Here is a 72,089-nt window from a genome sequence, read left to right as displayed (position 1 = left end):
GTAAACTCAACCTTTTTCCCATTCCCATAGTGAGTGATTTGGTAGATGGAGAGAAGGTTGGTAGACAAGTTAGGAACATAGAGAACATTCTCAAATGTTCCATCATCCATGTCAACTGAACCTTTCCCTTCAACCTCTACTTGTGTATCATCACCTATGTAAATGTGAGGTACCTTAGATGGCTCTAATGAAGAAAACTGCTCCTTTGTAGAACCCATGTGATAGGAGGCACCCGAGTCAAGTATCCATTGCTGTGAAGAACCTGTTTTAGCCACAAATGCTTGCCCTTTTCCTTTTGACTGTGAGGAGGAAGAAGATGAATCCTTCTTTGTGTAGGCGGATGGCAAGTTGATGTTGTTTTTCTTGAGAAGATTGGTTAACTCATCAACTTGCTTTGCGTGGCATCGATGCTCATCATGACCATACTTTTTGCAATATGCACAAGTTGGTTTATCCTTCTTAGGTGTTGTCCCCTTCTTGGAAGAGGATTGTTGATTGCCTTGTGATGGAGAGGATGATTGTCCCTTTTCTTGTTGTGGTTGAGACTTAGATTGCTTCTTCTTCTTGTTGGAATTTTTGCCTTGACTTCCTTGATTTCCTTGATTTGCTACCAAAGCCTTGGACTTTGAAGACTTGAGAAGCCCCATGTTCAACAACTTGGATTGTTCCAATATCAACATTTCTGTGAAAGCTTCAAAAGAAGGCATAACATAAGAACTCCCCACTGTCAAACGATGAGTTTGGAAGCTTGATACAAATGCTGCATACTCTGGTGCAAGCTTGTCCAACAAGTTGAATATCAATTGAGCATCCTTTTTGTCTATTCCACAATCCTTTAGCTTTGCTCTTAGCTCATTTGCTTTGGTTACATAATCTTGGATTGTATCAAAATTCTTGGGATCTAAGTTGGTGAGCTCATTATCAATCTGGTAGCCTCTGATTTCATCAACTTGTCCATACAATTTCTGAAACATATCCCAAGCCTCTTTAATTGTTTTACACTTCTCAATGTGGAAAATGAGGTCATCTGATACATACTTGCGTAAGGTTCCAAGAGCCATGCAATTCTTAGTGAGCCATTCTAAGTGAGCATTTGGATCAGCCTTAGGATCAGGTGGTGCTGTTATTGTTCCATCTATGTAGTGTGTGAGACCCTTTTCCATTAGTTTACTCCATACTTTAATTTTCCATGATGCATAATTATGTGGAGTTAATGGTGGAAACTTATTAGGACTCATTGCAACAAGAATGGAAAGAGCACAAAAGAGGCACAATCACACAAGACACCCCCCCAAATTCACTCAATCAAAGAACCCCCCCAAATGTGATGATTTTGGCACTTTATAAGTAGTGCGTATACAATGGGCCACTTGCAAAAAATGGCAAAGTGGATTTCTGATTTACAATTTTACAACTGCCTCAAGAAGGCCAAAAGAGACTCAACTGAAAATGCAAGAGATCTAGCTAAGATCCAAGCAATTTACAAGTACCTAATAGGCCAAATAAGACCAATATCTGAAAGTACAATTTTCACTCAAAATCTCTGAAATCTGATCATAGATTCTGAAAGTAGACGAAAAAATAAGCACTTTAAAAAAAAACGGCACCTGAAAAGGAGGTCGTATGAGCTCAAACGAGGCCTTTGAAGTTGCAGAATTGAGGATTGGACAGGTACAGCTGAGAGAATCCGAAAATTCCGAAAAACCTGTGCATCAAAATCAGAAAATAACCACACCACTGCGAAGAGCACGAAATTTTAGCCCATTTCAAAAAAAATTGCACCAAAAAAGGAGCAAAAATGAGCAAGATATGGCCTTCCAAAGTTGGACTGCAAAACTGAAAAGCCCAATGGAGAGGGGTTTAAAAATTTTCAAAAAATGCTGATGTAGCGCTGACGTCAGCAAACCACTGTGTTAAATTTGACGGCCGTATGACCGTCACGAAAACTTCGCTGCCTGGCTGACTGGGCGTCCGTACTGTACGGACGGATGACTCGGCCTGCTGACTGTGCAGTCCGTACTGTACGGAAATGATGACTGTGCAGGCTGATGTGTGCGTCCGTACTGCTGACTGTGCGTACGGTGATCTGCGTGGCGTACGGATGTGTTTATCCACGGGCCAGTGGCCGCCTGCCACGTGGCGGGCGTGGTCCACCTGTCTCTGTCCGCGTGTCCGGGTGACGTGGCTGCCGGAGAGGTCTTCGCCGGAGTCTGAAGCCGGCGGTCACAGTGTCACCGGAAGCTGGAGGCCGCAGGCGCCGGAGTCCGGGGAGGAGGCGGAGCTGGCCGGGAGCGGGCGCCGAGGAGGCGCTGCAGCAGAGCCGGGACGTGCACGGGAGGCGAAGCCCGAAGGGAGCTGCGGAGGCGGGCGAGTGGGGAGGTGACGCCGGGGACAAGCGCTGCTCGGGCGGCGAGCTGGAGGCCGCGGTACGAGGGAGGCGCGGTGGACGATGCAGACGTCGGGCGGAGTACCTGCGCGCACAGACCTGCAGGTACCTGCAAACAGGAGGTACGGCGAGCACGGGGGGGGGGTCTGCGGACCCCCCAAAAACCAATATTTGTTTTTTTTTGCTTTTCAATTTTTTTTTGATTTTTTTTGATTTTTTTTTTTTGATTTTCAAAACAATATTCAGAAAAACAAAAAATATATTTTTTTTGAAAAAAATATATAAAAATTCGAAAATCCGTACAATATAGCCAAATTGGGGAAAAAAATTTTCCTCACCAAAATAGGTCGACTTTATAGTCAAAATTTATGGAAATGGCCTCCCGGATTCAACGGTGATGTCCAAATCGCTGTATGATGCCTCCAAAAAATGAAGATCCCCAAATCCGAAAATAGAAGCCTTCCACGATGTCTCCAAAAACTGATCAACGAAGCCCCAATAGCTCTGATACCATGTTGGATTTTGCCAAGATCAAGGGCACAATGAAAAGCATAAAAGAGACAATAGAATGACAAGAACAAACTGTATTCTCATCAATATAAAAATGATCAACTGGATTAACCAATACAATGAATAGAGGCCTGCTTATATAGGCAAGGCCATGTGGATGTATGAGCACACAAATATGACAAGTGGCTCAATGAGAAACAAGGGTAGGTAGGAAATAGGTGTGGGTAGGTAGGAGAAATAATATAATATTCCACATGAGGTGGATCACCCACCGAAGGTGGAATTATCACTCCACAATAAGTGGATATGATAGTGTAATAACAAGATCAACACCATAAGAGGTGGAATTTCTCCTACACACACTATCCCAATGAGGCACAAACACCCAAGTGTCTCATATCCAAACTACTATGAAATGCATTATCCTAAGTAAACTTAAGTAAGTGTAATAATATCCATGATGAATAATTATTTACACCAACATTAACCTGTTCTATAATTCTTTCTCCTTCACCATCAAATACCTCATCTAATTTGGCTGAGGATAAGTCACATTCTTGTTCGGCCTTCTTGTTTACCTCAGACACTTGATGTAACCAAACATCAACTTTGGCATGGAGATGAATATCCTTCTCCACTTCATAGGTTCTTCCTTCTAGCAGCTTGAGTCTTCTTCTTCTGATGAAGAAGAGACCTTTATTCTTGTCCATTATTTCAAATAATTCAGAATTGGAGGCATCAGGAAAGTACTGAGCGAAAAATTTCTCCCTTATTTCTTGTTCTTTCTCAATGGCAATGCACCATTTATTGTCCAAAGAATTGTATAAAGAATCAGGTGTCACTGATCTAATTTCAGATGACAACTAGTCATTTACACATAGATATTTTATCATTTCCTTCTCTACTTCTTTCTTCTCATTATCAGAAAAATCATCAAAATACTCTTTTAAGTCATCAAGCACCTTTCTCTTGATCTTCTTTAAATTCCTTTGACAATGTGTCAGAGGCTTATAAGAAGAGATGTCTATATTTACTAGTGTTGACAATGTAGGTGCATGACCAGTAGATTTAGCCTTCTTGCTTGATTGCCTAGTTTTCTTAGGCTGCATTTCCAGTACAGTATTCTCTAACTCTGGTGAGTTATCTTTTGTCTTCTACTTCCTCTCAAATACTTTAGCGGGTGCAACTTCAAGTTTCTTCTTGGCAACTGACCACTTGGTCACTTTTGGGCTGGTTGAAGTGATCGGTGTCAAAACCGATGGCACTACCTTTCCCTATTTCACTGTAGGATCTTCAACCGGTGTTACCCTTTCTAAGTAGGTGTCGGTTCACTTTTTCTTTGCATCTAAGGGTGAGGCAATTAGGGTAGAGGCATACCCATCCAACATGTCATACATTACTTCATAACCCATAGGTTCCACTCCTTCCTTTCTTGGCTCCATAGATTCCATGATGCATTCATCTACCTTTATGATAAAGCAGATGTCATCTTCATATTTCTTTACAATATCTCCATAAATCCTCATCCTTTGGCTCATTTTCTACCTCAATTCATCAAAATATTTATTCAGAACCTTAGGATATCTGGTTCCTACCACTTTGAGACTTTCCCTCATTTGCTTAGTGATCGGTTGGTCAGCAGACCATTGAATATCACCTACTCTAGGAAAATAGCCTTGAAAGTAGAAAAATAGGCCGACCAAGAGTTGTCCAAACCTGAACCTTAAAGCATTATCCTGTTTAATGGACTTTAGGTTCAATAGCAGTTGCTTCTACAAATAGGTACATAGATCAAATGAGGCGTCTTCTTGGATCATTCTATAGGCGACATTCACTATAGCAGTGTGGATAGAGTTTATTTTGCTTGCATGAAACACTTGGTAGCTGATCACCATACAGACATACTTAACCAAGTCATCTTTGATGGGGTGGATAGTCATTCCCCGTTGGTCGCTCAGAGAACCGGTGAGCTTGGTCATTTTGGTCTTGATGACCTTCCTTAAAGCTGGCACCTCACCAGTGTTACAGAAATTGGTGACGGCATGAATTGCTTGTGGTGTGATATAATGTGTCCACTTGAGGTACATTTTATCACCGTGTACTCTACTCAAGATGATACAGATGTGGTTTTTTGTGAACTCTTCAAGAAAATAAACTGCATTGTGTAGTTTCTTCCTTTCAAGGATGCTATATTCTAGTTTGATTTTCTTGTCATCCCCACAGAATAGAGCTAGTTGGGAATGGATCACCAGGGATCCTAGGTCTTCCAATTTGCAATCAATATAAGCTAAAATATCTTCCTCAACTATGACTCTAGTGGGTATCTGGGATAGGGCATTGTATTTCATCTTCTTTTGGATAAAATTTGTTGTCTACAGGTGTACTAGAAATTGAGTGCGATGCAGAAGCCATGATTAAATGATAGACAAAATTTTGAGAAATACCTTCACACTTTGAAATTTAGGGTTTTGCAATGTCGCTCACAACACACCACTTCGATTGCTAGATTACCGCTTTGATGTTCTTCACCTAATTGATTGAAAATGATCTCTAGATTCTTCTACAAGATTTTGAATTTACTTTGAATTGCTTGACGAAATGCTCTTTATCGCTCTACACTAGAAAATTCTTTGCTCAAAAATAGATGTGATAATGGCATCAAAAATCCCTTTTAAACAATCTTTCACCTACCATAATAAATGTTCCACCGCTAGCGTACAAACCCTAATTTTGCCTTTTTACCACTTCAAAATCTTCTGTTAATTGACAGGTAACCTATATCGGTTAAGGTCTTTACCGATATAAATTGGGTGTTCAAATATTTCACCGATATGCTCCCCCTAAGCTTTTTTGAAGCTCAGTTTGTCGGTTCAGAGACTTCCACACTAGGTGCGGAAACCAGTTCATCTTGTGACACTTCTTTGGGTTTGTTTTTCCATGTTTTATTCATTCCTTCTTGAACAGTTTCAACATCAATCTTCCCTTCTAGAGTGATCAGTATATCATCTGATAGGTTCTTTCTCATTCTGCAGAATCTGGCAGTGTGTCCCGGTTTGTTGAAATGATAGCATACCATTCCAGGTATTCTCCATGGTCCATTGTTCATACTACTATTCTTCCTTTTGCATGTTGTAGAAGTGTGATTGCTACCATGATAGATCAAACAGGTTTCTCTCCAACCAGTTGCCGCTCAATAGCCACCACCACCTGACTAATGGTCATAGGCATTATACTAGTTTGGATTCTGGTTCACAGTGGGTTCTAGGATAACTCTTTGAGTCCTTGGAGAATACCTCCTAGTGTTGTGCAAAATAGACCTGCATTCAAATGCTCTATGCCCAAACTTGTTGCATGCATAATAATTTCCATTGAATCTATTGGATCTAGGCTTAGTGTTTAGAAAATAAGGAAAATTATTGTAGGCCTTATTTCTACACACATTAGTAGTATGTCCTTCTTTGAGACAATTAAAGCAAATAGGTTTAAATTTTGCTTACCTTTATCCTTTGATGTTGGTTGCTTCTTTGATGCTACATTGTTTGTTCCAGAGGTCTCACCTTCCTCATAACCGGAGAAACCAAGTCTAGTGGTATTTTTTACTGGTTTTTTTTAATTCAAGCTTTTGCTCTAGCTTAGTAGTACTCTGATTGAATTTGACCAGTATCTCCTTTGTCTCAATAAGTTATTTGGAAATAGAAGCATTGGATTCCTTCAAGGTTGTATTCTCAGAAATAGCCATATTTAGTTCACCTTGCATTTCTTCTTTTTCCACTTTACTCTCTTGGAGATGAGCGGTAAGGGCACTGATTTCTTGCTTTAGCTTGGAGATCTCATGATCTTTTTTCTTTTACTAGATCTTCATCTTTCCTTTGGTTCTCAAGCTCTTGACACATTCTGATAGCCAGTCCTTCCAATTCCCTTCTCAGGTTGGCATTAGATTCATTCAGTTTTTCAACTTCTTCAACTAGGGCATCCATGTCCGCTTCATCAAAAGAACTATTTTTAGTAAGCTCCATTAGTTTCTCATCATGCTCTCTTCTTTTTGCCAGAGAGGCTTTATACTTGATTTTGAGTTCATCATATTCTCTCTCAGTCTAAGTGAGATGATGAGTAAGTTCCCTCATAGTGTATTCCCCCATATCTCCTTCCAAGTGGTTAGACTTATAGAAAGGTTGGCTCTGATACCAATTGATGAATACTAAGAGGGGAGGGTGAATTAGTATACCAAAAAACACTGAATTCAAACTTCTAAATAGTTTAGAAGATAAATGGTATAACAAATTTACTAATAAACCAGTTAAGATAAATGCAAACCAAATAGAAAACAAAGCATTCACCCACAAGATGTATTGATGTGGAAACCCAAATGAGAAAAACCATGGTGAGTAGAAACTCACAAATAACCATCTGTAGAATAGAAACCATATCGGTTAAGGTCATACAATGTTCTTTACCAGAATAGATTCTATTAGGAATCTAGATCTTTGTTAGGAGATAAGTCATGTTAAAGACTACCTTGTGAGAGGATTTCAGATTCATAGTTGTGAACCACCTTGTTAGAGGATTTACAAAGGATTTCTCGGCCTACCTAGTTAAGGGTTTTAGACTTGTCAAAGATGTGAGTAATCAACAAGTGAGTGATCTAGATACTAGCATAATATGCTTGGTTAGATCCTTGATAGATCAGTGTCAATACATTTCAGCATTACTTCAGTCTTCAATATCTCCACACTCCTACTCTTCACACAGACCTAATCTTCTCTTATATGATCACACATACAAAAACCTCATTATCTAGACATGATGTCCTTATAGAGGAGTCTAATTTCATGTCAGTCCAATAGGATTAAATTACAAGTTCCTAGGTTCAGTGCATCTAGATACATTTGGTAACATGACACAAAATCACTGCCAAAGTGTCAATGGATGATAACTCATCACATAAATACCGGTTGGTAACTCATCATAGAGTAATATCGGTTCATACAATTTTACCAATTACCGGTTGTCAAAAAAGAAGACTGGAAGAATGTTAACTACCACTTTGTTCTTTTGTACTGCTTGAGATCCTTGAACTGCTTGAGGTCTTCATACCGCTTGAGGTCTTCAGTCAATTTGGGACTGGTAAAAATCTTCTGCAAAATACCGATAGTCTAAAGGCTATAATACATAATACCAGTTGGAACAAATGTTAGTTGAGAATAATTTATACATCAAGAAAGTGTACACAAAGCAAGTGTGTTTCCATCAATGACAATCACAACATCATCAAAATGCCAACAATCTCCCCCTTTGGCATTGATGGCAACACTTAGGAAAATTTTGACATCTAAGTGTTCTTACAACAAAAATATACCATATGCAGAACTACTCCCCCTAAGCATATACACTATCCCTTTTGCAGAAATTACAATGAATACTACTCCCTTAGAGAGGTAACATGAAAGTATACACAAAATGGTAACATTCACCAAAATTTTAAATACTCTTTCCCTGTTTGCCAACAATGACAAAGTACTGCAAAATAACCACTGTTTCTCATTATCATTAAAATGGAGTAAATGTTTATGACAATAATGAATGAAACTTGTCAAAAACAAATTTAAAATCCTGCAAAAAAGTCTTCATGGCTAATGAACATGACTCAAGTAATGAGGTAGAAACCTCACTTTTGGTCTGCATCTGAGATACCTATTCTTCCATAGCATCAATGGTACTCATTTCTTGAGTTACCATTAAGGCTTCCAAATTGAGAAAGCACTTCTGAAGAATTTACAATCTGGGTAATAAGATCAGTTGGAGCTCCTACAAATCTCTTAACTGGTTGTTGATCTCTAACTCTATCGTGGTAGACTAAAATTGAAAACAGTGAACTATTTGCCCATATGTAGTGAAGGAATCATATGGTGTCTTGAAGTTTCTTATGTATGCCTGCAAATATGATTGGAGTTTCTCTTTTTGTGTGAGTACATCATCATAAAATAGATGGGGTTGGCTGATTTTGCTCAACAGGAGTTTGCCCTCATCCATAGCAACACTTACATCCTTCTGTTATTTCTGAAGTAGAGACCAGAGCTCATTCAGTTTCTTGACCAAGGTAGTGTTGAGTGCCTTTTCATGCTTCTTCTTTGCATTTGCTTCAACAACTTCTTCCAAGCATTGGACCTGGTCCTCTACAATGCTACATAGAAGTTTAAGCTTTGATAGAGAGTAATTGGTACAGGGGAGGTTAGTATTAGAAATCAAGCTGGTAAGAGTATCAACTGCTTGAAATTGTGCATATAGATCTGTGTGGTCCAACTCAGACAAGAAAAATTGTAGGTGAAAGATACTTTATGCTCTTCATTGATGACTACTCAAGAATGACATGGGTCACCTTTCTGCAAGATAAATCACAAGCATTTGAAAGATTCAAGATCTTTCAAAAGATAGTGGAAAAGGAAATTGGGCACAAATTAAAATGCCTAAGATCAGATAGAGGTGGAGGATTCACATCAAATGAATTTGAAGGCAATGCTCTGCTCCTAGGACACCACATCAAAATGGTGTGGTAGAAAGAAAAAACAAGATTGTCAAGGAGATAGCAAGAACCATGTTAAATGAGGCAAGTCTATCAGACACATATTGGAAAGAATCTATTCATACTGCTACATATACTTTGAATCAGGTTCAATTAAGAACAAACAACAAAATGACACCTTATGAGTTGTGGTATGACCGGAAGCCATCAGTCAAATAATTCAAAGTATTTGGAAGCAAGTGCTTTATCAAGAAAGACAAGGATGGTCTAGGAAGTTTTGACTCACCAAGTGATGAAGGAATCTTCCTTGGTTACTCATCTAACATCAAAGCCTACAAATGCTACAATGAAAGACTAAGAAGAGAAGGTGAGAGTGTGCATGTAAAACTTGATGAAGATATCCACAAAGGATGTCAACCACAGGTTAACCGGTATGATGACTCCGGTGATGAAAATGATGAAGTTTAGTTAGATATTGAACCAAAGGTAACATCCAAGAAGGCCCCCAATTGGTATGTACAACTGAATCACCCATAAGAGCAAATTTTGGGAAATATGAGTGATGGTCTGCAAACTAGAAGAAGACTTGCCCAGAATGATGAACAAGTCAACCTATGCCTCATGGCTGAAGTTGAACCCAAAACATTCAATGACGCTAGTAAAAGACAAAAATGGATGGATGCCATGGAAGAAGAATTGCACCGGATTGAGAAGAACAAGTCTTGGGAATTAGTCCCTAGACCAGAAGACAAGAACATCATTGGCATAGAATGGGTATACCAAAATAAGATGAATGAAGAAGGTAAAATTGTTCAGCATAAAGCTAGACTAGTGTACAAGGGAAACTCTCAGGTAGAGGGAATTGACTTTGAAGAAAAATTTGCACTAATAGCTAGATTAGAAGCAATTAGAATGTTTCTAGCATTCTCTGCCTATAGAGATTATAAAGTATACCAAATGGATGTAAAATTTGCCTTTCTAAATGGAAATTTGGAAGAAGTGTACATGAAGCAACCATAAGGAATTCTATTGCATGATGATGAGACATTTGTGTGCAGGTTGAAGAAGACCCTGTATGGTCTAAAGCAAGCTCCTAGAGCATGGTATTCAAGATTAGATCGGTACCTAAAGGAGAAGGGATTCAAAAAGGGGAGTGCAGATAGAAATTTGTACATAAAGAAAGATGGGAACCACATGATCATTGTGGTTGTCAATGCTTGGTGAATTGACATACTTCCTTGATCTACAAATATTACAACAAGATAAAGGAATATTTATCTCACAAGTCAAGTATGCAAAAGAGATGCTGAAGAAATTCCAACTGGAGGATTGCGAAACGATAAGTACCCCCATGGTGACTGGCAACAAATTGAGCAAGAATGATGAATCACTGATGGTGGATCAGACTCTGTACTAATCCATGATAGGCAATCTATTGTATCTAACTGCTTCAAGAACAGATATATTTCAAGCAGTGTGCATGGTGGTTGAGTTCCAAGTAGCACCAAAATAGTCACATATGAATGTTGTTAGCATAATTTTTAGATATCTACAAGGAACACTTAGCTATGGCTTATGGTATCCTAAACAAAGAGATTCTATCTTGGAAGCATACAGTGATGTTGATTGGGCAGGATGCATTGATGATAGAAAGAGCACAAGTGGTGGTGCATTCTTTCTAGGTGACCGGTTGGTCTCATGGCATAGCAAGAAGTAGGACTCAGTCTCTCTTGATAGTTCTGATACATAAAGATAAGTACAAATGCCAAGCTAATAAGATGAGAGGGGGGGTGAATCATACAAACTTAATCTTTCATAAAAACATCAGATTCAATGTCGATAACATATACTTCAGTAATATCACCAAAACTGCTAAACATGCAAACTCAAAAGCATATAAACATCATAACACTCATAACACTAGATTTAATGTGGAAACCCAAATAGGGAAAAACCACTGTGGGATTTCAGACCCACTAAGAAATATACTCTTCTAGAGTATGCTCGATTAAAAACAAATCCTGTTAAAGATTACAAACACATTGCTAGATGTGACCCAGTTAAGGGATTTCCCTCAGATCTATTAGGATCTTCACCTTGTTAGAAGTGACCTTGTTAAAGGATTTCAAACAATCAATCAGAATGTCACCTTGCAAGAGGGTTTTACAAATAAGACTGTTAAGTCCACTTGGTTAAGAGATTTTCTGTCACTTCACTAAATAACAGTAATAAAAATCTATCTGCAACTTCACATCTAAAATGCTAAAGTAGATTCTTATTTGCTCAATACAATATAGACATAGAATTAATCTTGTCCATCTACTGGGCTCTATACTCTATTATTCAAAATAGGTCTTCAAGCTTCTATGCTTGGTAATCACTATGTAGCATCCTTGTGCATACACTTGCCCGCATACATTGTTTATCAATAGTTCCCTATTTATAAACAATTAGCCAACCACTTAATCTCCTTGATCACATTTCCCATGATCAATCATAGCCATCAGATCTTCAAACTTTGTCCAGGTTCAATGTATCCTTCAATCTGAAAATGTTTTACCCCACCTTAGAGCTTGCATATATTTCTAGGAACTTGTGCTAGGGTATTGTGGTTCAATCTAAGCTATAGATCTTCCTGTCAATTTTCCTTTGCCATAGATTTTTTAACAAACTTCATTCACAACATACCAATCATTTAATCATAGCTAGCTCATCAGCTTCCTTCATTAAATAATGCATGTAATCATTTAATGCATTCTTTTATTACTCAGTTGCAACTCGGTAAATACTAAAATTCACTCGGTAAACATTCTGCCTTCATTAACCGATAGCGATAACCTTAGGGTTTACCGACTAGGTTCTTTTCTCGGTAACATAGTATAGTATTAACCTTTCAATCAATAACATATGTAGGATATCAAAACAATCTTATCATCAAGATCTCATCATTGTCTAACTCGGTAATAGTTGCCCATTAAATAACTTATTTCTCCCCTTATTCATCATATTCTTTCTGTGTCTTTTACCAACATCTTTATACTCATCAAATCATACTTCTCAAGATATGGCAACATCATAATGAATTAGAAAATCAATTTCTTGACATCAATGACAAAATAATAATATTAAGACAATAAACATCCTTAATCAGTTATATCGATAATCATCAACAACCTTCTCAATATCCTTATTGAAATGCCAAAAATATCTCCTTGTCTGTTATAATGCCAAATGCCAACAATCTCCCCATTTGGCATTGATGGCAAAACCAATTGATTTGACCTAATTGATTTGAATTACTATGAGATTTTAAAATGCTGAAATGCTCTTTCTCCCCCATGCATTAGACTTCTCCTCTTTTCTTCTGACTTCTCCCCCTTTGACAACAATGCCAAAAAGTAAAGAACTAAAACATAATTTCTTCCTGTATGAAGTGATTTTTGTTGTTATGTGTCAACTTAGTCTCGGTCAGAGCATTTATATCTTCAATTGCTATTCCCTATATTGTTTCCTGCACACCTTTAGCAAACATCCTAAAGTGTGTAAATCAACATCAACTCCTAAAAGGATATTTTGTAGTCATCAAATTGATGCTTTCACCGAACTTGGTCAGTGAGTAGAAGATAGGGGTAGGACCCCTAGCTTACTTCTAAGATACTCAAAAGTGTCCCTTGGCAGTGGCTTGGTGAATATATCTGCTATTTGTTCCTTTGTGCTAACATACTCCAACACCACTTTCTTCTCTTGAGCTTCTTCTCTAAGATAATGATATTTGATAGAGATGTGCTTTGTCTTAGAGTGCATAACGGGATTCTTTGAAATGTTAATGGCACTAGTATTGTCACAGAATATAGTTACTGGCTCGGTAACTTTCTCATTTATACCTTCCAACAATTGTTTGATCCATGCTATGTTGGTACAATTTAATGCTGCAGCAACGTATTCAGCTTCCGTTGTTGACTATGAAACATATCCTTGTTTCTTGCTAAGCCAACTCACTAGTCTTTCTCCTAAAAAGAAAGCTTCTCCACTCATGCTTTTTCTGTCATCAATGTTGCCCGCCCAATCAACATCAGTATAAACTTTTAAATCAAAGTCATTTCTTTTCTAATATACTAAGCCATAATCCTCAGTGCCTTTCAAGTATCTAAAAATTCTCTTGATTGTTGTCATGTGTGTTTCCTTAGGATCTGCAGAGAATCTTTCAACTATACCTACTACATGTGCTATGTCTGGCCTGCTATGAACAACATATTGTAGCTTACCAATCATGGATCGGTAAAGTGTCTCATCAATAGATGCAGATTCATCATCTTTGATAATTTATAGTTTGTAGTCATAGGAGTACTTACTGGTTTTGAATCCTCCATTCCAAATTTCTTCAATATTTCCTTTATGTACTTGGATTGAGTAATGAAAATCTCATCTTTCATTTGCAGTATCTGTAAATCTATAAAATACTTTATCTCACCAATTAATGACATCTCAAATTCTTTTCTCATTTCATTTCCAAAGTTCTTACATAGAGAGTCATTCCCACAAAATATAATATCATCAACAAATATGGCTGAGATTAGTATTCCATTTTCATCATTCTTCATGTAAATATTGTTGTTTTCACTTGTTTTTATAAAACCAATCTTGATTAAATAAGAGTGCAATCTTTCATACCATGCTCTAGGTGCTTGTTTCAGACCATATAAAGCTTTGTTCAATTTACATACCTGATCATTATTCTTGTATTTAGAAAATCCTTTAGGTTGTTCAATAAAAACTTCTTCTTCTAATATTCCATTCAGAAATGTAGATTTGACATCCATCTGATATACCTTGAAATTCTTGTAAGCAGCATATGCCAACAATGTTCTTACTCCTTCAAGTCTTGCCACAGGTGCAAAAGTCTCACCATAAACAATTCCTTCTTCTTGGGCATAACCTTTACAAACTAGTCTTGCTTTATTTCGAATGACCTCTCCTTTTTCATTCAACTTGTTTCTGAAAATCCACTTTGTACCGATTATATTTTTTTCCTTCGATCTTGGGACCAATGTCCATGTGTTATTTTTCTTGATTTGATCAATCTCTTCTGTCATAGCATTTATCCAATCTTCACTGTTAAATGCCTCTTTCACTATTCTCAGTTCAAATTCAAATATCAGACATGTGTTCTATCTCAATTTGTTCCTTGTCATCATTGGATCATCCTTATCTCCTATAATCTGACTTGGTAATGTCTTCTGACATATTTGGCTAATATAGGCTCGGTAGGATTTGTATGATCTTCTTCATCACTCAGTGACTGGATATTCTCTTCATTTCCTTCTGCAGTTTTCTCAGTAGGACTTGTCGGTTGAACATAGACACATTTATCATAATCTTCTGGTTCTTTGGAGTTTCCTTCATCATTTCTTTCTACAAATTCATCAATTTTCACATTTGCACTTTCTACTATTTGGCTAGATGATTTGATCAGACATTTAAATGCTTTACTTCTAGAAGAATAACCAAGAAATGTTCCTTCTTCACTTTTCTGATCAAACTTGCCAGTTCTATCATCCTTTTGTACATACCATCTACTTCCAAAGATTTTAAAATAACTTACATTAGGTTTCTTGTCATACTAGATTTCATATGGTGTCTTCAAAGTACCTTTCTTCAGTTGTACTTGGTTCAGGCTGTAAACTACAGTGCTTATTGCTTCTCTCCAAAATGTTTGTGGCACTTTCTTTTCAATCATCAGGGTTCTAGCACAATCCACAATAGATCTATTTCTTCTCTCAATAATTCCATTTTGTTGTGGAGTTCTCGATGTAGAGACTTGCCTTTTTATACCATGATCATTGCAGAATAAGTTGAACTCATCAGATGTCAACTCTCCTCCTCTATTTGATCTAAGACATTTCAGTTGTCTTCCTGTTTCATTTTCAACTATTTCCTTGTACCATTTAAACATTTGAAAAGCTTCTGATTTTTCTTTTAAAAACATTATTGACATCATCCTTAAGTAATCATCCACAAATAATATGAAATATTTATCACCATAATAACTTTGAACTTTCATAGGACCACAAAGATCAGTGTGCACAAGATCTAAAATTCCCTTAGAATTATAAGACTTACTTGTAAAGCTTGATCTTGTCATTTTACCCATCTTGCATCCTTGACACATAGCATTCTCAGGTTTTTCAAGACTTGATAGACCTCTTACTCGGTGCTTCTTTCTTATTTTGATCAAATTATCAAAATTTACATGATAAAACCTTTTATGCCATAACCAGGTATCATCTATCTTTGCATACAAACATTTATTCTGATTTGAGTCAAGGTGAAATGTGTTACCTTTTGTTTGTGTCCCAGTAGCAGCTAACTTTCCATGCTTGTCATGAACTTTGACAATTCCTTTCTGAAATTCTATTTGGTATCCTGTATTGTTTAGTTGTGCTACACTCAACAAATTGTATTTCAAACCATCAACCCAATAAACTTCATTGCATCTTGCATTATCAAGCAGTGTTATGGATGCTTTACCTCTTACCGGACATGGTGCATCATTACCAAATCTTACATAGCCTCCATCATAGTCTTCTAACATAACAAACTTGTGTTTATCACCTATCATGTGATGTGAGCATCCACTATCTATGATCCAAGAATCATTAGTATTTATGTGAGATATAAGGGCTTTTTCTTCATACCTTTATTTATCTAATCCATCTTTGATAGCCACATAAACTACTTCCTCTATATCAGTTTCATCTAATTTATCATCATTGGATTCCTCATCAGCTATTAAGCATGACTTTCTATCTCTTCTTCTGAAGTCTCGATGTCCTCTGTAATGATTATCTTTCTGTCTATCATCTTGATAATCTCTCTTTTCAGTAGAGTCTTTGTCAGGATAGTTAGAAGCCATATGTCCTATCTTATCACAATTGAAACATTTCAAAGCTAGTTTTCCTTTATACTTACCTTTTCCTCTCAGTAACCTTCTGGCTAATAGTGCTTCAAACTCTTCTTACTTTCTGATTTCCTCATATAGTTTGTGTACTTCCTCCATGTTCTTGTGAAATCTTTCACTTGCTCCACTATGATCTCCTTTAGTGTGCTTACTCATTCTATCATTGTAATCATTAGATTCATCAAGATGAAAAGAACTAAATGCAGATTCAACTTTATTTACTGATGACTCACTATTATCAAAGTTACTTAACTCAAATGCATGTAGCTTACCAATAGTAGCATCCAAAGAAACTAGCATATTAGGTATAGACCTTAATTCATTGATTACGGAGATTCAGATTGCATAAGTCGGTAGAAGGGTTCTTAACAACTTACTTGTTATATCCTTTACTTCAATAGTTCCACCCGCTCCTTTGATTTTATTGACAATCTCTTTTAGTCTTGTATTATACTAGATTATGTTCTCACCTTCATTCATCCTCATAGATTCAAGTTTTCCTCTTAGACTATCCACTTTTTCTCTTTGAACATGTTCATCTCCACCATACACAGATATGAGCTTATCCCACATAGCCTTTGCATCATTGCAGCCTTCTAGATCATTAAACTCTGAATCAGTCAATGCAGATGTTATTTCAATCATTGCTTGAATATTTTCTTGCTTTGCCTTTATCTCTTCAATTGTCAATGGATAGGTGCTCAGTGTGATGAAATCATTCTCTAGATAATATACAACATACTCTCCAACTCCTGTTAGGTGCAGCTTCATCCTTTTCTGCCATGTAGAGAAACTTGACTTGTTCAGCTTCGGTGCATTCCTCTTATACATCTTTGGATCTTTTCCTCAAGTACCTTTAAACTTTTTCTTTCAGAGTCCAAAGCTCTGATATGAATTGATAGTTCTAATACTTAAAGATAAGTACAAATGCCAACCTAATAAGATGAGAAGGGGGGGTGTGAAACATACAAACTTAATCTTTCATAAAAACATCAGATTCAACCTCGGTAACATATACTTCAGTAATATAACCAAAACTACTAAACATGCAAACTCAAAAGCATATAAACATCATAATAATCATAACACTAGATTTAATGTGGAAACCCAAATAGGGTAAAACCATTGTGGGATTTCAGACCCACTAAGAAATATACTCTTCTAGAGTATGCTTGGTTAAAAGCAAATCCTGTTAAAGATTACAAGCACATTGCTAAATGTGACCCCATTAAGGAATTTCCCTCAGATTTGTTAGGATCTTCACCTTGATAGAAGTGACCTTGTTAAAGGATTTCAAACACTCAATCAGAATGTCACCTTGCTAGAGGGTTTTACAAATAAGACTATTAAGTCCACTCAGTTAAGAGATTTTCTATCACTTCACTAAATAACAGTAAAAAAATCTATCTGCAACTTCACATCTAAAATGCTAAAGCAGATTCTTATTTGCTCAATACAATATAGACATAGAACTAATCTTGTCCATCTACTAGGCTCTATACTCTATTATTCAAAATAGGTCTTCAAGCTTATGTGCTCGGTAATCACTATGTAGCATCCCTGTGCATACACTTGCCCGCATACATTGTTTATCAATAGTTCCCTATTTATAAACAATTAGCCAACTGCTTAATCTCCTTGATCACATTTCCCATGATCAATCATAGCCATTAGATCTTCAAACTTTGTCCAGGTTCAATGTATCCTTCGATCTGAAAATGTTTTACCCCACCTTGGAACTTGCATATATTTCTGGGAACTTGTGCTAGGGTATTGCAGTTCAATCTAAGCTATAGATCTTCTTGCCAATTTTCCTTTGCCATAGATTCTTTAACAAACTTCATTCATGGCATACCAATCATTTAATCATAGCCAGCTCATCAGCTTCCTTCATTAAATAATGCATGTAATCATTTAATGCATTTTGTTATTACTCGGTTGCAACTTAGTAAATACTAAACTTCACTTGGTAGACATTCTACTTTCATTAACCAATAGCGATAACCTTAGGGTTTACCGACTAGGTTCCTTAGGGTTTACCGACTAGGTTCTTTGCTCGGTAACATAGTATAGTATTAACCTTTCAATCAATAACATATGTAGGATATCAAAACAATCTAATCATCAAGATCTCATTATTGTCTAACTCGGTAATAGTTTCCCATTGAATAACTTATTTCTCCCCTTATTCATCATATTCTCTTTGTGTCTTTTACTGACATCTTTATACTCATCAAATCATACTTCTCGAGATATGGCAACATCATACTGAATTATAAAATCAATTTCTTGACATCAATGACAAAATAATAATATTAAGATAGTAAACATCCTTAATCAGTTATATCCGTAATCATCAACAACCTTCTCAATATCCTTATTGAAATGCCAACAATCTCTCCTTGTCTGTTATAATGCCAAATGCCAACATCTCTATCTACAATTGAAGCTAAGTACATTATTGTTGCTACATGCTTCTCTCAGGTGCTTTTAATGAAGCAAACTCTCAAAGACATATAGGTGGACATCACTGATCCTATTCTCATTCGGTGTGACAATTTGAGTGCAATCAACATAGCAAAGAATCCAGTTATGCATTCCAGAACAAAGAACATTGCTATCAAGTATCACTTTCTTAGAGAAAAGGTTGAAGAATAGGAGGTAAGGATGGATTATGTTCCTACTGGTGAACAAGTAGAAAACATCTTCACCAAACCATTACCGATAATCATTTTTGAGTATCTCTGACACGTTGGGTGTTGTGTCATCTATTTAGGCAAGCTTTATGTGGCTTAGTGGGAGCTGGTAGTGGTCAAAGGGGGAGTGTATAGTACCCTTTGTCATTATGTCAAAGGGGGAGAAATGTACCGGTATTGAGTGAATCGTGAGAAGTTGACATCAATGCCAAAAGGGGAGATTGTTGGCATTTTGACACTAAGTTTTTATTGATATCAACCGGCATGATGGATATTCACATAAGGGTGAGTATAAATATTGAAGGCCTACCGGTAAAGTAAAAACTGATCTGAGGGTTGGCTTCTTGTTTATGATGAAGAGGCAGAATGTGAAAGTTGTCACAAACCATTGAGGGGAAGTTGTGCTACCAGTATAGTGTGCTCTATTGGCTAAACAAAAGAATAAATCTCTACCAGCAAAGGGATGTAATGGTATGTATTTGCTGGATCGACTGTGTGTTGGTGGGTCATGTATTGATCATTGTAATGCCATGTGGGGTAGAGGTGGCAAACATGTTGTGGTTGGTAAAGCCTCATTGATAGGGTCGATGAAACAGATAATTGCTATTAATGAAGGAGCCACAAATCATGAAATTGTATCTAACTAACTATGGCTTGAGGAAGAAGGAATGACAGAGGAAGATCAGGGAGTAGTTGGTCCCTAAATCAATGTAAAGGAAATCCGATTTAGGAAGTCCTTGAAAAGGAAACTATTGAAACACTTTATGTGTCCACTAATTTAATGACAAAAGATCTGATTTGAGATTGCCATTTCCAGAAAATATGTGTTGGATAATGGAAACCATGTATAGGTTCATCCTTGAAGGAAAGGTGATCAATCCTAGATAGGCAAGATTGGATCTCATGAAGATTGTGTCAGAAAGAGGGAACCCTTACCACTCAGGTTTTTGAATTGCTTTCTGGCAGGAAATCATAGTATAAGAAATAAGAGCTCAAGATAGAACATGTTGATGTTGTGAAGAAGGTGAAGAGAAGAGAGAGTGAGCAAGTAGAAGGATTGCAAGCCATAGTTTGACTTCTAAGAAAGTTGTAGTGTGCATGAGCAAGCGTACCAGTGAGAGGATTCTACTGGTAGAACTATAATCTTGCAGTTGAGCCTAACCGGCAAGGTGTGGCAGATCAGGCAACATCTAAGTGTGACACAGTATGTTGAGAGACTGTGTGTGAGAGGGAGAGAAAGATAACAGAGGCCGAGAATTAGAGAGAGTAATCTCACAACCGAGAGTGTGAGATTCAATGAAGGAGAAAATACTGTCAACCAGTAGAGAGTTATTTGATTAAAGAGTTGCAAAATTCATTTGCAACAAGAAGCCTTAATTGCATTCAAATAGCATTTCAATATACATTGCCCAGTTGAAGCTTTGTGCAGGGGTTGGTGCTCCTTGGGTTGGTGCCCAAAATATTTGTAAGTTAGTGTTTTACCTGTGAGGTTGGATTGGAGCAATAGTCTCCAACAACTTTTGTCACCAAGGTTTTTCCCATATTGGGTTTTCCTCATAAATTTGGTGTTGTGAAGTTACTTGTGTGTGAATGATCTCTTTGGTCTTCTTTCTTGTATTACCGGTATGACTATTTGGTAGTTAGGTGAATAATTGATATTTTGAGGTTAGATCAGAAAACCAAAAAGGTTAGGAACCACTGATTCACCCCCTCTTAATGGTATTCTATGTTCAACAAATATTTATAATCTGCTTAATGGATTCAATATAAACTGAACAAAACCTCTAACACACATAGGAGATTTGCTATTTTTTCCGTGATCTCTGAATTTATTTTTGAAATATACATATGTAAAATATACGTATCATGTAATGCTTATGATGCTCAATTATTGGTGCTGATTATATATATATATTGTTTGATTATGTCATCCTTGGTGGAAATAGGTAATTGACTGCAGACATCATCAACCCTTTTCTTGAGGACCCTTCCCTTTGTAGATAAATGAAAGGTAAGGAAAAAAAATACAATGATTGTGATGTCTGCATATTGTTCATATTGTCTACTATGTAATTTTTAGCATACGTATCATGTAATTTTTTGCTAAGATAAGATAAATGAATTATATATGTAGGAACCTGAATCCCTTTGATGAATATCATGTACAGTGTCATGGAATGACATGTATAAGTTAATACACCCTATAGAAACCATTTATTAATTGTTTTCTCTCTGTAATAATAAGCCAAGTTTTAGCAACAATATTTTGTCAAAACTTTGATTTTTTTCTCATCGAAACCACATGTTATAGCTCATTCCACCTTCTCAGCCCTCCTATATGCAACAAATCTAATACATTTATCAACACGTGAGGCCCCAGTTGGGCTTATTCAAATTTTAATCTCAACATCAACTTTAGGCCCAACTTCTTCATTTGATGGAGTGTAGGTACCACCAAATAGGTAATTGTCAGATCTATCTTCCTTGAGCGAGGCAAATTTTGGAAGAGGAGATGAAAGTGAGACATGTAGTGTGTCTAAAAGAGGGAGATCAACTAGAGGTCAAAATATTAGGAGAAAATTCATTAAACGCATGCAATTTTTTCTTGCTCAAGAGGGATCATGTTCTTATGATGATGAGAGCATAGGCGACATCGAGGTGCCCTTGAGGTACAAACATCTATAGAAACAATGGGTACCAAAGGAACTTCCTCCAATAAACACTTATTTTTGTGTTAATGATAGGATATATCGCATAGCACCATCACCATTACATGGTTTGGGCAGATTTTCCATGGATGACATAAAGGTCCATTACAACAAAGTTGTTGAATTGCTGGAGTATGTTAGACCTTGTTACAATTATAAAAATTGGATGCAGATTGTTTGATATAAAAAAAGTATGTGTAGGTATGCACTCTGAGTGAATTATATACAATGGAAAGATAATGATCAAAGTAAAAGTTGCTATGTACATTGACGGAAGGCCAAAAGTAATAGGGAATATTGTAGGTTTTATAAATAGTACATTGCCTAATTTTTCCATCCACACTACACACTAAGTTTTCCATCCACACTATCTTCCAAGACTATTTTTCATTCAAACCTCACATGTCAAAAGATTTTTATCACTATTTTCAAGTTTGTTGTCATGAAGCAATACAAGAGGACAGTCATGTCACATCTTTGGTTCAAGGTCTTTTAAGGATTCAAAACTCCTTTGAAATATTTGAGATGACTCCCCACACACCTTATTCAACCACCAAAAGTATACCAACACTCATTCATGTTGGCATTGAGTTGTCGTTGATGTCAACTAGTGAGTAGGAGATTGTTGGTATGGTCAACTGATGTCAACTAAGTGTCTACTAGTTTGCAGAAGGATATACCCAACATAAGGAAGATTAACATGAAGGCATGTCAACCGATATGGTGGAAGACAAAACCAGTATGAAGACATGGAATACAAGCAGGTATTGAGATTGTCAGTGACATCACTAGTAAGAGGTGATATGAAGTTGTGTGTTGGAATGACAAGTTGTAACTGGTATGCAGGTTGAATGTTTGTGATGAAGAGGTAGAGTGTCAAAGAGATCACAAACCACTGGAGGTGAAGTTGAGCTATCGGTGTAGTGTATGCTACTGGATAGCAGCAGGATAAGTTTTTAATGGTAAGGTTTTGTGTCGGTATGAGGATTTGTTGAATGTTCAAGTTTAAACCAACCCTGTGTTGGTGAGATGAGTGCATACCAATGTGATACCATGTGGAGCTGAGGTGGGGAGCATGCAGAGGTTGATGAATTTTTCATCGACATCATTGTTGGAGCAGTTAGTCGACATTAAATAAAACAACCACAAATCACGGGTTGATGATAGAATGGTGTGGCTTGAGGAAGAATGGATAATAAATAATGATTAGGCAGTTGTTGGCATAGTGATTGAAGCATGACATCAGGATTGTAGGTTTACCTTCAATAAGAAACAACAAGATCTTAAATGAGTTTGCCAAAAATCAAGGTAGAAAAGAAAGGATAGATCTACTATTCTTAGAAAACATGCATTGAATGAATAAAAACATGTAAAGATGGATTTCCTCAATGCAGGTGATCGATCCAAGGTAGATTGAATCATATTTGATGAAGATTTGATCAGTGGAGGGAAACCCTAGCCAAACTCTATTTGAACTGGTTTTTGGTGGGAAAGCTTCAGTTTAAATATGGCAACCTAAGACAAATAGTTGTTGTTGCTGAAGTGTGAAGGATAGAGTGAAATTGCTATCTAAGAGCCAAAGAGGTAAACATCTGAAGTGTGTTGGTATTATGGATGACTTCATCATGTGTTGCATTAATTTTTCTATTGATGTCAACACTTATCTTCTTGGAGGTCTACATTATTAATTTGGCACTATGGTTATATTGGTTTACTATTGAACCGACATATTGTGTTCATCGACATGGTTAGTAGCTTATGCGCAGTCACCGGTATATGTTCACTAGTAGGTTATATGTTTCACCGGTAGTAATGTTAACTGGGAGATCATTTTGTTATGTCGAAGACATGGATTGGAAGTTTGGATTTGGTGTTTTTCTTATTGGTCTAATCAGGTTGACAAATTTGTCTTAACCAACAGATAGGTCTAGGTTATGGACTGGTACATGATATCTATTCTAGATTAGCATGACACATTATGGAGATGATTTATTTATTGGATAATGTGGTAAATGTATTGAGACAACATGTTTTATTACTTCAATACTTATTTGTAATTGACTTAATTGCAATATCTTTAGTGAGCCAACCTATACATTTGGTCTTAGGTTTTTTATAAATAATTGTAAGATCTTATTGAAGATCGGATATAGGATCATGATGAGTGTGTGCGAATATTGAAGAGCGAAAATAAGAAGATCCTTGTGCGAATCATGCAAACATTATTTAAAGGTTGAAAGAAGGTTATGAAGGTGTTTTACACTCATGTTCAGAGCTTAAACTGGTATTGAATCCAACATTGCAGATGCTATTTTGAGAAGTACATTATCATTGGATTTAACCATCCAATTGTAGTCAGTGTGACTCCTATTTTGTGATTGAGTAGTGAGCTCTAGGTGGTTGGCCTTTCTGCATGTGCAGACCCCAATTGTATATACTTACTATCTGTTGTAGTATCATCTGATTGTGGGTAAGGTTTCTCACCATTGTTTTTGCCCTTACCGGGTTTCCACATCAAAATATTTGTGTCATGTGTTGTGGATGTTGTTTCTCTTTTTGTTTTATGCATTAAGTTAAACCGGTACTGCTATAACTGTTAATCTCTTTTACCAGTATTTAAGTTGGAATAATTCGCATTTGGGTTATAATTTATTGACAACTGGTTCACAACTGATTCACCGCCCCCTCTCAGTTGTCCTTCTCAGGTTATAAAAAAGTGTTTTTGAGTGAAGATTGTACTAGTAAAGAGAAGCATGGTAAACCTATGTAAGGAAAAAACCAACATATAGTGCAAAATGCAGAGGTGACAAACTAACTGAGATAGAACTTAATAAAGTGTGATCAAGTGTAAGTTGAATTCAACTGAATGAGGGAGAGAAGACTCAATAGAGTTAGAAGCAACATATATGTTTAGTTGCAATGTGTGTGGAGTAATAAAAAACCAGTAAGATTGAAATAGGTAGAGAAGAGTATAGAAGGGTTACAAAACTTCATTTGCAATAGGGATCTCATTTGTGTATCTAAATTTTCATATTGTTTTCACTGAGTAGGTTCTCGATGAAGGGGTTGTAGCTCCTTTAGGTTGTAGCCTATAAATTTTGTAGGGGTTGGTGCTCCTTTGAGTTGGTGCTCATAAATCATGGGTTGGTTCCCTAAAATTTATAATAAGATATTTTCATTGTGAGGAGGGATTGGAGCAGAAGATCTCCAATAGCTATTCTCACTGAGGTTTTTCCCACATTGGGTTTTCCTCCTACATCTAGTGTTATGTGTTGCATCTTCATGTGTGTATAGTATTAATATTTTAGATATTTCTCCTACACACCTTGTTTGCATTGTTTTGTTAACTGGTCTAAATTTTGTTTATTTCATATTATACTGGTATAGCTCGGATTAAGTAAAAAATATTTAAATCACTGATTCACCTCCCTCTCAGTGATCCATTATGTCCAAATGGTATTAGAGCCTATGTACCCTATTGTGTGAAAGAGTTCTCTAGCTTGGGTAGATCCTGCCAAGTGTTCAAAATGGCAAGAAATGAATCAACCTACTCAAAAGCACCTATGTTTGATGGTGTCAACTATGCCTTTTGGAGTAGAAGAATGGAAACCTATTTGTCTTCTCTAGGTTGTAATGTATAGATGATGGTTGTGAATGGGTATACAATCCCTAAAAATCTTCCTACTGATCCCAAATCTAAGAAGGAATATGATAATAATGCTAAAGCTAAAAATGCCATTCTTAGTGGGTTATCTGATAATGAGTGTTAAGGTCATGCACTATTCATCTACAAAAGAAACTTGGGATAAATTGCAAAAGATATTTGAAGGTGATGCTAAAGTCAAGAAGGCCAATTTATAGACATTGAGAGCACAACTTGAGGATTTCAAGATGAGAGATGAAGAGAAGATTGTTGAATATCTCCAAAGGATTGATGAAACAAACACCATTGGAGGGCTTGGAGAAGAAATAAAAGATGAGGTGGTAGTGAAGAAAGTACTTAGATCCCTCACAACTAAGTATGATACAAAGGTTTCAGCAATAGAAGAAGCAAAAGATCGAAAAGTCTTTGCAATGGATGATTTGTATGGTTCCCTAACTACTTATGAAATGAGGATTGCTAGTACTAAGGTTGTGAATAAAGAAGCTACATTCAAAACATCAAGAAAAGGAAAAGAAGAGTCTCCTCATGATGGAACCAATGAAGAATCTGATGACATCATGGCAAACTATGTTAGAAGACTCAAGATGGGTTTAGGAAGATACAAAGGGAAGTTGCCTTTGAAATGTTTCAACTGTGGAAAGATTGGACATTTTGCTGCTAAATGTACCTATGGTGATAAGATTAAAGATGATCAATCAAGTGGTAGTAGATCATAGGGTAAGGAAAGGAAGAAGATTTTTTATTGGCATGGTAGAAGAGGCTACTGAAAGAAGAGAATTCTTTACACATAGGAAAATGATACGACAGATGAGGAAACTGCCTCAGATGATTGTTGCAATGAAGATGAAGTTAGTGCAACCCTTTTCATGGCCCAAGAGGCTTTGATAGCTAAAGAAGGAGAAGAGGAAGAGAAAGAAGGAGAAGTAGATCTTGAAGTAGATCTCATCAATGCCTTGGAAAAGATAAAGAAAATAAGAAGAGATTTGAAGAAGGTGAAAAAGGCTGCAGCTGAAGAACAAGAGATGTTGGAAGAATCTCTTGAAGAATATAGGAAAACAATTGCAGATCTAAAAATTCAATTGGAAGAGGCCAAGAGGATCTATGAAGTTACTAGCACTGGCTTGAGTAAAAAGGAGAAGGAGCATCAAAACCTAGAAGAAGAAATTGTCAAGCTCTGAAAGGAATTGGAGAAAAGCAAATATGAAGGCAGCACCGAAGCTTTAGACAATATGTTCAGAAAATAGAAGCAATCTAAAGATATCAGTGGCTTAGGATTTGAAGAGGGTCAAAGTTCAAATATAAAAGACACATCCAATAAGGAGATACATTTTACTTCTTCAAATGAAGGTGAAGAGACAAAGACATTCATAATAAGCAAAGATATCGGTAAGAAGACATATGTAGATATTGTTAAGAACTATCACACAAACCGATATACACAATCAATGAACCAAAGATCATACTCAATTCACCAACATGCATATCCAAGGAGAAATGAAAGAGCTGATCATGAAGGATTCACTAGAGTTAGAAACATGAAAGGAAGACCCTCGGTGAGGTAGTCATTTCCAGGACCAAGACAATCTAACCGATTTGTTCCAAACTTTCATGGTTATTTTCACTGATGCAATAATGGCAGATTGTAGGAAAATGAATGTAAACCCCAGTTTTGAGAGTAGAAACTCATTTACTACATTACAAGGTACAAATGTCACATGTTATAATTGTAATGAGTTTGTTCATAAGAGTTATGAGTGTAGGAGAAATGTTCAGATGTCCTATAAGAATGTTTTGGATAAATCTTTCAATGCTAATGTAAAATGTTACAAGTGTCAAAATTTTGGTCTCATAGCAAGGTATTGTAAGCTGAGAACTAGGAAGCAAAAGAAAATAGTATCAGATCAAAAGATAGAGACTAAACCAAAACACAAGATGATAGAAGAGGAGAAGAAAGAAGAGAAATAGGTTTGGATAGAGAAGGAGAAGAAAAAGCTAGAGTCAAGCTTGATTGTGCAGACTGCTCTACATGCTGAAAGAGATAATTTATGGGTAGTTGATATTGGCTGCTCAAATCACATGACCGGAGACAAGAAAAAGTTTATCAAGCTTGATGATTGGAATGGTGGTTCTGTCTAGTTTGGTGACAACTCCTCTATCAAGATTAAGGGTCATGGTACATTGAATATTGATGGGAATCTCAAGGCTCATGATGTGTACTATGTGGAAGGACTAAAGCATAATCTGCTAAGTGTAAGTCAGATGTGTGATAAAGGATACAAGTTCACATTTGACTCTACAAATTGTCAGATAAGCAAGCAGAGTACTCGTCAGGTTGTAGCAGAGGGAAAGAGAAAAAATTGTAATGTCTACAATCCGAAGGAATGCTATGAGTCCCAATGCATGGTGGGATAGGTTGATAAAAGTTGGTTGTGGCATTGGAGATTAGGTCATGTGAATTTTGATAATCTAGTGAAGATAAGTAAAAACTGGTATGTGAGAAATATTCCATGATTAACTAAACCAACAAGTACCTTTTGTGATGAATGCATTAGAGGCAAGCAAATCAAAGTGAGTTGTAAAGAAAAAGAGTATAATACCTCAAGACCTCTGGAGTTAGTACATATATATTTGTGTGGACCAACAAGGACAAGGGCTCTGACCAGTGAGATACTTCATGCTATTCATTGATGACTACTCAAGGATGACATGGGTGACATTTTTGCATGAAAAATCACAGGCATTTGAAAGATTCAAGATTTTTAGAAGGATGGTTGAAAATGACAGCGGACACTGGTTAAAATGTTTAAGATTAGACCGGGGTGGAGAATATTCTTCAAATGAGTTTATTGTCTACTGTGAGAAACATGAAATCTGGAAACATTATTTAACAGCAAGAACACTACAACAAAATGGTGTGGCAGAAAGAAAAAATAGGACAATAAAAGAAATGGATAGAACAATGTTGAATGAGGCTAGCATACTGGATACATACTGGAAGGAAGAAGTTCATATTGTTGTCTATACATTAAACTAGGTACAACTAAGAGTGAATAGTAGAATGACTTCTTATGAGTTATGGTATGACCGAAAACCATCACTCAAGCATTTTAGAGTGCTTGGAGGTAAGTGCTTCATCAAGAGAGATGCTAATGGATTAGGATGTTTTGATTCCAAGAGTAATGAAGGAATATTCTTGGGCTACTCAACCAATAGCAAAGCCTACAAATGCTACAACAAGAAATTGAGAAAAATGGTTGATAGTATAAATGTGAGATTAGATGAAGACCTATATAAGAAAGAATAAGCACCAGTACCCTATATTGATGTTTCAGATGGTAAGCATGAAGATCAATCTAATAATGGACTAGTAGAAGAAGAACCAAGCAAGAAATCCAACCGGTATGTGTAGAAGAACCATCCAAAAGAACAAATCATAGGAGATAAAAATGAAGGTGTGTAGACTAGAAGGAGACTAGCCTAAAATGATGAGCAGGTAAATTTCTATCTCATGAGAAAACTTGAGCCCAAAATTTTTGATGAAGCTAGCAAGAGTGAAAAGTGGATACATGCTATGGATGAAGAGCTGAAACAAATCGAGAAAAATCAAACTTGGGAACTTGTTCCTAGATTGACAGACAAGAATGTCATAGGTACCAAGTGGGTCTACCTAAACAAGATGAATGAAGAAGGCAAAATAATCTGAAATAAAGAAAGGTTAGTTTGCAAAGGGTATGCTCAAGTAGAAGGTATTGACTTCGAAGAAACCTTTGCACCAGTTGCTAGGTTAGAGGCAATAAGAATTTTTTTAGCTTTCTCTACCTATAAAGGTTACAAGGTCTACCAAATGGACATCAAATCTGCATTTTTGAATGGTAACCTTGAAGAAGAGGTGTATTAGGAACAACTAGAGGGTTATCTTTTATATGATGATGAGAGTTTTGTATGTCAGTTGAAGAAAGCCTTGTATGGCTTGAAGCAGGCTCCTAGAGCATGGTATTCTTGACTGGATAAATACTTGAAGGAGCAAGGATTCTAGAAAGGGAATGTAGACAATAACTTGTATGTCAAGGTAAATTGAGATCACATGATTATAGTTGTTGTATCTATGGATGATATTATCTTTGGTGGAAACAAGGACATCATGTGCAAAGAATTTGTAGATTAGATGAAGACAAAATTTGAGATGTCCATGTTGGGTGAGTTGTCATATTTTCTTGGTTTGTAGATCTCACAGTAGGAGAAAGGAATTTTCATCTCACAAACCAAGTATGTTAAAGACATATTGAAGAAATTTCAAATGGAGGAAAACAAACTGGTAAGTACTCCCATGGTTATTGGTTGTAAGTTAAGAAAACTAGATGAGTCACTGGAAGTTGAGAAATCATTGTATAGGTCTATGATTGGTAGTTTGCTATGAGAACCAACTCAAAGGAGCACCAACCCCTACACAATTTATAGGCTACAACTAAAGGAACTTCAACCCCTGCACTAAGCACCAACTCAGTGAAAAAAATATGAAAATTCAAATACATAAATGAGATCCCTGTTGCAAATGAAGTTTTGCAACCCTTCAATACTCTTCTCTACCAGTTTTAGTCTTACTAGTTTGTGATTATTCCACACACACTGCAACTGAATGTATCTGTTAATTCTTCTTTCCCTGTTTCTGTTGAATTCAACTTACACTTGATCATACTTTATTAAGTTTTATCTCAGCTGGTTTCTCACCTCTGCATTTTGCATTCTTTGTCAGTTTGTTCCTTACATCGGTTTACCCTGCTTCTCCTTACCGATACAATCTTCACTCACAAACACTTCAGATGCTTATCTCTTCAGCTCTCAGATAGAAATTTCACTCTATCCTTCACACTTCAAAAGAAATAACTATTTGTCTTAGGTCTCCATATTTAAACTAAAGCTTTCCCACCAAAAACCAATTGAAATAGAGGGAAGATAGGGTTTCTCTCCACCAATCAAATCTCCATCAAATCTGATTCAATCTACCTTGGATCGATCACCTACATCAAGGAAATCCATCTATACACATTTTTTATTCATTCAATGCATGTTTTCTAAGAATAGCAGATCTATCCTTGCTTTTCTGCCTTGATTTTTGTTGACCTCATTTAAGATCATGTTGTTTCTTACTGAAGGTCAACCTACAATCCTAATGTCATTCTTCAATCATTGTGCCAGCAATTTCCTAATCTTTCTCCATTGTCCATTCTTCCTCAAGACACACCAATTTGTCATTGACCTGTGATTTGTGGTTGTTTCATTTAATATTGACTAAATGCTCAAACAACCATGTCGATGAAAACTTCACTAACCTCTGCATACTCACCACCTCAACTCCATGTGGCATCACATCAACATACACTCAGCTCATTGTTGGCATTTGCATGAATATTGCATTGATGTCAATTATAACCAGTAATGATGTTGTTTTGCAACCAGTAGGTGAGCTAGTGAAGGAAACCAATATTACTTAAGAAGCAATGAGATCAATCAGTAATCGTACCTGTTGATGTGCTAAACCCTAACCAATGGAGCTTGGTGAATCAGTTATGTTGGTTTATGATCAAATGATGAAGTGTAATGATTATTCCACATATGCATGTTGTATGTGAAGAGTTTCAAATGGTTTTTGATGCGTAGAGATAATAGTTTTATCTTGGGAATGAGCGAGTACATTGCATGAAGTGGAAATCGCATGATGAGTTATAGGAATCAATGAAGTGGTGATCAAGGAGTGGTTGAGGTTGTCTTGAATCATGTGCAATGATTGCTACGTAATCCAATGGTCATAGTTGAACCAATTTGTTTGTAATCTCTATGAGATCTTAGGTTTTTGATGTGTTACCAACCTATTGTTTTCCTTATAAGGTCAATGAGTTTTTTTGTTGTACCGTTGGCAATTTTGGTTAAGTGTAAGTGTGATTGGTTGCTGAACCAGAAGGTGTATCTGCAGTATGTGTTAAGGGAGATAGAAGCATGAAAAGGATCTGATCAAGTAGAGTAGTGCTATTCACTAGATCAGTAAACCCCTGTTGTTCTCTAACAATTACAACAATCAAACCCCTTAATAGGGTAAGCTTTAATAGGATTAGTGCTATCTAAATCCTCTAACCAGGTGATCCATTAGATTGGATTTAAAATCCTCTATCGAGGTTACTCTTAATAAGGTATTCCTTCTAATAGGGAATTATAGTTAATCCCTTAACCAGGTGGTCTAGTGCAGGAGCACCTAAAAAAAGGAGTCTATAAGAGGATAAAAATCAATTCATAAGTATATTCAATTACATTTTCATTTGTAATGTCATTTTGAGTCAATATGAACCAATATGTAAGGCTAAAAGAGCCCATTGTAATGAGTTGTCCAAATTGTCCCAATAAGGTCTTGAATTAATCATTTGGTAATATTTGTATAAAATAACCTTGGAGGGGTAAAATGGTGATAAAAATACATCATTATTCCATCCTAATATGTTTTGAAGGTTCTTTTGAAGGTTTAAAGTTATTTGAGTCAAAAGTTGTAAAAGTTGTAAAATGCAACTTTTCAAAAGTTGTAAAAAGATCAAAATGGAAAGTTGTATGGTTATAAGAGGAAGTTGGGTAGTTGTAACTTCAATGTGAAGATGAAAAGGCTATAAAACCTATGTAATGGTTGTTCATAAGGGTGTGTAAAAGTTGGAGAAGGAATTGGAAAGCATTGGAAACATTTTGGTATCATATTTTCATTGTTTTCAATCTCTTATTTTGTGATCTTGGAAGTTTTTCCTCTTGTTTCTAGGCCTAGTACGACCATGTACAGCCTAGAAAAAAGTGTATTTATATCATGATAGTGTATTATAATGAATAATATTTCCATTTATTTTGGTTTGAGTTGATTTCATGTATTTTTTAGAAAGTTATGAATGTTTTGGTGAAAACCATTTGGAACTACCCAAAACCCTAATTCACGACAACCAGTTTTGGAACAATCATCATAACGTTGGATTTCACCATTGGAGCTTTCTATAATTTGGAGGATAGTTTCATAACTAGTATTTCTAGAATATGACCAGAGCGATTGTCTAGTTAATTAATATTTTAAGAGTTATTAATTACTATTCATGACTGTAATTTCATGACCAGAGTAGAGTCAATTTCATAGTTTGGACAAATTCTTGGTTTTCATTTGCAAGAAATGAATAGATGAAGGGTTTAAATGATTCAGGTTTAATGCATGATATATGGATATAAAATCATTAAGGATTGATATATATGGAGAATATTTGATAATGGTTATTTGATTGATGTTTTCATGATGTTCTGCATCATGGTCCCTTATAGGATTTTTCGTAAATCTTTAATAGGCTTGGCTCCTAATAGGATGAACTTCAGAAGAGTTCAGAATAGTTGTGGGTATTCATCCCCACCATGGTTTTTCCCATTTTGGTTTCCACATCAAAATAATTATGTCAAGTGGTGAATTTTTTTGTGGTTATGTTTGCTATGGTTAATTTTCTTAACTGCTAAATCCACTTAGATATGATAAGATGACCGACAGTAATCTAAAATGTGCTTTTACAATTGCTAGTAAAGTATTTGAATGTTTTTGTTAAAAGTTTTTGAAAGTTTTAGAGTTGTTATACTGTTATTCTATTATGATAGTCAACCGGTATACTTGATAGTGATATTGCAATTTGTAGATCAGTGTTTGAACCAGTCAGTTCTGAGTTTAACTTGAGAGATTATTTTTTAGATTTATGAAAGCTTAGTCATTTTTCCATCTACTGATTCACCCCTAGTAGTTTTCTGGATCCTTATTGATTCATCATACCATCACTCACTGACACAAGGTCGGTTTAAACTTGAACATTCAACAAATCCTCATACCGACACAAACCCTTACCGGTAAAACCTTCTCTTGCTGCTATCCGGCAACATACACTAGACTGGTAGCTCAACTTAACCTCCGGTGGTTTGTGATCTCTTTGACACTCTACCTCTTCATCACAAACATTATCACAAACAAACAACCATCCTACATACTGGTTACAACTTGTCATGCCAACACACAACTTCATATCACCTCTTACCAATGATGTGACTCACAATCTCAATACCTGCTTGTCTTCCATGGCTTCATACTAGTTGACATTCCTCCATGTTAATATTCCTTATGTTGGGTACATCCTTCTGCATACCAGTAGACACTTAGTTGACATCAATTGACCATACTAACAATCTCCTACTCACTGGTTGACATCAATGACAACTTAATGCCAACAATCTCCCCCTTTGGCATTGATGTCAACACACACTATACTGATCCCTCTCCCCCTTTGACAATAATGGAAAGGGGAAATTGGTCTGACACCAAATCTTGACACTATGATTAACCAAGTTCAGCTGCCTAAGATGCTAGACAAATTGAATAGACAACTATAAAAGTCACAACTTATGCCTGCAATTGGTAGGACACATTCTCCCCCTATGTCCATGTATCATGATTCAAGGGTCATAAGATAATAACAATTATTGACTCCCCCTAAACCATATGTCTCTCTACTCATTTAATTGTTGTATGATGGCGGGACAACTCCCAATTTTTGTCTCAAGTACTCAAATGTGCTCAAAGGAATTGGCTTTGTGAATATATCAGCAATTTGCTCACTGGCGAGAACATATCTACCATTACCTCCTTGTCAGCTACCTTCTCCCTCAAGAAGTGATACTTTATTGCAATGTGTTTTGTTCTTGAGTGTATTATCTGATTCTTAGAGATGTTAATTTCACTGGAGTCATCAAACAGGATTGGTATAGGATCCGATATCTCCACTTGTATGTACTTCAATGTCTACTTCATCCATAACACTTGTTAGCAACATGTAGCAACAACTTTATATTCAGCCTCAGTAGTGGATAATGATAGTGAGTCTTGCTTCTTTCTCTGCCATGATACTAATCGGTCTCCTAAGTAGAAAGAACCTCCACTTGTACTTTTTTGGTCATCAATACTTCCTTCCCAATTCGCATCAGTATAATCTTGCAAAGAGAAGTCTGCTTTCTTTGGATACCATAGGCCATAATTGATAGTTCCTTATAGATACTTGAAGATTCTCCTAACTGCAATTAAGTGAGACTATTTAGGAGCAGCTTGGAATCTTGCAGCAAATGAGTTTCTACTCTCAAAACTATTAGGAACCACTTGAAACAATGATTTTGACATGGAAACCCAAATGGGAAAAACCACAGTGGAGATTGTGAGGCCCTACCCTGACCCATCCTAGCATTTTAGTGATTTTCATGTTGGAACTATTATGGATGCTTTATTTTTATGCATTATGGATACAGAACTTTATATGATCCCATGAATTTGATAACATTGATATATTGATGCTTCATTTCTATGCTTTGTAGATATAGAATTTTATATGATTATAGAATAGGGTAACATTGAGATGTTGTATGTCATTATTTGAATTGCAGGACTTTATTATGATGCGAGAAATATGATTGCATATCTTATGAATGGATTAAATTATGAGGATTATGATAAATTGCTTAAGTGAATTGCTTTGATATATGGTAAATTGAATTGTATGATGTCAATTGTATGCAGAGTGATTGATGTGTATTTTTATTTATGTGGTTAATATTATATGAGGCTATTGAAAAGTAATCATGTGTAATTGAGATGCGCAAGAAAATTATCCATGTGACCATGGAAACATTATGGAGAATCAAGCCTAGGCCTATGTACGTTCGTAAAACTAGGGGTTGTCTATTTGGAAAGACAACACCCTGTATGTATCATATTTTATTCGTAAACGTAAAATGTTTGCATGAGTGTAAATTGTATTTATTAACTTGTTTAAATCATTCAAGGGACAATTGCAATGTGTGTAATTGTGATGTGGAATTATTTTTGTAGTGTCACTTGACACATATGTTGTATGCTGCATTGGCGATTGTCATGTCACATTTTTGGAGAGATTTATTTTTGTTTAATTATTATATTTCCAAATTACTCTTAAAGGTTCCAAGAAATCTAGGATAGTGAGCCATAGGGAGGGTCAACTCAGAGTTGACCCGTAGGTTAACTCTAGGTGGACTTTCAAAGGGTTAAATCAACTCCTAGAGTAAGTTTTGGAGCATTTTTATTGGGCCTCATGGGGTACCTATGGGTGAAGCCCAAATTTGGCATGTGTCCTTCCCCTAGGACTTCTTTAACCACCCAAAAAAGTGGGTTTTCCTAGATGGCCGAATTTCATCTTTAGGAGTGTCATCCTTGGTTAGATAACCTTCTTGGTTTGTGTCATTCCTCTTCCCCATTACATTCCTCTTCTTGAGGTGCCTTGGTTAGGGAGTGTGTAAGACCTAGGGAAGACCAACCAATGGGAGTCTCTTACTCTATCCAAGAGGTTGGAAGGAGTGAGAGAAGCCTTCTTAGGCTAGAGATTGAGACTTAGTGAGTTAATCACCCACTCTCCATTTTTGAGAGATTTTAACAATTTTGCAAGAAAATTAATTTTAGAATAGGAATTTTGGCTAAGTGTTGCAGAAAAGATTTGTGGAATTGGGTTGCTCTTCTCCAAGCTATCCCTAGAAACCCCTTGGCAGATTCAAGGTTGGTGCTTATTCTTACTTGTATGTTTGGAAAGTTGTTGTAGGATTGAATGAATGTAAATGTTACTTTCTTTGTATTCCTTTGTGAAAAATATTATGTGATTTTTTTTGTATTTCTCTTCTTGTATGCATTTTCTTGTGTTTTGGGAGTATGCAAGGCCTTCTACCCTTGGGAGGGTAGAATGGTCTTGGGGGTGGAAGGATTTTGATAGCCTTAGAGTGAGAGGCTCTCATTATGAGAGTGATCTCAAGGGTTTGTGTATGTGACCCTTGTTGCATAGTCTTTTTTACGCATTCTGGGGTCATAAGGGGAGAAAATATGGCATGTATGTCTTGGGGGTCATAAGGATGTTGGGTTGAGATGGATTTTTGTGGTGTTCTTGGTTGCCATGAGTTGGTTGTGATCTATTATCTTGCAGATCTCCTCAAGGTATTTGGTCCACTTCCACCCTTGTAAAACATCACATTATGTGATGAAGCTTTAGCTTTGGGATGAGAATGTGTTTGTTGAGTTTTTCCCCTTGGTTGTTTGTGTTTGCTTGAGTGTAACATGTCTAGGACTTGGTTCTCCAAGCTGAAGGGTGGCTTCTAGTAAGCCTAGGCTAGGAGGTGACCACCCCATGGTCACAGCCTTAAGTTTTGAATGCAGGTTGCTTGGAAAAGAAAGCTAGGAGTTGCAGATTTTATTTTAGTTGCAGAAAGAATGTAATATTGTATTTTGTTGAAAAGAAAAGAAGGGAAAGGAAGGAGATATTCTGTTGTAATGATATTGTAACTAATTCAGAAATCTATATTATTAACTAAGCCTTAAGATGTATTCTATTGATGTATGGATCATTTAAAATGAAAAAAAAAAGAGTGCAGTTGGTTAACTCTATTTTGTATAAATTGCAAAGGAAAGGAAATGTATTATGCTGCTATCTTTTTATTTAAATCTGTCATTTATCTAAAAACTACATTTTATTTAAATCTGCCATTTAACTAAATTCTATCATCTTTTTATCTCTGTAATTATATAAAGGTAAAAAAAAGAAATGCAGAAAGAGAAATGAGAATGTTTTAAGTGTTGTTCTTGAATATTTAAATGTTGTTGTAGTTATATTTATTACTATCATTTTCCTTTATTTAAAAAAACAAAAATGAAAAAAAATAGAAAGTTAAAATAGGCAAATCTAAACATATCTCTTCCTACAGTTAACTATTAGAAGTTAGAATGAAAAGAAATGCAATAGATGAATCTGTTAGTTCTAAAAAGGACTATTTGTATGTGTTTAAAAAAAGATAGCTATTGGGTTTATGTCCTACTGCTTTCTGTCAGCCATTGATTATTTAATTGATGTATAAAAACAAAAGGGAGAAAGAAATGCTTATCTATTTACTTTGTTGTCCATATTTTATTCATTCCTACAAGTTAAACAATAGGTATATTTCTTATTCAAATGACTAAGTTATTTTAAAAAAAGGAATATATGCATGATAAAGAAAGTGAAGTAATTTGGTTAGTATGTTGGCTGAATGTATATTTTATCTTACAGTCTTTTATCCCTACAACCTATTAAAATCATATATATATATATATATATATATATATAATATTTTTCACGCAATAAAACATTATTTAAAAAAAAAATAACAAAAAAATAAAAATAAAAAAAATTGTTGGGAGGACCGAAACCCTTACCCCTCCCTATGGAAGGCGCCACAAGCCGCCCTCGCCACTATGGGCATCCATAGTGGGTGGCGTTGGCGCCACCACTGTGGGTACCCATAGTGGGCAGAGCCGTGTCCACCACTGTGGGCGGCATCGGCGCCACCACTGTGGGCGGCATCGGCGCAACCACTGTGGGTAACCATAGTGAGTGGCACGAGGCTGCCACTATGGGGATCCACAGTGGTTTCCCCGTGGATGCCTCTGCCCCCCCTTCGAACCTCCCTCTGTGACTCTCTCTCTCAAACTCGTTGCTGCCTCCATGGTCACCGCTTCATGGCCGTCGTACCCTGCAATGCACACAAAACACACACACACTCACAAAAAAAAAAATATATTAAATCCTAACCCAAATTTGGGTTAGGGTAAAAGAAAAGAGGGAAAGAAAAGAATTTTGATTGATAAAAATGCAAGTCTAACCCAATTTCGGGTTAGGGTTAGCATTTAAATAATAAAAGCATATTAGTAATGCAACCCTAGCTCATATTCGGGTTAGGGTTAGCAAATAAAAATAAGAGAGGGATTTGAATTATAGTCTTAATTCATTATTAAAATATTAGGGTTTATTTGTAAGTTGCAATATATTATTGAAGTGGGTATAGTTGATTCATTTTATTAAAAAAAATCTATATGTATAAATAGGTATAAATTTAGACTTGTTTATCCAATTGTTTATATATATATATATATATGAGGTTAAGTTGAAAACCTATTTTATTTTATTTTATTAATAAATATAAATGAACATTTAATTAATAATTTGACCCCCTCTCACTTTTAGCTAAATTTTAATTTGGGGAAATTGCTTGATGAAAATTATTAATTATTTTATACAAATTTTTAGCCTATGGGGCCAATCCTTTGCCAAATTATTTAATAGTTGAAATTTGAAGGTTTAGGGGAGATTAATATTGACTATAGTATAAATTACATTTATTGGGCAAATGACATTAATGAATTTGTAACCTTATTGGTTAAATTTAAATAATGAATTTGCATGCGCCCAATTAATTAATTTTAGATTTAAGATAGCATTATCATTATTTTGGCCTAGAATGTTTTAAATACAATTGAGATATTTAATTATCCCTCAACTTTAATTAGTAGCAATTGTATTAGGTTAATTATATTAACTAATTAAATTGCGATGATCCTCTTAGGAATTAAGTAGTCTTCATTAACTATTGTCACCTTATTGATTGATTTAATTATTCCAATCCTAGTAAACAATACTATCTACATCTTAGTTCAAACAAAACGTAATTAACTTCGTTATTAATGTAGATTATTTGATGAGATTTGTTGTTCAAAAAAATATTTGTTGTTTCATTTTTGCCCAAAAGTTTGGGCACGACATTTTGGTATCAGAGCAAGGTTTCCAATACTAGGAACCTTTGTCCATTACGTTTTACTTTAATTATTAGTTAATTAAATTTTCTCCCCCCAAAAATTATTTTTTTATTTTATTTTATTTTATTTTCTCACAAGGATGCGACCGACTATGCGACAAGCTCGCAAGCATGGTAGGGGTCCTAGGCATGCACACTTAGAACGTGAAGATGTTGATAGGGAGGAAACAGTTCCAGAAGGGAACCCAAAAGCCCCTCTCGAATCACCGGTTGACCCAAATCGAGAGATCTTATCAGCACTTCAGAAACTGATTGGGATAGTTTAGGATAGGCTCCCAGCAGTTGACTGTCTTGTAGAGAACTAGAACTCAAGGAGCCATCGATCAGCAGATAGGGAATGGAGTAGGAGTCCACCTCCTAATCCCATAGAGGGCTAGGCTAAGCATGAGCTTGAGTCCGTTCATCTACCCAGACCACCTCTAGATGTAGCACCTGTATACTTTGAGAGAGCACATCATGAACCAAGGGATCTGATTAGAGAGGTTTTTCACCTCTAGCCACCATCATTTGGGGGATCTACCAATGGGGTAGAAGCTGAGGCTTGGATTTTGAGCCTAGATCGGTGCTTTGCATTGCGTTCTTACGAAAGCAGTGTGAAGGTATGAGTTGCAGTCTACATTTTGAGAAGGACGACCTCCACATGGTGGAGACAGGAGGAATACAAGTGTGCCCTAGCTGTAGACACCCTCACATGGGAGATCTTCACAAAGAGGTTTAGGGAGAGATACCTGTCCGAGCACTTCAGGCAACGTAGGATAGATGAGTTCCACGACCTCCAACAGAAGGGTCTCTTAGTGACCCAATATGAGAGTAAGTTCATTTAGCTCCTACCATATGTGGATTACCTGAAGGACAAGAAGCTTCTGGCCAATCATTTTGTCAAGGGACTGGATGTCGGGATAGCAAGACCAGTGAGGATGGCCGCTCCAAGGAGCTTTTGGGTTGTTGTGGAGAAGGCCTTGATAGTAGAGGAGATTTAGGTCAGGCCATAGGACACGAGGGATTAGTTTCAGAACCAAAACCCGACATTCCAGTCTTTCAAGTTTCAGAAATCAACAACCATAGAAATGTATTAGGGTCCTTTAAACCCACTCCTCCACAACAGTAATAGTAAAGTCACAGGCAGAGGCCCCCTCCAGGATAGCAGGGCTTTAAGCCCAAACAGTGGCATTCATAGGGTCCTAGGTGCAACCAGAGAGCATAGGGTACATACACACCTTCAACATGGACTCAGGAGTCCTCCAGGGGTGGGTACAGTGGTTTGAGCAGGACAGGCAGGCAACCTTTCTCTAAGCCTCAGGGCACATAGTTTCAAGCACACAGTGCTTGTTTCACATGTGGAGCCATGGGGCACATGTGTCAAGAGTGTCCACAGGGTTAGATGGTAGGTAGTCAGAGCATGGTAGCATCAGATCCTATAGTTGGAAATATGGGCAAGTCCCATAGGGTCTTCGCAACGATTGACAATAGCCAAGTAGAGCACCAGGCCACAGTCATCGAGGCTGTAGGTATGATCAAAGGTATCAATATTTCTATATTGTTTGACTTAGGAGCTACTGACTCTTTTATATCTCCATTGGTTGTCGAGCTAGTGGTAGTTAGGCAAGGTGTCAGTTGGGAAGTGGAGTTAGCATCAGGGGCTAGAGTGTCAGTGGATTTAGAGGTTAGGAGATGTCTACTTTAGATTGGTAATACCACCACCCTAGTAGACTTTAGAGTTACACCACTTGGATCTTATGGCATCATACTTGGCATGGATTGGCTTTGTGCCCACAGAGCCAAGATGGATTGCCACCTAAAAAAGATCAAGTGTGAGGATGATAATGGTGCTCCTATAGTAATCACTAGGATTCAAAGACCTGTGTCTCTTCGTATGATTTCTGCTATGCAGCTTAAGTCGAGAATGCGAAAGGGATGCCAATTATTTTCTATCACCATCAGTGATAGAGAGGAATAAAATGTGAAGGAGCCTTCCCTAGAAGATCATCCCATCCTTGAGTAGTTTGCAGATGTGTTCCTAGCCGAGCTATCTAGTAAGCCACCTAGCAGAGAGATTGACTTCCACATAGATCTGGTACTAGGAGCCGAGCTAGTTTTGAGAGCACCTTATAGGATGACCACAGATGAGCTTAATGAGCTCAAGATGCAACTAGAGGAACTCTTAGAGAAGGGTCACATTCATCCTATCATCTCCCCTTGGGGCGCACTAGTCATCTTCGTGAAGAAGAAGGATGGGTCCCTTTGGTTATGCATGGATTACAGGCAACTGAACAAAGTAACCATCAAGAACCATTATCCCTTTCCCAGGATCGATGATTTGTTTCATCAACTTTAGGGTACTAAAGTGTTTTCCAAAATAGATCTAAAGTTAGGGTATCATCAGTTGAGGATTGTGGAGAGTGATATCCACAAGACCACATTTCATACTAGATATGGCCACTATGAGTTCATCGTGGTCCCATTCGGTCTTACGAATGCTCCAACTGTATTCGTGAGTCTCATGAATGGGGTATTCCGCACTTTCCTTGACTGATTTTTGATTAGGTTCCTCAATGACATATTGATATATTCTTGGAATGAGAAGGAGCACGAGGAGCATTTGAGGTAGGTTTTGCAGTGTTTGAGGGACAATCAGTTGTTCGGCAGTTTGTCAAAGTGTTCTTTCTTTAGATCAGAGGTTAAGTACATTGGGCATGCTATATTTGGTGATGGGATCTCAGTTGACCCATCAAAGATCAGAGTTATTATGGATTGGCTAGCGCCAACCAGTGTGATAGAGGTCAGGCATTTCATGGGTTTAGTAGGATACTACAGACACTTCATTGAGGGATTTTCTAGAGTTGCACATCCCATTACATCCCTCTAGAAAAAGGGAAATAAATTCGAGTGGACAGAGAGGTGTGAGAGGGATTTTCAGGACCTGGAAAGGGCACTCACTAGTGCACGTATTCTTATTGTTCCATACCTCACAGCTGATTTCATGATATACACAGATGCTTCCTTGGATGGTTTAGGAGCAGTCCTTATGTAGGAGGGTCAAGTTATAGCTTATGAGTCTAGGAAGCTTAAGACTCACAAGCTTAACTACCCTATGCACAACCTAGAACTTGCAGCAATGGTACATGCACTTGTGAGGTGGAGACACTTCCTTTTGGGTCATCACTTCAAGCTTCATTCAGACCATCAAAGTTTGTAGTACATCTTCACCCAACCTAATCTTAATGCCCATTAGAGGAGATGGATGGAGTTTCTATGCGAGTATGATTTTGATGTCCACTATATCAAAGGGAAAGAGAATGTGGTTGCTGATGCCTTGAGTAGGAGACATCATGAGGTATACTCCACATCTATGAGCATAGATATGAGAGACCATATATTACAACAATACCAGAGGGTGGATGGTATCTAGAGGTTTGTTAGATGATTTGATCTCAGGAGACCCTGGAGGGGAAGTATGTGGATTATTCTTTAGATTTTGATGGACTATTGCCCCATTCAATGTCATGGAGGCTCATAGAGCTCCTTATGCAGCACATCCCAGGGTTAAGAAGATGCATGCAGACTTGAGGTAGTTATATCATTGGCCAGGTATGCGGCAGCTTATTGCTAAGTTAGTAGCACGATGCCTTGAGTGTTAGAGAGTCAAGGTGGAGCACTGCCATCTAGGTGGGTTGCTCCAATCTCATGCAATACCAGAGTGGAAGTGGGTTACTATATCCATGGATTTCATCATTGGTCTTCCCATGTCATCTCATTGCCATGGTGCTATCTTGGTGACAGTTGACAAGTTGATCAAAGTGGCCCACTTCTCACCAGTCTGGACTACCTTCACAGCACCAGCAGTGGCACAGGTGTTCTTTTGAGACATTGTCAGGCTTCATGGCATTCCATGACAGATTATTTATGATAGGGATTCCCTCTTCACTTCTTCCTTTTGGAAGGCATTACAGGCAACAATGGGCACCAAGCTCAACTTCAATACAACCTGTCATCTCGAAATGAATGGACAGATAGAGTGGGTTAACCAGGTGTTAGAGGATATGCTCCACATGTACATCATGGATCATCAAACTAGATGGGAGGATTACCTTCATTTAGTAGACTTTGCCTATAATAATGGGCATCACACTTGTTTGGGGATGCCACCTTTTTAGGCTTTGTATGGCAGATCTTGCAGGACAGCTCTGAGCTGGGACCATATTGAGGATAGAGTGGCCATAGGTCTTGAGATGGTTCATGATATGGAGTAACAGGTAATCTTGATTAGACAACACCTTAGAGAGGCACAAGATAGGCAAAAGAAGTATGCAGATGCAAAGAGGATAGATAGGAGTTACATGGTTGGGGACAAAGTTTTTCACAGAGTGCGGTTGCATAAGAGTCCAATCCATTATGGAAAGGGTTCTAAGCTTGCTCCTCGCTTTGTCAAACCTTTTGAGATCCTTGAGAGGATAGGACCAGTTGCTTATCGCCTAGCTTTACCACCTAGCCTATCACCCATCCATGATGTGTTTCATGTTTCAGTTTTGAGGAAGTATGTCTATGATGAGTCTCATATTTTAGATTCGGATGCCTTGCAGGTGGAGTCGGATGGGCAGCTAGCTTTGGAGCCCATTCACATTTTGGCTTGCCGGACATTGGCCCTTCAAGGTCGAGAGCTAGACCAGGTTAGGGTCCAGTGGGATTTCTATGATGAGGTTACAGCTTCATAGGAGGATGTAGCACGTATGATATCATAGTATCCTCATTTTTTTGATGAACTCCAGGAGGAAGTTCATGCCTAGAGGGGGAGGGTGTGAGGCCCTACCCTGACCCATCCTAGAATTTCAGTGATTTTCATGTTGGAACTCTTATGGATGCTTTATTTTTATGTATTATGGATATAGAACTTTATATGATCCCAGGAATTTGATAACATTGATATATTGATGCTTCATTTCTATGCTTTGTGGATATAGAATTTTATATGATTCTAGAATAGGGTAACATTGAGATGTTGTATGTCATTGTTTGAATTGCAGGACTTTATCATGATGCTAGAAATATGATTGCATATCTTATGAATGGATTAAATTTATGTAGATTATGATAAATTGCTTTTGTGAATTGCTTTGATATATGGTAAATTGAATTGTATGATGTCAATTGTATGCAGAGTGATTGATGTGTATTCTTGTTTATGTGGTTAATATTATATGAGGCTATTGGAAAGTACTAATGTGTAATTGAGATGTGTAGGAAAATTATCCATGTGACCATGGAAACATTATGGAGAATAAAGCCTAGGCCTATGTATGTTCATAAAACCAGGGGTTGTCTATTTGGAGAGACAACACCCCATATGTATCTATTTTATTCGTAAACATAAAATGTTTGCATGAGTGTAAATTGTATTTATTAAATTGTTTAAATCATTCAAGGGACAATTGACATGTGTGTAATTGTGATGTGGAATTTATTTTGTAGTGTCACTTGACACATATGTTGTATGTGTTAATGTTTGTAGCTTCAGTTGAATGATCATTTAGAATACATATAATATATGTTGATTAATAATAATATATTATTATGTTATATTATTATATTATTATTAATCATATAAAATTTAATATTCAATATTAATCTATTATATTATTCTAAATTAATAATTGATTGATGAAACATTACAATATTGATAATATTATTATAGTTAAAGGAGAGACATGTCCATTCAAGGACATGCCTCTCCAAAGGAATATATATAGTATAATGTTATTCAATTTGAGAGCACATAGAATTCCAAGAATGCAAGTATCAGATTGAATCAGATATATACATTAAAATACATCCAATAAAACTCTGGAAAATCAACATGGTATCAGAGCTCAGGCCTGTGAAGTTTAATTTGGAGGTTGGAGAGGGTTGGAGAATTCAGTTTTTTCTAGAATTGTCAGTCTGAAATATGCCATTGTACGGCCCTTGGTTGGCCACAAAATAAGGACTATAATATATGGATGGAAAGATCTGTGTTTCTAGTTTTCAAATATGTTTATCCCATCAAATTTTATTTACGTTTGTGCAAGATATGATGACTTTGGTGCAAGTCACTTGAAACCCTACCTAGGGTTAGCAGTTTTGGGAAAAATGTCATAACTTTTATTTTAACTGTTGGATCTGGCTATAACTTGGAGGAAATATTTTTAATTAGATTTTCTAACATCTCACTAAAGAGGTTGGATAAATATGGTAAATTGAAAAAGTTATTAATGACTATTTGTGGCAGATCATAATGAAAGTGTTGATCAAAATTATGAAAATGTTCTACATCATTCAAAGGGAATTATGATGAGAGATGAGTCATGCATGATATTTCTTATATGGGCTCACCTTATGAAAGGAAATGTTTTAAACTTAAGATAAGTATTCCATGTGTTATTAAAGAACATGAATTATTGAGTTTGTAATTTATGTTATAATATTGGCTAGTAAAATCTTGTATGCTTCTATCATAGGTATTTCTGTTCGAGATAATTTAGTTTATGAGCTATTTGTAATCTCTCTTTGACATACCTTCAAGATGAAAGAACAATAAAATTGAATTAAAGGGAGAGATAAATTTATGCTTATAAACGAATTGATGATTGAGACTAGATGCAGAGGGAGTCTGACATTTCAAAAGAGGACAAGAGGTTGATACAAGATCTTGAGCTTTAGAGGGAGCAGATGGTTCAATCAACTTGTGATAATTTCGATCATAGTCATTGAGAGGGATTTTTAATATTGAAAGTGAAACACTTATGAGGTAAAACTTGATTCAATTGATTATTATACTAATAAAATCATTTAATGCCTTATGGGCCCTATGTAAATCATAAGAAAGTGACGACTTCCAAATGATTTTCACTTGTATTTTTGAGGTTATTGGAAGGTGACGATCTTACAATAACTTGAGCTTGTGGATAGAATCACTGACAGAAGCAATCCACATGAGATCTCATGGATAGAATCACTGACTGAGGCAATCCACGTAAGAGCTTGTGGATAGAGTTGCCGACTGAGGGAATCCACATGAGAGCTCATGGATAGAATTGACGACTAAGGCAATCCACTTAAGAGCTTGTGGATAGAATCACCGACTGAGACAATCCATGTGAGAGCTCATTGATAGAATCACCAACTGAGGCAATCCACACAAGAGCTTGTGGATAGAATCGATGACTGAGGAAATCCACGTGACAACTCATGGATAGAATTGTCGACTGAGGCAATCCATGTAAGAGCTCATGGATAGAATCATCGACTGAGGCAATCCACACAAGAGCTTATGGATAGAATTGCTGATAGAGTCAATCCATGCAAGAGCTTGTGAATAGAATCACCGACGGAGGCAAATTCACACCTTGAGACTATGGTTGATGCAAATACTCCCCTGTGATGACCATCATATGGTTGATGCAAATACTCCCAATATCATGAGATGATATTTTTGAGTTATGGTGAATATCATGTGCCTTGATATTCTTGTTTATACCATACTTTCTGATATCATAGTGAGATAATATTTTCTCTATTCCATAATTAATCTAGGCTTAATGCATTTGCATTGATTTTATCTTCCCTAGCTAAGAGGGAGTGTTAATTATGTTTTGTGTAGCTATGGTGAGGGCCATAAGTGTTGACATGGGAGATCACTACACATTTTGTCTGATCATCCTCCCTACCTAAGAGGGAGTGCTAATGTTTGTAGCTTCAATCGAATGATCATTTAGAATACATATAATATATGTTGATTAATAATAATATATTATTATATTATTATTAATCATATTAAATTTAATAATCAATATTAATCTATTATGTTATTCTAAATTAATAATTGATTTATGAAACATTATAATATTGATTAAATTATTATAGTTAAAGGAGAGACATGTTCATTCAAGGACATGCCTCTCCAAAGGAATATATATAGTATAATGTTATTCAATTTGAGAACACATAGAATTCCAAGAATGAAAGTATCAGATTGAATTAGATATCTACAATAAAATACATCCAATAAAACCTGGGAAAATCAACAGTATGTTGCATTAGCAATTGTCATGTCACATTTTTGGAGAGATTTATTTTTGTTTAGTTGTTATATTTCCAAATTATCCTTGAAGGTTCCAAGAAATCTAGGATAGTGAGCCATAGGGAGGGTCAACTCAGAGTTGACCCGTAGTTTAACTTTAGGTGGACTTTCAAAGGGTTAAATCAACTACTAGAGTAAGTTTTGTAGCATTTTTATTGGGCCTCATGGGGCACCTATGGGTGAAGGAAAAATTTGGCCATGTGTCCTTCCCCTAGGACTTATTTAACCACCCCAAAAAGTGGGTTTTCCTAGATGATCGAATTTCATCTTTAGAAGTGTCATCCTTGGTTAGATAACCTTCTTGGTTTGTGTCATTCCTCTTCTTGACATGCCTTGGTTAGGGAGTGTGTAAGACCTAGGGAAGACCAACCAATGGGAGTCTCTCACTCTATCCAAGAGGTTGAAAGGAGTGAGATAAGCCTTCTTAGGCTAGAGATTGAGACTTAGTGAGTTAATCACCCACTCTCCATTTTTGGGAGATTTTGACAATTTTGGAAGAAACCCAGTTTTAGAATAGGAATTTTGGCTAAGTGTTGCAGAAAAGATTTGTGGAATTGGGTTTCTCTTCTCCAAGCTATCCTTAGAAACCCCTTGGAAGATTCAAGGTTGGTGCTCATTCTTACTTGTATGTTTGGAAAGTTGTTGTAGGATTGCTTGAATGTAAATGTTACTTTCTTTGTATTCCTTTGTGAAAAATATTATGTGATTTTTTTTGTATTTCTCTTCTTGTATGCATTTTCTTGTGTTTTGGGAGTATCCAAGGCCTTCTACCCTTGTGAGGGTAGAATGGTCTTGGGGGTGGAAGGATTTTGACAGCCTTAGAGTGCAAGGCTCTCATTATGAGAGTGATCTCAAGAGTTTGTGTATGTGACCCTTGTTGCATAGTCTTGTTTATGCATTTGGGGGTCATAAGGGGAGAAAATATGGCATGTATGCCTTGGGGGTCATAAGGATGTTGGGTTGAGATGGATTTTTTTGGTGATCTTGGTTGCCATGAGTTGGCTATGATCTATTATCTTGCAGATCTCCTCAAGGTATTTGTCCACTTCCACCCTTGTAAAACATCACATTATGTGATGAAGTTTCAGCTTTGGGATGGGAATGTGTTTGTTGAGTTTTTCCCCTTTCTTGTTTGTGTTTGCTTGAGTGTAACCCATCTAGGACTTGGTTCTCCAAGCTTGAGGGTGGCTTCTAGTAAGCCTAGGCTGGGAGGTGACGACCCCATGGTCACAACCTTAAGTTTTGAATGCAAGTTGCTTGGAAAAGAAAGCTAAGAGTTGCAAATTTTACTTTAATTATAGAAAGAATGTAATATTGTATTTTGCTGAAAAGAAAAGAAGGGAAAAGAAGGAGATTTTCTATTGTAATGATATTGTAACTAATTCCAAAATTTGTATTATTGACTGAGCCTTAAGATGTATTCTATTGATGTATGGATCATTTAAAATAAAAAAAAGAGTGTAGTTGGTTAACTCTGTTTTGTATAAATTGCAAAGGGAAGGAAATGTATTATGCTGCTGTCTTTTTATTTAAATCTGTCATTTATCTGAAAACTACATTTTATTTAAATCTGTCATTTAACTAAATTCTATCATCTTTTTATCTCTATAATTATATAAAGCAAAAAAAAAGAAATGCAGAAAGAGAAATGAGAATGTTTTAAGTGTTGTTCTGAAATATTTAAATGTTGTTGTAGTTATATTTATTACTGTCATTTTCCTTTATTTTGAAAAAAACAAAAATAAAAAACAAAAAAGTTAAAATAGGCAAATCTAAACATATCTCTTCCTACAGTTAACTATTAGAAGTTAGAATGAAAAGAAATGCAGTAGATAAATCTGTTAGTTCTAAAAAGCACTGTTTGTATGTGGTTAAAAAAAGATAGCTATTGAGTTTATGTACTACTGCTTTCTATCAGCCATTGATTATTTAATTGTTGTATAAAAACAAAAGGGAGAAAGAAATGCTTATCTATTTACTTTGCTGGCTATATTTTATTCATTCCTACAAGCTAAACAATAGGCATATTTCTTATTCAAATGACTAAGTTGTTTTAAAAAAAGGAATATATACATGATAAAGAAAGTGAAGTAATCTGGTTATTATGTTGGTTGAATGCATATTTTATCTTATAGTCTTTTATCCCTGCAACCTATTAAAATCATATATACATATACATATATATATACATATACATATATATATACATATGTAGATATATATGTATATATATATACATATATATCTACATATATATATATATGTATATATGTATATATATATACATATATATCTACATATATATATATATGTATATGTATATATATATGTATATGTATATATATATATGTAGATATATATGTATATATATATATACATATATATCTACATATATGTATATATGTATATATATATGTATATGTATATATATATATGTATATATATATATATTATATTACATATATTATATTTTTCATGCATTAAAACCTTATTTAAAAAAAATTGTTGGGAGGGCTGAAACCCTTACCCCTCCCTATGGAAGGCACTGCATGTCACATCTGCCACTATGGGAATCCACAATGGGTGGCATTGGCAAGACCACTGTGGGTACCCACAGTGGCGTCCGCCATTGTGGGCAACCACAATGGGCGGTGTCGGCGCCACCACTGTGGGTGTCCATAGTGGGCGGTGTTGGGACCGCCACTATGGGTAACTATAGTGAGCGGCACGAGGCCGCCACTATTTGAATCCATAGTGGTTTCCCCATGGATGCCTCTTCTCCTCCTTTGAACCTCCCTCTGCGGTTCTCTCTCTCAAACTCGCCGCCACCTCCATGGTCGTCACTTCATGGCCACCGTACCCTGCAATGCACACAAAACACATAGACACTCACAAAAAAAAAAAAAAATATTAAACCCTAACCCAAATTCGGGTTAGGGTAAAAGCAAAGAGGAAAAGAAAAGAATTTTGATTGATAAAAATGAAACCCTAACCCAATTTCGGGTTAGGGTTAGCATTTAAATAATAAAAACATATTAGTAATGCAACCCTAGACCATATTTGGGTTAGGGTTAGCAAATAAAAATAAGAGAGGGATTTGAATTATTGTCTTAATTAATTATTTAAATATTAAGGTTTATTTATAAGTTGCAATATATTATTTAAGTGGGTATAGTTGGTTCATTTTCTTAAAAAAAATCTATATGTATAAATAGGTATAAATTTAGACTTGTTTATCCAATTGTTTATATATATATATATATTATATATGCTATATATATATATATATATATATATATATATATATAAGAGGTTAAGTTGAAAACCTATTTTATTTTATTTTATTAATAAATATAAATGAATGCTTAATTAATAATTTGACCCCCTCTCACTTTTAGCTAAATTTTAATTTGGGGAAATTGGTTAATGAAAATTATTAATTATTTTATAAGAATTTTTAGCCTATGGGGCCAATCCTTGGCCAAATTATTTAATAGTTGAAATTTGAAGGTTTAGGGGAGATTAATATTGACTATAGTATAAATTACATTTATTGGGCAAATGACATTAATGAATTTGTAACCTTATTGGTTAAATTTAAATAATGAATTTGCATGCGCCCAATTAATTAAGTTTAGATTTAGGATAGCATTATCATTATTTTGGCTTGGAATGTTTTAAATACAATTGAGATATTTAATTATCCCTCAACTTTAATTAGCAGCAATTGTATTAGGTTAATTATATTAACTAATTAAATTGCGAGGATCCTCTTAGGAATTAAGTAGTCTTCATTAACTATTGTCGCCCTATTGATTGATTTAATTATTCCAATCCTAGTAAACAATACTATCTACATCTTAGTTCAGACAAAACGTAATTAACTTCATTATTAATATAGATTATTCTATGAGATTTGTTGTAAAAAAAAAAATTGTTTTTCCGTTTTTTCCCAAAAGTTTGGGCATGACAGGAATGAATACCCACAAGTATTCTGAATTGTTTTGAAGTTCACCATGTTACCCACAAGTATTTTGAATTGTTCTGAAGTTCACCCTGTTAGGAACCAAGCCTGTTAAATCTTTACAAAAAATCCTATTAGTAACAAATCCTATTAGGGACCACCTAGTTAAAGGATTGATTGTAATGCCCTATTAGAAGCAATACCCTGTTAGGAGTAACCTTGGTAGGGGATTTGAAATCCAATCTAATGGATCACCTGGTTAGAGGATTTTGATGACACTAATCATGTTAGAGCTTACCCTGTTAAGGGATTTAAATGTTGTAGTTATTGGAGAACAACAGGGGTTTGTTGATTTGGTGAATAGAACTAATCTACTTGATCAGATCCTTTTCATGCTTCTATCTACCTTCACACATACTATAGATACACCTTTTGGTTTGGCAACCAATCACACTTACACTTAACCAAAAGTGCCAACACTACAACAAAACTACTCATCAACCTTATAAGCAAAACAATAGGTCGTTAACACATCACAAACCTAAGATCTCATATAGATTACACACAAATAGGTTCAAGTATGACTTTTGGATTACGTAACAATCATTGCACATGATTCAGGACAACCTTGATCGCTCCTTGATCACTACTTCATTGATTCCTGTAACTCATCACAAGGTTTCCACTTCATGCAATGTACTTGCTCATTCCCAAGATAAAATTGTTATCTCTATGTGCCAAAAACATTTGAAACTCTTCACATACAACATGCATATGTGGCATAATCATTACCATTTATTATTTGATCATAAACCAATACAACCAATTCACCAAGCTCAATTGGTTAGGGTTTATCACATCAACAGGTAGGGTTACCGATTGATCTCATTCATTCTTAAGTAATACCAGATTCCTTCACTATCTCACCTACCGGTTGCAAAACAACATCATTACTAGTTATAATTGACATCAATAACAACATAATAGTTCATCAATGCAATCTTCATGCAAATGCCAATAGTGAGTTGAGTCTATGTCGAAGTGATGCCATGTGGAGTTGAGGTGGCGAGCATGCAAAGGTTAGTGAAGTTTTCATCGACATGGTTGTTGGAGCATTTAGTCGACATTAAATGAAACAGCCACAAATCATGGGTTGATGACAAATTGGTGCTGCTTGAGGAAGAATGGATGATGGAGAAAGATCAGGTAGTTGCTGGCACAATGATTGAAGCATGACATCAAGATTGTAGGTTGACCTTCAGTAAGAAACAACATGATCTTAAACGAGGTAGACAAAAATCAAGGTAGAAAAGCAAGGATAGATATACTATTCTTAAAAAACATGCATTGAATGAATAAAAAACGTGTACAGATGGATTTCCTCGATGTATGTGATCGATCCAAGGTAGATTGAATCAAATTTGATGAAGATTTGATCTGTGGAGGGAAACCCTAGCCACCCTCTATTTGAATTTGTTTTTGGTGAGAAAGGTTTAGTTTAAATATGGTGACCTAAGACAGATAGTTGTTGCTTCTGAAGTGTGAAGGATATAGTGAAATTTCTTTCTGAGAGCCGAAGAGATAAACATCTAAAGTGTTTGTGAGTGAAGATTGTATCGGTAAGGAGAAGCAAGGTAAACTGGTGTAAGGAACAAACCGATAGAGAGTGCAAAATGAAGAGGTGACAAACTGACTAAGATAAAAGTTAATAAAGTGTGGTCAAGTGTAAGTTGAATTCAACAAAAAGAGGGAGAGAAAATTCAACATATATGTTCAGTTGTAGTGTGTGTGGAATAATCACAAACCACTAAGATTGAAACTAGTAAAGAAGAGTATTGAAGGGTTGCAAAACATCATTTGCAACAGGGATCTCATTTATGTATCTGAATTTTTATATTGTTTTCACTATTTTGGTGCTTAGTGCAGGGGTTGTATCTCCTTTACTTGTAGCCTATAAATTATGTAGGGGTTGGTGCCTTAAAATTTGTAATCAAATCTTTTCAATGTGAGGCTAGATTGGAGTAGAAGATCTCCAACAAATATTCTCACCAAGGTTTTTCCCACATTGGGTTTTCCTCATACATCTAGTGTTATGCATTGCATCTTCATGTGTGTGTTGTATTAATCTTTTAGATATTTCTCCTACACACCTTGTTTGCATTGTTTTGGTAACCCATCTGCATTTTGTTTATTTCATATTGTATCGGTATAGCTCTAATTAAGTAAAAAAAAATTAAATCACTGATTCACCCCCCTCTCAGTGATCCATTGTGTCCAACAATTCATATGTACTTTTGCACCAAACCCTCACAAATTTGCCTTTTCATTGTCCTTCTTGGACTAAGACACCCAAAATAGTCCCAAAAGTCTTCAAATCAGATGTCAAACTTGGAGTGAAAACCTTGCACACTTGATGAAATGAAATTACACAATATAATACAGATTTATGCCCATTTGTGGGCTTATTTAGCAAATAAAATAAAAGATATTACATTTTGAGTGCTTGTTGCTAGCCCTAGGTAGGTTTTTGACAGTTTTCACCAAAACGGCTATAAATTTTCAAAAACAAATCCAAAATTAATGAAACCAAAAGGAAATGAAATTATATTCATGTCACTTCAATCTCAAACAGTTTTACAAAGCCAATCAATGCATTTGATGGTGGAAAACATGTGGATAACAAACTACAATATTCAGAAAATAAAGAAAGAGTGCAGGGAATTCAAAGTTTTTACTATTCAAAGGCTCTAAAATTGACTATTTTGCTTTAAAAAATTGGTCCTAGTTCCTCATTGTGCTCTTGGTGCTCTTTCACCACCGTGTTATTGCTCATATATTTAATGTATTATTATTTAGGTGATGTCGATGTTCTTGTGCAAACACCACCTCATCAGATCCCATCATCCCCACCTATATTGCCAACTGCAATGTTGGAAACACACAACATGTAGACATCTAGAAGTGCACATCATACTAACCCCAGAGTTGGTAGATCCCTCTTTTTCTCTCTCTTTTGTTATGTGCTTATTTCCCTTGAAGTGTTCTCTCTTGGGGGCATTTTATAGTGGATTCATTTTTTGTAGCAAGACATGTACATGAGGATGCAGAGGCCATTAGTGGTGATACCATAGCAACATTTCCTAGATCTTCCCATATGGCTACTACAAGAACATTGCTGGTCACATTTGTGGTGACCTAAGATTTGCTTCCCATAAAGATAGAGAAGGTTCTAGTTTATAGATCTTCCCATATGGCTACTACAAGAATGTTGTCGATCACATTTGTGGTGACCAAATATTTGCTTCCCATAAAGATAGAGAAGGTTCCAAGTACTTTAAAATTATTATGTTATATAGAGTAATTATAATTTACTTATTGATCACTCATTTTGGACTAATCATCACATGATTTGTTCGCAAGAAATGATATTCTATGAAAATATTAATGAAATTACATTGGAGATCTTTGGTCCCACCATACGTAAATGGTGGAATGAGTAAGAAAAAAAGTTATAAGATGAGCTCATAAACCATTTGGTTGGGTTGTTAGGAAATGACACATTCGAGAAAAGAAAGGTCCTTGACCAAGATGGAAAACATATAAAGTATGTGAGAGACCAGTATAGGACACATTCAAAGAAGAACAAAAAGTACGAGTGTCTGCCCATGATTCCAAAGAGGGAGTGGAAGGACCTGATTTTGGGTGAAAAGGAGAGAGTTGAAAGGAAAAAAGAAAATACACCACTAGGAAGAAGAAGGTATGCAATACTATTAAGAATGTAATTATGCACTAATTACTCTTTATATTTATATAATCTAACATATTTCAAACTTTTCATAGACTGCTTGACACATCAAAGGCAACTAAGGCAAGACTAGAAAAGTAGGGGCAACACAAACTTGTCTCTGGTTGTTATATGAAAGTTGCCACATGAATTGTAAGTATCAATAAATGAAATATCACATCGAAATAATAAATTGCAAATAATTTTTTTAATTATTAAATAATACAAGAAAAATTCATGATATTAAGAAAAAAATGCAGGGCTCTAGATTCAATACAGTGCCCACAAAAGATGACATGAAAATTGCCTTCTGGGAGGGCTATAGAGTTGTGGTAGAACGTCTAAAAGGATTGAGTGAGAAAACAAAAGAATCCAGTGCATCCATCAATCTTGTAAATAAGCTAAATGAAAATAATTTAAAATTGAATATTTGAGAAATAATCTATTTGATGTTAATTTCCAACATAATGTGACTATATTTGTTTTAAATAATCAAGAAATCATAACAATTCACATGACATTGGAATGCAACCTGCACAGGATGGAACACAACCTAACCATCTTTAATTGAAATTGGTGTAGTAATTAATGTAACCTTTTTTGTTTTTATTTTAGAGCATGTAGACTATGGTGAGAAAGTTGAGCATGATCTAGGTAGACAACATCGGGAACATGATGGGGCCCCACCAGGTAAAGAGGACCACTATTATTCCTTTAAACGAATTTAATTGCAATTGGTGTATTGATTAATGTAACCTTTCATGTTTCAACTCTAGAGGATTTAGAGGGTGTTCAAGATGTTGAGGATGAGCATATAATGATCATTACAATTAAATATCTTTAATTGAAATTGGTGTAGTAATTAATGTAAACTTTTTATTTTATTTTAGAGCATGTAGACTATGATGAGTAAGTTGAGCATGATCCAGGAAGACAACATCAGGAACATGATGGGCCCCACCAGGTAAAGAGGACCACTATTATTCCTTTAAATGAATTTAATTGCACTTGGTGTATTGATTAATGTAGCCTTTCGTGTTTCAACTCCAGAGGATTTAGAGGGTGTTCAGGATGTTGAGGATGAGGCTAGACAAAATGATCAAGAAGATGATGTGGCCTCATCAGGTAAACAACACCCCTACAATTTTCTTTTAATTAATGAAATACTTGTAACAATAAAATAAAACTCATGAATTTAACAGATTTCTTTGTTATTGTAGCGGACCCCCCTTTGCATACGCATTATCATTTTGAGTACAGGAATAGGCATACATTAACTAGATCATGAGCAGAGGGCAAAAGAAGTGAAGAAGGGATAAATGATGAAGACAATAATAATTCACTTAGTCTTTACCTCCAAGATTCAAAAAGAAAGAAAAAAAAATGATTTTAATCTTATTATATGTTAACAACTAGATTTTATGTGTAAATAAATTTAATTATGCGTTAATGAATGTTAATGAATGATATATGTTAATGAATGTTGATGAATGTTACTTGTGAATGAATGTTAATGAATGTTACGTGTTAATGAATGTTATGTGTTAATGAATGTTATATGATAATGAATGAATGTTATATTTCATTAATGAATGAAAGAATATTAGATGTTAATGGGGAATTTAGAGTGATATTAGGTGGGGGGAGGGGCCAAATGAGCTTCCACCTTCATGTGGTTGGCCCTGTTAAGTAGAGAATTTTAAACTATTCTTGAAACAAAGAGAAGCTCAATAAGGTAGCACACTTTTCAATATTACATTATGCTCCATTGTTAATCTTATTGATGCTAAGCATCTTGTTTGTAGGTTACATATTCGGTGTTGCAGGTTGTGAACATCCTTCTACGAGACAATTCCCCATTACAAGTGAATGCATGCCTCATTGGTTTTGTGAGTTTATTTTGTTCTAGAATAGACACACTTTCTCTATTCATTCCTTAATATTTGTTCATTTTATTTTGGAATAGATACACTACCTCATTTTTTTCATTCATTGTTCATTTTGAGTTTATTTTGGGTCTAATTTGAAGATAGAGCATGCATAAAAGGAGGTAGAACTATTGGAAACTGACTGTTAAACTAAGTTACTAATTCTTCACTAAAACCCTGGATCCTGATTCTGATTTTGCCTAGATCCTGGTCCAAGCTTGATTCTCCTTGGATTCCTCCAAGGTCCTTCTTAGGTGGTTGGGTCTTCACACAATTATCAACTAATTTTGAACTTTAACCCACAGGATTACCAACTTGCCCTTCAACACTAAGCCATCTCAAGGGACTAGAACTTGACTTCAACCTTCCCAACTTGGTTTGTCACTTCCTAGGGTCTTCTCCTACCAAAAACAACATGATTCAATAGAATTAAAGCTCCCAAATGACTGTTTTATACCCAAACCCCAAACTAGGTACCAACTAGGCTTATTTCCCTAATTAGGTCTCCAAACCCTATTTTTTAGACTTAACTTTCAAACTTCCCAAAACACTTGGAAAAAAATCACATATTTAGATACCCTTTTCATATTTACACAACATATAAAAAATACTCACACTACTCCTTTGGACCAACTATCCAGAATGATGACTTTTATCCCCAAACTAGGCCTAATTAGGCCACTTTTACAAAGTAAGTACCCACAAAACTTACAACCAAGACTCCAAACCCAAAAAATGTCTTGATTTACCTTCTAAAAAAAGTATTTTCATGCCAATTCAAAGAGCCATGCTCATTTGTTACCCCAAAACACAAATCCTCCTTTCTAGGAAGAAAACCTAGGGCCTTCTCAAAATGAACCCCACAAACACTTAAAAACCAAAACAAAGGTTTTCTCACCTTGAGTTCACCATATATTAACACATTCCATCAGAAAAAAAAACTCTCATTAACGAAAATATTCCGATCAAATGCATGGTACCATGCACCCCCTACTCACACAACACACAACTTGCTCATTTGGTGATCACCATTCAAACATCCATGCTTCTCTTGAACAAATATGGTTAGTATTTGTTATTTTACAACATATTGGACACATTCCACAAAGATAGAGTAGAAAAAAAAAGTGGAATGGGTCATTTATCCATAATAAACCCCAAAATCCAATAAAAACTGTCAAATAATAGCCTTCAAGACAGTCAACATTTTGGTGCACAAAATGATTGATTAAACCTTCAAAATGAATTTAAATTATTCTTAGAACATCCACCAAACAATTTCCAATAGGTGTAGATCAATATGAAGAAATAAAACCTCAATATGCTTCAGATTTCACTCATGAAATGCAAGGAAAACGTTGAATTTTTATTGCAGCAGTTTGTTTTCACATAGATCAATCTTCAAATCAACATCAAAAACCTCTCCATAGGTGAGAATGAGGTTTTTAAACACTATTATGATTCCTTATGATAAGTTTTCTCATTCATTCTTGTAGCTATTTCATCTTTATCTTCTTGATAATGAAGTACATATTGTGCTTAATCCTTTGTAAGCTCGCCGATATTAATGCTGCTGATATTAATCCTTTGTATTTTACAAAAGTCAACCTATTGGTAACACTGACAAGTAGAAGCATGTGATTAGGATAGCATACACCATTTAAGTCCATTGATAGAACACACACTAGTGGTAATGGAGAAATCTTGTCTTGTTGATAGTCGATGAGGATATCAGTAAGACTTATGCTGATGGACACTAGCAAAAAGTAAAATGCATCAGCAAAGGTTACGGCGATAAAGGCTCATCAGTGTAGAAAAAAGCAGTTGGGATTTTTTATTTTAAATGTTGGGGAAGGTCAGAATTTTGATGTGCACCACAAGACAACCGACAATGTTGCCATACCTACGATGATAAAAACGTCGCAAGATGCAGCCTCGTCCATTGTCATAATCATTGAAATTGTGACATCTCCTTGAAGATGGTCCATCGGTAGAACACACACTAGCGACAATGGATAAATCATGTCTTGTCAATTGCCGATGAGGCTTTCAGTAAGACTAATCCTGATAGAAACTAGAAAAATTTTAAATGCATCAGCAAAGGTTACGATGTTAAAGGGTCATCGGAAAAGGTTACAACATTAAAGTGTCATCAGAAAAGGTTACAATGATAAAGGATGCAACAAGGTCAGAATTTCAACATCTCCTCGTCAAACAAACATGTTGCCTAGTGGCAATGGAGAAATCTTATCTTGTCGATAACCGTTGAGACTATCAGTAAGACATATCATGATGGACACTGCCAAAGTAAAATGCATCAGCAAAGGCTACAATTGTGAGATTTTGCCAAGATCAAGAGGCAATGGAAAGCACAAATAAGAGACAATAGAATGACAAGAACAAACTATATTCTCATCAATATGCAAATGATCAACTAGATTCTTTTAAATACAATGAATATAGGCTTGCTTATATAGGCAAGGCCATATGGATGTATGAGCACACAAATATGACATGTGGCTCAATGAGAAACAAGGGTAGGTAAGAAATACTAAGGGTAGGTAAGAGAAATAATATAATAATCCACAAGAGATGGATGACCCACCGAATGTGGAGTGTAACAGCAAAATAAGACCACAAAAGGTGGAATTTCTCCTACAAGCTCTATCCCTATGTGCACACTTCCCTAAGTGTCTCAAATCCAAACTACGAAGAGATACATTATCCTAAGTTAACTTAAGTAAGTGTAATAATATCCAAAATGAATATTAATTTACACCAACACCCCCCCTTAAGTGCAACTTAGGGGATTGAAGACTCAAGTCAACAATGTAACTAAGTAATGCAAGATGGGTCTTGGCTACTAGGCCATGTTAGGTACCCATGTACAAATGCAAATGCAATCTCCCATAAAGCGGGGAAAGAGAGAAAAACCCAATGGGAAAAGAACCCTCCCCCAAAAGAGAGATGATGAAAGCACACAATGCTCTCAATGATGAATGAGAAGAACAAACTATGTCCCCTCCATAAGAGAGAAGAAGAGACCATGAAGCCCCCCCTCAATGTCGAATCTCCTGCAAAGATGGTCCAATGATGATGACCAAAATACCTCCCCATAAGGAAGAAAGAGAGCCAATGTTGCACCAATAATGTCAAAGTGTGACAAAACCAAGTACCAAGTCGATGATGATGAATCACTCGCTGCAACAAAAAGAAGATCAGGCATGGAGACAACCTATTGTGAGCATCATCTGGATTCTCAGAAATAGTAGAAATACCGGTACAATCCAAGTCTCACAGGAGCCATGCACAAATGTGTACAATCTAAGTCTCAACTAGAGCCATGCACCAAGTCTCACAAGATATTCCTAATCTATGTATACAAGAGGATTACATCAAATATGTCAACAATGACAAGATACAAAGAGGTGTGGCACTGTATGATAGTGTGAGTACAACATTGCTCATGCAAGAGCATACAACATGATAGTGCAAATCTGGAAACATGAAGATGATGCCACCAAGAAGCCCTGTAAAATACTGCAAAAAAGATGCCTCCAATTGGGATGTAGCCAAGAGATATAAAGGAGCAAATCAACCCCCCCCCCCCTTGACTGCCAGTTGGAAGCACTGCAAGATAGGTGTGAAGTGACAAGAAAAAAAGTGTTCCCAATTTGACTTATTAAATGATGTTTGTGTTTTTAAAAGATTTTAAAAATCTAAATAAAAACAATTATTATGCAAAAAAAACTTTATTAAAAAATAAAGAAAAAACAAAAAAGGCGAGTTATTTTTTTTTTATTATATTAAAAAAAACTTTAATAATAATTTATTAAAGAAAAAAAAACTTCTATTAAAAAGTTTATTTTTTTAATTATTAAAAAAAACTTATTTAAAATAAATAAGAAAAAAAAGTTATTTTTTAATTATTAAAAAAAACAAATTTAAAAAAAAAATCTACCCGCAGGTAGCCTACGGTACACGCAGGGACTACCTGTGGGCCGTAGGTTCTCTACGGGACCCGCAGGTACCCTGCGGTACTGCAGGGCCTGCGGGGCCGCAGGTGGCCTGCAGTCACCGCAGGTTGCCTGCGGTACCTACAGGTACACCTGCGAGCCGTAGGTGGCCTGCGGGCCAACAAAGAGCCCCCCCCCGCAATTTATTTTCCTTTTTTTTCTTTTTTCAGATTTTAAAAAAAAGAAAACAATGAAAATGCCCCCCCCCAAATCTAATAAAATTTAATATATTTTTTTTTAATTTTTAATTTCTGAAAAACATAAAAACGGAAAAAATTAAAAAAATATTTTCAGACCTGTACCTGCAAGTCTGTACGGCGGGCTGGGAGGGGAGATTTTTTCCTCGGGGTAATGGAGGCCGATTTCGACAAATTAACAGTTGATCTTGGGATTTTTGGGCATTCTAAGCGCAATGGCGATGACGGATTTGACCAAAAATGCTCCAAAATTGCAGATCACTGCCGGGACAAGTCACCACCCTCCACCTTCAAACGGCTCTAGATTTGGCCTCGGATGTCGGATTTGGACAAAATAAAAGGCAATTCTTACTTTCTCGATCCTCCTCAATCCAATGGTAACCACAGATCTGACCCAACAAGCTCCAATAAAAACCTGCAATAGAAAGCTCCAAAATGCAAACCCCAAAATTCTCTCAATTGGTAAACCAATGGCACTATAATAGCTCTGATACCATGTGAGATTTTGCCAAGATCAAGAGGCAATTGAAAGCACAAATAAGAGATAATAGAATGACAAGAACAAACTATATTCTCATCAATATGCAAATGATCAACTGGATTCTTTTAAATACAATGAATATAGGCCTACTTATATAGGCAAGGCCATATGGATGTATGAGCACACAAATATGACATGTGGCTCAATGAGAAACAAGGGTAGGTAAGAAATACTAAGGGTAGGTAGGAGAAATAATATAATATTCCACAAGAGATGGATGACCCACCGAATGTGGAGTGTAACAGCAAAATAAGACCATAAAAGGTGGAATTTCTCCTACAAGCTCTATCCCTATGTGCACACTTCCCTAAGTGTCTCAAATCCAAACTACGAAGAGATGCATTATCCTAAGTTAACTTAAGTAAGTGTAATAATATCCAAAATGAATATTTATTTACACCAACAACAATGATAAATAAAGGGTCATTGGCAAAGGTTACAATGATAAAGGATGCAACGAGGTCAGAATTTTGGCATCTCCTCGTAAAAAAAATATGCCACAGGTGTATATAAAGTTCTGACATGGTGTCATTTTAATTTTGACATGAATCCCATCATCAAGAATCACCGACAAAAAATAGTGATGAACAAATACATTAGAATTCCAAAATTTAGTTGTTTGAGTTCTGATGAACGATCGTCGAAGAATTGCTTCAAATGTACTAGTGCTTGTCTTATAAAAGGGAAATTAGGACCAATAAAAAATGATTCTAAAAATTTTGATAAGTAGAATGTAATAGGAGCCAGTTAAGGGAAAAACTCAGTTAAGGAAACAAACACGCTGGGAACCTACCCACAATATGATGATACTCTATAGTAGTATGTGTAAATATTTCAATGGGGAATGTACATGAAATCAAGCACACTACCTAGAGCTCACTGCTAAAAATGAGATGGCCCAGAAGGCTCCAACCCTCAAGTAAGGTTCACTACCTTACAATAAGATTCAGACTACAATCTAGATTACATAAATTGCAAATATAGCATCTGCTAATGCTTGATGACAGTTCGGGTTAGACACAATTGTCTGCCCTGCAACAATCTTTGCTCAACACACCACACCAAAGGATAAATTCACTTAAGAACACATACACTACTCTCTGATAAAGTAGACACACCACCGATATACAAATTACATGAATCTAACACCTATTTATATAATTCATCAACCTTGAATATAAGGTCAGCCAAACCCTCAAATCTCAATTACAAAATTACATCAAATGATATAGATATGAACCACCAAACCAATATGATGATATACATGAAATGTCATGGACCTAAATCAAATCTCCAAACATGCATCACTGCCAGAAATATCACCAAGATCAACCGCAACACGCTACACCACCAAGAATACTGCATAACACAAATAATATCATCGAATCAACAAAATCACCAAGAATGCACATAAGGATAAATGCCGACCACCAAGATAAATAGGACATTATCAAGAAATACCAACACGCACATTGGAACCATCCATAATAGTTGCACCAAGACCACTTATTCAAATCTTCATCAATCAAAAATATCAGAAACACTCAACATTAATAAATCAAACTATAAAGATAACTTGCGGAGCACCAAATGATGAACCATCTAAATGTAGATACAGGTGATTATCCAAAACATTCTCCCAAATCTGCAACCAAAGATATAATCACATCGGAGCTCACTGGATCAAATACCACACTCTACCAACCACTGAACAAAAGAATAAACTCCAAATCGGATCAAATAATATGATCAAACAATCTTTTGGATCACCAAAACAAATAAGGAATGAAGTATTCCATCATCCAAAATAGATAAACCAACCATATCAACTCAGTGCAATCACCAAAACACCAAAAAAATCTCTGCAATATAGGAATATGTTGACATCAATGACAACAACATATCCTAGTAGCAACAATATCCAACAATCTCCACCTTTGGCATTGATGGCAACATATGAATGTGAAAAAAAATTAATGCAAAATAATGAATCAACACCAACAATCAACAACAAAATCCCCTCTAAGATCATGCACAACAAAGATTCAAAGATAAAGCAGTTTTTCACATGCCTCTCTCCCCCTTTGACAACAATGCCAAAGACATAACACAAATTATACTCTTTCCCCCTTACAAGATAAACTCACAACTGAACATTTGAACAACACATTGACTACTCTAGATGAGTACCAACACCAACTCATAAATCCAAATAAATAGATAAGGCTCTAAAATCCACCAAATTGATGCAACTCCATGCATCTAGTTCTCAACAGGTGGGGAAGAGACCCCTAACTTGTCTCTCAAATAGATAAATTTATCTGCAGGTAAAGGCTTAGTGAAAATATTTGCAATCTAATCCTTTATAGATACATATTCCAATTTGAATTCCTTATCACTAATTTTCTCCCTCAAGAAATGATACTTAATTAACATATGCTTTGTTTTAGAATGCAACACCAGATTCTTTGAAATATTGGTAACACTTGAATTGTCATAATAAATAATAGTAGGCTCATCATAAATCACTCTAATATCCTTCAACATTTGCTTCATCCAAATTATCTGAGTATAATTGCTATCAACAACAATGTATTCAGCTTCAACAGTAGATAGAGATACAACATCTTGTTTCTTACTAAACCATGAAACCAACTTCTTATCCAAAAAGAATTCTCCACCAGAGGTACTCTTCTAGTCATCGACATCACTTATCCAATAAGTACTAGTATAGGCACATAACATAAAATCATCTTTCTTTGGGTACCATAAACCATAGTCAACAGTCCCCTTCAAGTATCTAAAAATACTCTTTATAGTAGTAACACGAGTCTCTTTAGGATATTCTTGAAATCTAGCACAAATAAAAACAACATGCATGATATCTGGTCCAGTCTAAGTTAAGTACAATAATCCACGAACCATAGATCTATATAAAGTTTGATTAACTTTATGAGATTCATCATTCTTAGACAATTTACATCTAGTCACCATAGGAGTTCCAACAAGTTTAGAATCAGCTAATCCAAACTTCTTCAACAATTCCTTCACATTCTTAGATTGAGAAATGAAAATACCTTTACCGGTTTGAGTAATCTACAATCCTAAGAAGAATTTCATTTCACCTATCATAGACATCTCAAATTCCTTTTGCATATCATCAGAAAACTTTGTACTCAAATCATCATCTCCTCAAAAAATGATATCATCAACAAAGACTTCAATAATAAAAATGTTATCATTCTCAACTTTAAAGTATAAATTGTTAGCAGTAAAGAGGAGGAAGACTAAGAGAGGGGGTGAATCAGTCTTCATTGGATCTACAAACTTAATCACAAAAATAGATTTGATAAACTACAGCAATGGTAAAGATAAGAAAATTAACAAGACAACACACAACAACAAGATTTTGACATGGAAAACCCGGTTAAGAGAAAAACCACAGTGGGAACCTACTCATAGTAAGATGATACCTTGCCATAGTATGTGAAATATTATAGTGGAGAATATATATACATTCAGACACATTGCCTAGAGGCCACTACTCAAAAGATAATGGCTCGAAAGGCTACAACCCTCAAAGAAGTCTCACTGACTAACAACAAGATTCAGACTACAATCTGGAAGAAATGAACTAGAGGAATATATTCTCCAAATGCCTTATTACATTTTTGGTTAAGCACAGTTGTCTACCCAGAAACACCAAACACCACACAATCACAACACTGAAGGATAAATCACTTGTTCACACATATACCACTCTCTGATAATGTAGACACAACATCAACACCCAAATTACATGAATATATCACCTATATAAATCATCAACCTTGATAACGAGTTCAGCTAAACCCTCAACCCTCTATTACAAAATTACATCAAACAATACAAAGATCAACCACCGAACAAATACAATTATTTACATGACATAGCATGGACCTAAATAAAATTCTCAAATACTCAACTCCATCAAAAATCATGCCAAGATCAACCACAACACGCTACACCACTAGGAATACCACATAACACTAAAATCATCATCGGTTCATAGAAACCACCAAAAACTTGCACAACGATCAATGCAAATCACCAGAACAAATAGGACACAACTAGGAAACACTAGCAAGCATGTTATAATGATCAATAACAGCTACACCAACACCTCTTATCAAATCTCCATCAATCAACATTTGAAACTTAGGAATACAACTAATCAACAATTGTCACGAAAAAAGATAACTTATAGAGAACCAAATCATGAACTATCTGAAATAAAGATACTCAAGACCATCCCAATAAATATCCCAAAATAATAGCACAAGATCTAATCACAGTAGAATATACCAGAGTAAATATCAAGCCCTGCAAAATAATGATTATCAAAACACCACTGCAAACTAGATCATAAGATCTTCCCAATCAACAATCTTTGGAGAAAATCATAGGAATATGTTGACATCAATGACAACAACATATCCTAGTAGAAACAATGACCAACAATATCCAACAATCTCCCCCTTTGGAATTGATGGCAACATATGAATTTGAAAAATAGTCAATGCAAAGAAAGAAGATATCTCCAGCAAACTCCAACAAACTCTATCAAACTCACCCTAAGATCAAGACAAATAAAGAAGTTTTTCACATGATCTCTCTCCCTCTTTGATAGCAATGCCAAAGATCTCAAAATAGAAAACCAAAACCTCTCTCCCCAAAACAAAAACATGAATCTCAAGAATCTCTCTAAAACACAAACTACTCCACCAAAGGAACAACACCAACTCACTAATCCGGATAAAATAATATAGCTCTAAAGTCCACCAGATTGATGCAACTCAAATGCATCTAGTTCTCACTAGGAGTGGTAGATACCCCTAACTTGTCTCTCAAATATAAAAATATATCTTCACACAAAGGCTAAGTGAAAATGTTAGCTATTTGTTCATTTGTAGATACATACTTCAACTTCACCTTCTCTTCGCTGACTTTCTCTCTCGAGTAATGATATTTGATTAACACATGCTTAGTCTTTGAATGTTGTATCAGATTATTTGCAATTTCAATAGCACTGGAATTATCATAGTATATGATAGTAGGCTCATCATAAATAATTTTGATATCCTTCAACATTTTCTTCATCTAGACTATCTGAGTGCAATTACTAATAGCAACAATGTACTCAGCTTTAGCACTAGATAAGGATACTGAATATTGTTTCTTACTAGCTGATGAAACCAATTTATTTCCCAAAAATGATTCTCCACTGGTAATACTCTTCCGGTCATCAACATCACTAGCCCAATCTACATCAGTGTAGGCACATGGCATAAAATCATCATTCCTCAGATACCATAGACTATAATCCATAGTCCCTTTCAGGTATCTGAATATCCTCATAGCAACAGTGACATGACTCTCTTTTGGACCAGCTTGATATCTAGCAACCATGCACACAACATGCTTAATGTTTGGCCTAGTCTGAGTAATATATAACAGTTCACCAACCATGGATCTGTACAGACTCAGATTAGCTTTCAAAGATTCATCATTCTTAGACAATTTAAAACCATTCACCATAGGAGTTCCACCCAGTTTGAATTCATCTAACTCAAACTTCTTTAGCAATTCTTTCACATACTTAGTTTGAGATATAAATAGACCTTTTTACAGTATGTGAAATCTGCAAACCTAACAAAAATTTCATCTCACCAATCATAGACATCTCAAATTCTTTCTGCATATCACCAGCAAACTTCATACTCAAGTCATCATCACCTCCAAAGATAATATCATCAACAAACACTTCAACAATCAACATATTATAATTCTCTATCTTAAAGTATGGATTACTAGCAGCATCATCTTTACTAAATCCCAATTTTAACAAATACTTATCTAGTCAAGCATATTGGGCTCTAGGATCTTGTTTCAGTCCATAAAGAGTTTTCTTCAGTTTGCATACCATGTCTCCATCATTTGATAATGAAAATCCATCAAGTTCCTCAATGTAGACTTCTTCCTCTAGGTCACCATTCAAAATGGCAGATTTGACATCCATCTGATATACCTTGAAATCTTTATAAGCAGCATATGCAAACAATAGTTTATCAACTTCAAGTCTGGCCACTGGAGAAAAAGTATCGTCATAATAAATTCCTTCTTTTTGTGAATACCCTTTGCAAACCATTCTAGCTTTATTTTTGACAACTTCACCAACTTCATTCATTTTGTTCCTGAATACCCATTTAGTACCAATAACATTCTTATCCTTAGGTCTAGGAACAAGTTCCCAAGTATTATTCTTTTCAATCTGATCTAGTTCTTCTTCCATAGCTCTTATCCAATTTTTATCTTTACAAGCTTCAACAACATCTTTAGGTTCAACTTTATAAATCAAACACACTTTTTTCAGCAACTAACCTTCTTCTAGTTATTAAACCTTTATTCTTATCACCAATAATCTAATTTTTTAGAATGATTCAGTCTTACATACCTCAGAGTCTTCTGATTATTCTGATTATCAAGTTCCTACAGCTCTTCATTGACAACAACAACATCCAGGTTAACTGTCTCTACCAGATCATTCTGCTTAGGCTCTTTAGTCTGAATAGGGGCTAGAACAATATGTTGTCCATCATCATAACCGCATTTTCCATCCTTGAATTGTATATAATAACCTTTATCAACCATCTGTCCAACACTCAGAATATTATGCACCAAACCTTCAACATACAAGACATCATGTGTTATGCTTACCATCAATATAAATAGAACCTCTACCATGGATTACATAGGCTTTGTCATCTCCAAATCTAACTATTCCACCATCATACCTTTCCATGCTCACAAATTTTCTTTTATCACCAATCATATGATGTGAACAACCACTATCAATCACACATTAATCTTTCTCTTCAACTTTAGTAGCTAAAGCCTTCTCCTCAATAGTGGAACTTGTGGAATCAACAAGTACATGTCCATCTTCCTTAATAACAAGAAAAACAACTCCATCTCCTTCTAATTCTTCATCTGTAATACCTTCATCAACAACATAATAATAGTTCTTCTGATTTCTATACTTCCAGTTAGGATTGTAGGGCTTATCATACTTCTCATGCTTCTCATATCTATCATTCCTATCATGCTTATCAAACTTATCATGCCTGTCATACTTAGCCATTCTCTCTAAGCATCTAAACATAAAATGTCCTCTCTTATTACAAGAGAAACATTTTAAAGACAACTTTTCATCATACTTACCAGCTCCTTTAGGCAATTTTTGGGCAATCAATGCTTCAAGATCATCCAACTCCTTTTCTTTCTCTTCCATCTCTCTTCTCTCTCTTTCATATCTAGATATTCTGCACTCACCAGGATCACACTTCTTCTTACCGGATACAAATGGTGATGCTCTAAATGTTGTCTCATATTTTCCAAGTGATTCTCCAAATTTGCTCATCTCAAATGCAATAATCTTTCCAACTAGCATATCTCTTGTCACTGTAGTCACACTTCGGATCTCATCAATAGAAAAAACCTTATGTTTGTAGGTACGAAGCAAAGATCTCAACACCTTAGAAAAAATTTCATCTTCTTTAATGGTTTCATTGGTACATTTTGATACAGGAGCATCCCCTGTTCATATATATCTTGCATCAACCAAAAGCATTTTCCTTTGTGTTTTTCTTTTTGTTTGCAGTTTCATCTTTTATTTCTATGTGTACTGGGTTTGGCTCATCGGATCTTGTGGAATTGGATTCTACTTGAATACTTGATCATCTTTCTTATTTCTAGACCGCATCGTATTTGGATAATTTTTCAGCAAGTTATCGCTATCAGTTTCCTTGATAGTTTCCTCTTACCAGTTGATAGTTGTTCCCGATTGCCTGGACCTATTTTGGTGGTCTACCAGAACCCCCTTCTGAAGCTTGTGGATCCTTGGGCATTGATTCAGATGTTCCTTGGCATGTGGTTGCCCATTTCGTGTGATCTACACTTCGTCCTTTGGATTTTCCAGAGGAATCTCTTGGTGGAGGCCGACCTTGTTGGTTTTACACTTTAGGTCTTGTTCTTTGGGTTTTGATATCTTTTTGGGCTAGCTGGATCCCATTGGATCATATATATAATTGTAATTGTGCATCAAAATGTATCAATAAAAGAATCAGGTAGCTAGACTGAGCATAGAAGATAAATCTTAAGATTGAAGGTCTTAGTTGTGACCTATTATGTATTTTGGGTATGTTTTAGGAGGCCTGTGAGCCAGTTTTTGTAACCTGGTTATTACTGGCTGGTTGTAATCAATTTTCATGTTATAATTTAGTATATTCTATATTTCCTCCATCATATCTTTGTGTTTCCATTATGTTACTCTTGCTGACCAATCTAGATTGATCTCTTTGAGGTCCCTCACCAATGACTGCTTCAAGGACATCCGGGGTTATTAAAAAGGTGAGCCTCTCACTTTTTTAGGGTCAGAGGAAAATAAAGGTGGTCTACCTCTTCCTAAGAAATCCAAGATGAGTCTTCAACTGGTCTGTCCTTCCACTTTAGAAGATACTCCTTATACTGATTTCTCTGAGTACAATGCCCAATCCTACTATCCAAAATATCTTCAATCTGATCTAGTTCCTTTTGGGTAACTATTTCTCCAAGTTTGCAACACTATCCTCACTGAATTCTAGTCCATGATACTCATGAAGATATGCAATATTAAACATAGGTGAAATACTCAGAATATCTGGTAACTCCACTTCATATGCATTTCCAGAACTGAACTTCCTCAAAATCCTGCAAGGTCCAAACTTTTTCATCTGCAATTTGTTATAAGTTCCAAACAGGAATCTCTCTTTTCTCATATATACCATCACTTCATCACCAACTTAAAATTCCTTATTTCTCCTCTTCTCATCTACCTTCTCCTTAAACGTGTTGTTCATGTCTTCCAAATGTTGCTTAACCTGAATATGCAAGGCTACCATGTGATCTACAAAATCTTCTACTTCTGAACTTCTCTGGTCTTTATTGCTAATGTCTCTTAATTGTGATATAACTCTAGGATGCACTCTAGTAACTATCTCAAAAGGTTTTCTTTTGATACTCCTATTTGTTGAATTGTTGTAAGCAAACTCTGCTTGTGCAAGGATCAAATCCCAACTTCCGGTCTTATCTCTAATTAAACATCTCAACAAATTTCCCAAGCTCCAATTAACTACTTATGTTTGTCCATCAGTTTGTGGATGAAAAGTAGAACTAAAATTCAAATCTATCTTCATCTTCTTCCAAAGTGTTCTCAAAAAATATTCAACAAACTTAGTGTCTTTGTCTGAAACTACGCTCTTAATTAATCCATGCAATCTCACTACTTCCTTGAAAAATAGGTTTGCTACATGTAATGCATCTGATGTCTTCTTACAAGGTATAAAATGAGCCATATTTGAGAATCTATCCACTACCACAAATATAGAATCATTCCCTTGTTTTTTTAGATAATCCAAGTACAAAATCCATGCTTATATCCTCCCAATGTATTACCGGTACTATCAAAGGTTTATAGAATCCCACTTTATGACTACTACCCTTTGCAACTTGACAAACTCTACAACTTTGCACATATTTCTTAACATCCTTATGAATTTGGGGCCAAAATTACTACTCACTCACAAATGCTACTATTTTGTCAATACCAAAATGTCCAGGTAATCCTCCACTATGTTTCTCCTTTATCAGATTCTCCCTCATAGAACTCTTAGGTATGCACAATTGAACTTCTCTGAATAACATCCCATCCTGAATGAAGTAATCCAATCACTTACTTCTATTTACCATAACTGGTTCTCTACATGTTTTCCAAGGTTCTCCAAAATCTAGATGATCATCATACAAGGTCTTCAATTCCTCAAATCCTAATACTGTCACTCTCATCTGTGTCAGCAGATTCCTTCTCCTACTTAATGTGTCAACAAATTTGTTAGATTTTCCACTTCTTTGCTTCAACACAAAGGTGTAACTCTTAAAAAACTCTACCCATCTCATATGTCTATGATTCAACTTACTCTAACTATTCAAATACTACAAAGCTTGATGATTTGTATACAACACAAATTCCTTAGGCAACAGGTAATGTCTCCACTTCTTCAAGGCTTGAACTATGACATAAAAATCCTGATCATACATTGAATATCTCCTCTGAGCATCATTCAATTTCTCACTGAAATAAGCTACTGCTCTCCCTTCTTGACTCAAGTCTGCTACTATTGTTGTTTCATTTGCATCACAATCCACTTGAAATACTTTGTTGAAATCTGGTAAAGCTAACATAGATTGCTCAGTCACTTTTTGCTTCAATAGTTCAAAACTTTTGTTTTCTCCAT

The sequence above is a fragment of the Cryptomeria japonica genome, chromosome 6, assembly GCF_030272615.1.
Source record: "Cryptomeria japonica chromosome 6, Sugi_1.0, whole genome shotgun sequence".
Taxonomy (NCBI): Eukaryota; Viridiplantae; Streptophyta; class Pinopsida; order Cupressales; family Cupressaceae; genus Cryptomeria; species Cryptomeria japonica.
Note: the sequence above shows the minus strand (reverse complement) of the source record.